The sequence below is a fragment of the Nelumbo lutea genome, chromosome 1 (genome assembly GCF_056320005.1).
Source record: "Nelumbo lutea isolate HS-2025 chromosome 1, American lotus-T2T, whole genome shotgun sequence".
In the NCBI taxonomy this organism is placed as follows: domain Eukaryota; kingdom Viridiplantae; phylum Streptophyta; class Magnoliopsida; order Proteales; family Nelumbonaceae; genus Nelumbo; species Nelumbo lutea.
Window position 1 is genome coordinate 162,924,774 of NC_142684.1, and position 72,089 is coordinate 162,996,862.

Here is a 72,089-nt window from a genome sequence, read left to right on the forward strand (position 1 = left end):
CTTGTGGAGTTACAAGACATATATAATTCTTCAATTCCCACCCAAATAAAAATTCAGTCAAATGATGGGATATGAAATGGAACATGACCACATTATCCATGCAGGAAAGCTCAATTAAACAACTCTTGCGATTATGCATATAAAAATTGCAAAAGTCAAAACTAAATGGTCTGAACACGCAAAAATGTACAAATGGTGAATCTCTACTTCCACCTCATGCTAATTTTGAAGGGGACAAGCATACCCTTGCAAAGCATTTTATGATATCCTTATACTCAAGGAGCTGATTCGCCATAGCTACCTTAGATAGTTCATCAAGTATGAGGATAGAGACCACTGACCTGTAGAGCAACGAATAGATGCCTCGGAGTTGAGCTGGCAGAATGATAGAGAGCAACCACCTTGGAATCCACTAGCGCCGAAGTGATCGATCCGCAGAGTGATCAATATGATTATCGATGGATCAATATTTGCAGGTTGCAGCACAGCGGCGGGGAAGAAAGTAGTTTGGAAGCTGGAGCACGAGGACAAGAACCCGCTAAAGCACCCTTGGGTGGAGGAAGTTATATACTTCACTAAGGATGACATTCGCGGGATCCAGTACCCGCATGATGACACCCTTGTTGTTAAAATGGTAATTAATGACTTTGAGGTAAAGCGGATTTTGGTAGACTCAAGCAGCTCCACGGACATTTTATTCTTGGGGTGCTTTCAGAAGATGGAGTTGGATCAAAAGGACCTTAGGCCAACAGACATACTCTTGGTCGGTTTCAGCGGAGATGTGGTGAAGCCCCCTTAGTAAGATCAAAGTGCTGGTGGCAGCAGGAGTAGAGCCTAATACTATCCAATTCGAGAACACCTTCCTTGTGGTCACCACCCCATCCCCCTACAATGCCATCTTAGGTTGGTCCATTCTGCATGCCCTTCGTGCGGTGGTGTCGACCAACTACCTCTCGATGATGTTTTCTACGAGGTACAGAGTAGGGGTAGTACGAGGCGACCGATTGGACTTCCAACGATTTGTAAACAAAGTTTTTGAGCCTTTAGTAGGCAATAAAAGTTGAATGTTACGTAGATGACATGGTCATGAAGACACAATTTTTTTATTCCCTTATTGATGATTTAAATTGTGTTTTTGAAATTTTAAGAAAGTTTAACATGAAGTTCAACTGAACAAGTGTTTCTTCGGAGTCACGTCAAGCAAATTCCTTGGTTACATAGTGAACCAATGTGGCATCGAAACCAACCTGGATAAAACACAAGGTATCTTAAATATGAGATTACCCTAGACAATAAAAGAAGTACAAAGTTTAACTGGCCAAGTTGCCACCCAAAACCGATTTATGTCTAAATCGGCTGGTTGATGTTTACCTTTTTCAAGGCAATAGAAAAGAATGAAGAGTTTGAGTGGTCCGAAGAGTGCTAACTCTCATTTGGCGAGTTCAAAAGATATTTAAGTTCCCCGTTGGTATTGACCCGACTTGAACCTGTAGGCGAACTATGACTCTACCTCTTAGCGAGTGACGAGGTAGTTAGTTCGATACTAATAAGAGAAGCAGATTGGGTCCAAAGGCCCGTCTACTATATTCAGTAAGGTTTTGCAAGAAATTGAGACTAGGTACCCAACATCGAGAAGCTGGCCTTTGCACTAGTCATCACAGCTTGAAAGCTACGCCTTTACTTCTAAGCCCACACCATTGTTGTCCTAATTGATAAACCCTTAAGGCACATCCAGCTATTAAAGCATAGGTCTTGGAAGACTTCGTCGCTAAATGCACGTTCAACACACTAACCCTTGATATGGCTAAGCAGACCAACACGTCGGAGGTGTCAACTAGCGCGGTGACCGTTCTAGCTAGGGAGATCCCAGCTTGCTGGATCCTCCACATTAACAGATCATCTAATCAACGAGGAAGCAGAGTTGGACTCATATTGTGTGAGCCAAGTGAGGTGAAGCTGGAGTATGCTCTTTGGTTTGGATTCGAAGCGTCAAACAATGAAGTAGAGTATGAAGCACTAATAGCTGGGATGACATTGGCGAATGAGGTTGGCGTGAAGAATGTCATGGTATGTAGTGACTTTTAGTTGGCTGTGAATCAGGTGAATGACGAGTATGAGGCTCGAGAACCCACCATAATGGCCTATTTGGCCAAATTGAGGGAACCCCCTACTTGGCTTCCACTCTTTGTTCATCTGACAAGTACCGAGGTCGGAGAATGTTGAGGCTGATGCGCTTTCTAAGCTGGCCAACACGAGTGACATCACCATGAGAATGGTGTATATCAAAGACCTTTTGTGACCTAGCATTGTACGGGTGACAGAAGTGGTCATTCCTATGTTGATTGTAGAACCGAGTGTTAGACAGTTTTGTATGCCCTTAGCTTTAATCCAATTTGATGTACTTTTGACATTTAGTGTAAATAAATAAAGTGCATGTTTGATTCATGTTGTTTGGTATAATTCTGTGTAAGACCCTAAAACTGGACACTTATAGAGACTCGTGTTAGTTTTAAATGTTCACAGCCATTGGATAAGTCTAGGGAGATTTATCCTACCAAGGCTGATACTGGTGTGCCACCAAGTGTTGGGATGGCTTGTCTCGACCACCAAGGTAAGACCCAATGCACATGCAGTTATGGGATTACTTGAATCTTTGAACCAGACCAGATTTCAAGTATTGCCTTGGACCTTGGAGACAGATGGGCAAAACTGGAAAGTTACACCTGACCCTTAGACTCGATTATGACACTTCACTAGTTGTCGGATCGGGCTGTCTTTGATATGTCAATCAGTGAGATCCTTAGCGGGGGTCAAAACCTGGGCATGTTGGGGCAGTCTGAGAATTCATCTGAGTAAGTGATCATAGTGACATGATCAGCCCCTTTGTTGGACAATGGTAATGATCGGGAGTGCACTCTCTCTGATGGAAATCAAACTGCTGGCAGTTGGTTTCAATCGTTGGAATTTTGTTTTGCAAACTGCTGGCAGTTGGTTTCAAACTGCTGTATATGTACGACTTCAAAAAGTTTGCAAATGGTTTTAATTCCCAGGATCCATGTGAGTAGAGAGTGCGGCACTGTTCCTTGCAGCCGAGGGAGAGGTCCTCTCTTGTTGGGCAGTGCTTGATCATTAAGGGCTGAGAGGTTAAGTGTAAGACCATTTAGGATAATACCTGATGGGCTAATCTTGCACCTGCCCACAGTCCCTAGGTTTTTATAAGATGGCTTGGCCCAGGGACCACTTAATGTAAGTGTTGGGCCCATAGAGTCACTGAGCTTTTTAGTGAATTTGGCTGGGCCTTGTAATAAAGGCTGGGCCGAACCCATGTGGCTGGTGTGTAGATCAATGCTTGGGTCCCATGCCATACAAAGAAGCCCAACTGGGCAACAGATTGGAAACTATTTAAACATTGAACACTTAATGGGCCAAAAGCCCATTACAAGCTGGGCTGATATGATCACCCATCTATGGGGTGAATCTGAGATTAATGTTAGTAAAAGGATTGAGCCTTTGACCTTATCCACTTTACGAGACCAAATTCAAATCAGATTTGAATATGGTAACCTCCTGATAAGATCAGGAGAAAACTAACTTAATCTATAGATAGGATTAAGATAATCCCCTATCCAAATACTGATTTGGGTTGGGATAACTCCTAATTAGGAGGTTTTTCTTAATCAAGAAGAAAGGAGGAGAAACCCTAAGAGAAATACATCAGATTTCGAAGTAGGGGTTTTTGAGTAAGAAAGAAAGTATCATGCGAATTGAAATTAGATCTCATACAGACTCTAGAGAGAAGAGAAGCAATTCAGCCATCTTCTTCCCAGGAGTTCTCCTCCAGCTGCCACCATTCCCTCTTGCAAGATTTGATCTTTGCAGCAATAGGAAGTCAAGAAATTAGATATTGACATCAGTCTTGCAAGAAAGACTGAAAAAGATTTGGTGTTTAGAGTTTTCAGAGGGTTCTTGCCAAGGATCCAGTGTGTAGGACACACCCTGCTGGTTCCGTTCCACCCACAGCTGTGTCATCTTTAGCAGGAACGGATCTTGGTGTCTTCTTTGGGCATGAACACCAACTTTGGGAGATACTATTTCTCTGGATTAGGTATAACCCCCCATTTTTCTTTTTATTTCAGATCTGGTTTGATTATGGTTCAAGTAGAATTCTTGAATATTGTATTCTAAATTTAGGGAATATGATTCCTAGTTGGGAGAAGGTAGGAAAATTTTTGAAATTCGCCCACCCATTCTGCAACCATCATGGCATCCATTAGATGGATCCTACCATTCTTTCATCGAGCTGGGTTGACCCGCTTGTTGATTATCTACTCTACGGGACCCTACCTGCAGATCGGAGTGGAGCTCGAATGGTAGAGCATCAGTCAGCTTGCTATATTCTAACAGGTGAGTGGTTGTATAAGAGATACTTCATGCTATTTGCGACCTTCGAAAGCAAGCTAGGTGGTACATGAGATCCACGTAGGTCTCTATGGACGACACCTTGGACTACATTGAAGGCGGATGCACTCGAGCTCATCCAGAAGTGTGATAACTACCAAAGACACACCAACATACTTCACTAGCTCGCAACCGACTTGAAGTATCTGATCAGCCTGTGGCCATTTGTCCAGTGGGGTATAAACATCCTCGGTCCATTACCACCTACAACCAGGCAGAGAAGATTCCTAGTTGTGGTGGTTGACTATTTTACGATGTGGGTGGAGGTTGAGCCATTGGTGACTATCACAACCCAAAATGCACAAAACTTTTTCTAGAAGAACATTGTATGTAGATTCAGACTCCTAAAGGTGCCGATATCCAACAGTGGGAAGTAGTTTGAGGACATCAAGTTCTAGAATTGGTGTGCTGAGATGGGGATCCAACAGAATTTCACATCGTTGGTGCATCCACAAGCAACAATCAGGCTGAGGTGACGAACAAGGCGATTTTTCACGGAGTCAAATCTCGACTTGCACAAGCTAAGGGTTTGTGGGTCGACGAGTTGCCCAGTGTCCTATGGACCTACCGAACCGCCATCGAGACCGTGATAGGAGAGACCCATTCAACTTCACATATGATACGGTTGCCATCACCCCAACTAAGAATGAAGTACCAACCTTGCAGCTAGAGGCGTACGACAAGTTGTGGACCAACCTCGATCTGATTGAAGAAGTACGCGACTTGGCCTATATCCAGACTACAACTTACCAACAACGAGTAGCTCGGTACTACAATGCCCGAGTCAAGCGACACTACTTTTGAGTTGACGACCTTGTATTTTGGAAAGTAATGGCACTTGAGCCCGGTGTAGATAAGTTAGGACCGAACTGGGAGAGTCCCTATAGAGTAAGACGGGTGTTTGGTGAAGGGATGTACGAACTCGAGACATTGGAAGGGAAGCAAGTGCCATGTGCTTGGAACATCGACAATCTAAGGAAGCACTACTTATGAGCTCGGGAGTCAAGCATCCGTGACAAAAAACTTTCTAAGTACAAATGACCACCCGCTTAGGCGAACTGGTCAATTAGCACATTGGCTAAATGATACATCGAAGAGTGGATGATGAGTCACTCTAAGCCTAAGGGACAAGTGCTAAGCTGGTAACAACTTTGGTGCCATGATAAAATGAGATGCAGTCGCTTTCTAAGCATATGGGTAGTACGAGAATATGTTATTTATGCCTTATTGGCATTATAGGCAGATCAGGTTATATACCTTACTATGCCTACTCACATTGGCTCACAGTTATCACGGGTTACCCCATATCATGTCTAGCTATTCTAGATGTTGGGCACCTCAAGAGAACCTACACTTATAATATTTTTTTTATGAAGAAAGTCATTTTACGCGAGGTGATCAAAAGAAGAGTTGTATTTCATTACTTCAAAAGAATTAGTGCCCTTATTTTGCATAGTCACAATTTTATTTGTTTTGTTTCCATGCTTTTTTGTGTTGTGTATTATGCTTCTGATATTTTATATTCTTTTGTTTGACCGTACATTTTTACTTTGCGTTTATTTGTATTTGTATGTTGTGTGTTCATTAATATTTTGTATGTGCATTTCTTTGTTTTTTTTGTGTATTGTTGTTTTCAATGTTGTTTGAATTATTTTAGTATATTAACTTGTATTGTTTCTCCATTTTTATTTTCTACATACATGTTTTATTTTTGCATGTATCTTTATATTTTTGTACTATTTGTTTTGTATGCCTCTGTAATTTTTTATTTTCTTCTTGTCATCTTTTCTTTTTTGTAATTGGTGTGTTGTTCGTTTTTTCTAGTTATTCATGCCTTTGTACAATTGTATTATTATGCTTCTCTAATATTATTGTTGTGCTATTTTTTGTGCTTTTGTCGTTTTATGCATTTTTTTATGCTCTTTAGTAATGCTTCTCTAATATTATTGTTGTCCTATTTTTTGTGCTTTTGTCGTTTTGTGGTTTGTTTTTGTTTTCTTTGTCTATATTTTGTATATTTATGATAGTTGTTTATTTCCTATGTATTATTGTTTCTATATCGCAGTTATTCTTTTTTTCTTGGTGATTATATCCAATAATGGAAAGCAATTTGAGGACATCAAGTTCTAGAGTTGGTATGCTGAGATGGGAATTCAGTAGTTTTTCGTCGGTGGAACATCCACAAGTGCATGTCAGGCCGAAGTGACGAATATGGTGATTTTCTGCGGATTCAAAGCTTCACTTGCATGAGCTAAGGGTTAGTGGGTCGACGAGTTGCCCAGTGTCTCAACATCAAGACCACGATAGGAGAGACCTATTCAACCTGACATACGATATGGAGGTTGTCATCCCAATTAAGATCGAAGTACCGACCTTGCGACTAGAGACGTATGCCGAGGAATCCAATGACAATGAGCTGTTAACCAACATCGACCTGATTGAAGAAGTACGCGACTTGGCCTATATTCGGACTGCAACTTACCAACAACAAGTAGCTCGGTATTACAATGCCCAAGTCAAGTGACACCACTTTCGAGTTGGCAACCTTGTATTTCAGAAAGTAATTGTACTTGAGCCTGGTGTAGGTAAGTTCGGACCTAACTTGGAGGGTCCCTATAGAGTAAGACGGGTGTTTGGTGAAGGGACGTACGAGCTCAAGACATTGGAAGGGAAGCAAGTGCCTTGTGCCTGGATCATCTACAATCTAAGAAATTACTACCTATGAGCTCGGGAGTCAAGCATCTGCCACATAAAAAACTTTCTAAGTACAAAAGACCACTCGCTTAGACGAACTGGTCAAGCAGCACGTCGGCTAAATGATACATCGAAGAGTGGACGACGAGTCACTCTAAGCCTAAGGGACACGGTGTTGAGCTGGTAATGACCTCAGTTCCATGATAAAATAAGACACAATCGCTTTCTAAGAATATGGGCAGTATGAGAATATCTTATTTATGCCTTATTGGCATATAGGCAGTTTGGGTCATATACCTTATTGTGCCCACTCGCATTGTCTCACAGTTACCTCGGGTTACCCCATACCATGTCTAATTGTTCTAGAAGTTGGGTACTTCGGGAGAACCTACACTTAGAATATTTTTTATGAAGAAAGTCATTGTACGCGAGGTGCTACTAACTGCCCTGTTGAGGTGCCCAAGTTGTGTACGAGGTACTCAGACTGATTCCGAGGTGTGCCTCCTTGACTTAGTGGGATCCGCAATTGTTCTCGTGATGCTAAGATGCCATGCAACACTCCTATCGTGCAACATGTTGCTAAAAACACAAATGTAATTGTACAAAAAAATAGTTAATAACATAAACGCACAAACACAAAATTACACAATACACTGAATACAGAAAAAGAAAAGAAAAGAAAAAGAGTGTACACATAAATGACAAATGGCATAGGAAAGTATAAAAGCATGTAAAAGCCACAACATAACATGACACAAAAAAAGATGAACACATATAAGTAATAAAGTATAAATACACAACAGAAGCATGACTAAAGTAAAATGTTAAAACGTAAGAAAACACAAAAAAAAAAAAAGCATACAAATCAAGCAAACAGTAAAACAATTATTGAACCACAAACATAAATAAGAAACACCAAAATACAAGAGGAAAACGCTAAAAATAACAACAAAAAACAAATGAGATGAACTATAAGGTGATCAAACAGGGAACAAAAAACAAAAAACAGGGAACAATAGTGAAGTAAGAACATAACAAAGCATAAAATAAACGTAAGCGTAAAAAAACAAAAAACAAAAACTCAAAATACAATTATAGCAAAGCAAAACAAAGAAAACGAAAGCATAAAACCTCCCTTATAGTTTCATTTTAATAAATACCTCCCTTGAACTTTTATGAAACTCGACAAAAACCTCTCTTCGGTCACCTTTTCACAGAAAAAACATTAGACTAATGCACCAGTTTTTTCCAAGTATCACTTCTACCCTTTTATAAATTATTTTACATATAAAATTACCGAAACAACCCTATTTTAACTTGACAAAAATATTAGAAGACGACCATTAAAGGAGGTATTTGTCAAATTAAAATAAGATTATTTAAGTAATTTTGTATGTAAACTAATTTATAAAAGGGTAGGATTTGCATTTGAAAAAAAAAATGATGCATCAGTCTAATGTTTTTCTCTCACAAAGTAACCAAAAGAAAGTTTTTGTTGAGTTTATCAATAGAAGTGGACACAATTATGGTCAGAATGGCATGGTTGCTAAAATATTTCTTTCGTGGTGCCCAGGCAAAATACGAATTATTTATTTCCATATAAGCTATTCAGATTTAACACCTTTTATGTCTCTGGCCTTTTTTTACCCTCTCTGAACCAGAAAAGGTACGGGTTCTTAAATTTGGCCTTTGCTCCCTGCGCCCGCAGGAGATTACGTTTATACAATTTTTTCTTTTTTTCTCAACCGAAAAGGTGCAAACCCCTTTCAGAAAAAGTGAAAACCGGTAATTGTAACTGAATCGATGCTATCAGTTTTTTGAAAACCAATAATTGGAATTGAATCCAAATCAGTCAGTTAATCAGTTGAATGGTTTGGCTAACCGTTGGTTTGATTTATCGATTTTTCAGTTTTTTATTTTTACAATATATAATATAAAAAATATAAATATATAATAAAAATTATAAATATATATATATATATATAAAATTTATTATTTTTACAATATATAATATAAAAAATATAAATATATAATAAAAATTATAAATATATATATATATATATAAAATAAATATATAATATATTATAAATATATATTTATATATAATACGTATTTATTAATTTATAATATATAAAAATATATAATATATATAATATACATAAATATATATAAAAATATATATGATATACATAAAAATATATTTGTTAATCAGATAAAAGAATGAATAACAATTTAAGATTATTATTAATTAAAAAATAAAAAAATGACAATGATTTTACATCTCAACTAGCTCAGACAATGAATAATTTCTTAATTTGAAGGATAGTTTTAACATTTTCTAAAAATTTTAAATTGCACGTGTCATCACGTGATTAAATAATTTGGCCTTTTGGATACTACAATAACACGTTTGAAAGTTCTAACGAAAGAATATGAAATGTTGAGATTTTTATTTTGGCCTTCGCCTTTGCCTTCGTTTTCTATCCCGCCTCTGTCTTCCACCTCAACTATGAAACGTTGAGGTTTTTGTCTTCGTTCCGTCTTGATGAACCTTAGACTCAGTTTGGAAGGAGCGCAAATGCAAATTTGTAGAGTGCCCTTGTATTTTATATTATTTTGTGTGTATTACTCCTTCCAAACTGAGCCTTAGCTACGAAATGCTATCGCCCAAACGCATAACCTGGGATCTTTCAAAATATTGGAAGGTATTGAGTTGCAAGGGTTTTGACACGTGATAGGAAATTGAAGATTGAAGCTTCGAATAAGAGTGGAATCTAAGAAGCACCAAGATGCAGAGCATGATGGAGAAGAGACGATGAGATTCATCCCAAACTAGAGCACGTAGTATATATACTACTGTACACGGAGTTCTTGCCGGCGCCGATCATGTAGATAGTAATCGGCTGTGTGTTGAAGAATCGCAGAAGATATTGCCCATTTTATCGATGACTGCGAGGGAGATCTCTTACAATCCAAGGTTACAATTGCAGTCTGAGCGAAGAAGAGTGGGTCGAAGAGAAGGGTTTTGTTGCAGGACTTCGCACGGAGCCTATCTTGGAAGATTGCAAAATGAGTTTCTTAGCTTATTTTGCAACAGATTTTTGTGCCACTGCTAACGATTAAGGTGTCACAGAGTGAGATCTTGGTGTTTCCGTGCCTCTACTGTTGGTGCGTTCTCAGAGAGGGAGTAGAGAGACGGAGGAAGATTGGTGTTTCTTCCTGCAACCATGTTAGCTGCCATGCCGGACAAGGGTAGTTTAAGAAAGCATGTTCAGGTGCCTTCTCTACAAACTTTGGGTGAAAAGGTACAATGGCCTTTCTGCAAACAGCCTTTATCTTGTACATTGATTAACTACTCATTAGGCAAGAGAATCGGAGCTGCAGCTCCATAGTTTTAAGTTTCCTTCATTCAGTCAGACTCAAAGATACAGAAAAGAGCCTAAACTCACGGAGAAAAGAAACAAGCGGACTCTGGCACCACAAAAAGTGACCTGCTGCTTTCTGCAAGGGCATTAGATTTTTAATTAGAGAAAAAGAAACAATACGATCTCTGCAGCCAATTTCAGATGCCAACAGTGAGTCCTCATGATATTGATCTTAAGGGCTCCCTCAGCAATGGCCATGAGAGCCGCTTGGCATAGGTCCGGTTCAGGTACAGATCTAGGAAAACAATCTGCCCCCATCTCCCCACATCTCCACCTCGTCGGTTCTGGTACAAAACCAATGGTGAGTCCTTACGACAGAAGCAAAACAGCTGTTGTTGCTGCGCTAGAATATTTTGAGCTATTCGAGTTACCATTTTCTACGAGAAGCAACATGTACAACTTCCGACGGTAGGTGCTTCGTCTTTGCAAAATCATTCTTTTTTTTCTGCTACTCTTCTTTCCGCAAAGAAGGAACAAAATAAGAAGAATCAAGAGAAAAGCAATCAGATACTAGCTTGTCGACGGCACCGCTTAGTCAGGACAAGGAGCCAGCGGTGAGCTGCAGAGCGAAGTGCTAAGGAATGAGTCGGCTTTAAACTTCTGCAAACTCATAGGAATCGAGCCATTGGAATGATTGAACGAGACGTTTAACTGACCGAGATTCGTTAGGCTCAGCTCCGGTATCGGATCAGTCAACTTATTGTTCTGCAGATATAAAGTCGCCAACTTGGTGAGATTGTTGATGGACAGAGAGATCTCATTGTAGAAGTTATTCAAATCAAGGTTCAAGCGGACAAGTTTCTTGAGTCCGAACAAAGACAACGGAATCTCACCAGAGAAAAGGTTCCCATGTAAATAGAGAAGAGTATTACTATAATTTTTTGAGTTCGAGCTCTTGTGATTCCGGGATGGAGATACAAAGAGACAAGAGACAAGGAGAGGGGAGAGAGAGAGTGAAATTAAAAAATAAGGCAAAATAAATCTCCTAAGAAAAAGGGTATTACTATAATTTTTTCAAAATATAACAATTACGTACCATAAGAATACTTTTAGAAAATTGCCAACAAAACAAAGAAAAGGTACACGGGTTAATTTCAATACGAGTATTTTTCTGTCGATGGCCCGCCTGTAAAGTGTAAGCAGGCTTTTCGATCCCTTTCAAAATTTTCCGGCGCCGGAATGGGAATGGAATCCTTCAACGTTCGCCGCCCGAAAGACAAGGTCGTATTCGGGCACCGAAAAATCCAAACTCTCCATCGACCTTGCTACCCTCTTCGCTGCTAAGTTGTAAATTCTGATAAAATGCAAGTGTACGAGGAGCTGGATATTGCCACCAACAAGGTTGATTACTGAAGAGGAGTAGCACATCATCCTGCCGTTGACTTCTCAATATTGAACTTCTGTTGTTTGGCCTCCCTTGCCGTTGAATCGGTCGTGGGTCGTGACCGGCTTCCCATCATCGTGGGTGGCTCCAGTTCATACATCCAGGCGCTTGTGAACGACAATCTTGAGATCCAGTCCAGGTACGACTGCCTCTTCCTCCGGGTGGACCTCTGCTCCACTCGTTTGTACCGAAGTGAGTGGTTGAGGCCGGGTTGGTTGCAGAAGTACAGAATTTCTTTAAACCGGAAGAGTTGGACTATTCTCGGGGACACAGGTGGGCCATCGGATTGTTGGAGCTAATAAAGCATGAAGGAGATCGAGGTCAACACGTGCAAATTATCACATGCGGTGGCAGAAAATCTATCGGCTGAAGGAGCCTTTAATGGAACGCCTCGATGCCACCGAAATATGTTTTTGAAGCACGGAAAGGAATTGAAGCAGAAGAGGTTTGGGAGAGACCATGCTCCCACCGCCTCTGACACTGCGGCAACCATCAAAGCTGCGGTCTGGGGAAGACAGTAGTGGCGAACTGCAACAGTCCTTAAGCTAAATAATAAATGGCTGCCTCGACATTGTTGCCACGTGGATATAGTCTTTTAGGTCAATATGAGGAAGTCAAGGAGTGCACCAAAATTTTACGGCCGTAATTGATCCAGAAGAAGCAGCAGTCGTACCTGAACTGAAACTCAAAGATCGTCATTTACAAGCGCCCAGATGTATGAGTTGGAGCCACACACGATGATGGGAAGCCGATCACGACCCACGAAGGAAGGCCAAACAACAGAAGTCCAACGCTGAGAAGTCAACGGCAGGATGATGTGCTATTCCTCTTCAATAATTAACCTTGTTGGTGACAATATCCAGGTCCTCGTACACTTACATTTTATCAGAATTTACAATCTTAGCAGCGAAGCGGGTAGCAAGGTCGATGGAGAGCTTGGATTTTCGGTGCCCGAAGACGACCTTGTCTTTGGGGCGACGAACGTTGACGGTATCCATTCCCATTCCGGCGCCCGGAAAATTTAGAAAGGGATCGAAAAGCTTGCTTACAGGCAGGCCATTGACATAGAAAAAATTGTATTGAAAAGGAGCGGAGAAGAAACTTATGAAGCCGTACTGCCTGACTTTTCTGGTCAGAAAGGGCGAGCAGAGAAAGAGATACAAGAGGGAAAAGCTACTGTTTTAAAGCTGATATAGAAATAAATAACTTGATATTTCTGCGTGGCACCACGTTAGGCTATCTGCATAGATATTGCATCAAACACGCTTAAGTCTTGCTGATGAAGAGGGCATGACTGCATGAGCCATGAGGCACGGGGAAGGAAGACAAGAGCAAGTGGACATGAGGCATGATGCAGGGAGGAAGAGAGAGTTGGGTAAACTAATAATTTATAGAAATAATCAACAGAAAGTAGTTGGATTCCTTTACTTATATTATTATTATTATTATTATTATCAACATTTTGTCAAAGTTTTGCTTCTAGGAAAGTATTTTCTTCCCCAAGGTAAATCGTTCAATCAATTCAGTTAACTAATGGTATATCTTTATAGAAAAGGTAGGGATGAAAAGGTTTTCTGTGGTACATCATAGGGAAAATTTATTATTAATTTTCTCTCATAAAATTTTATTTATTTTCTAAATGTATTTTCTCAAAATTCTATTTATGTTATGCCACCCTATGTGAATTGTGATAGATATTATCCATAGGAAAGGGTGAAGGGACAATTTGTGGGAAGATATTATTTTCTTCATATTTATACGGTATATGTCCCTCATTTAACAGTCCCATGTAATTAATCCCAGTGGGAGACCAATGCATATTTTATTGGTAATTTTTTTTATCAGTATATAATCATGTGAGGTTAAAGAAATGAAATTTCAAGAAAAAATAATTCTAAGGGTGTGTTTGGTTTATGAACAAGACCAGAATCGGAATCGGAATCACCTATTCCTGGCATCTGTTTGGTTGGATTCTGATTGTTGTTGTTTGGTTCAATTAGAAGTTGGAATTGGAATCAACCAAAATTTTCAATTCTACCCCTATTTGATTCAATTAGAAGCTGGAATTGGAATCACGTATTCCTGACATCTCTGTCTTTTAAAAACCTTTGAAAATGATATTGCTAATTATTTTTCTTCTTCCCTGACTATTTTTTCCATGTCCCTCTTCGATTTTTTCACTAGTAACAATATTCTCTACTTCTTTCCCCCCTGTAATGACCCCTGATTCATTCTCTCTTGTCTCTTGAAAACTCTTCCCACTCTTCTAAATTAGCTATTAAACCTTTGAGATTATTAGGTTAACCTGAGCAATAGGATGATGTGTGGCTCATTGTGACACTAGCAAGTGCACTAGCCGTTCAAGTAATAAAGTAGTGAGTGAAGTATCGTTCCCACGAGGATTTAGGAAACAATTACCAATACTAAATTGAACATTTCTTATCTGATCAACAAATAAATCAAAACTCTAATGAAAGCTAAGAAATCCTAAATTAAAATCTATCTAAATCATTGGTCCAATTGCCTTCAATTCAAGTTAGAAGAGTAAGCAGTAAATGTCAATCTCAGAATTCAGCAATCTATCAATTTGGATCATTCGAATGAATCATGATTGAGCCTTGGTTTGGTGAAACCCCAAGGTCATGAACAGCCTCTCTCAAGTGCATGTTCATCCTATGCATGAGTGACGGTTCTTCTATCTCTAGCAAGAATCTAATCCCCATGCATGCATTTCTTCAAACACTTCTAAGGCATCAATTCAAATCTGAATTGATCACCAACTGAATTGTGCAAGTTATCTCTAACCTTGCACTCAATTCAGTTCTTGAATAGTAGATCTGAATTCCTAGAGTCTCTCTCAAGCACTCTAGGAATTCCAAGCTGTAGATTAATTCGCCCAATCTGAAAATTGCAGATCTGAATTCTCTTTCAAGCAATTCAGATCTTGCAATCTCAGATCTGAGAATTAAGATCTGAGTTTTGAAGGTTAGTTGGCCGAATTAATCTACAATCACACCCTTATTCAAGAAACTTCAAATACAATGCATGACCATTTGAATGAATCAAAAAGAATTAGATTGCTGAACTGAAATTTTACAAGCTGAAATACATCAAGGAAGAATGGAAACAAGGAGAAAGAAGAAAGAACATATAACTAAGAAACTGAATTCAAATCAAAAGAGAATGAAACTACAAATGATTTATTACAGAAGATCTTTGAATCACAAACTCTCAATTCGAACTCACCTTCTTCTTCTAGCTTGCTTGTCTTGAACTTCCTTCAGCCCTTCTTCTTCTTCTTCCTTGCGCCTAGCCTTCTTCTCTTCTCTTCTCTCAAGGTGGCCGAACCTCTAAGAGTGGGAGAGCCTTCATCTCAAGCAATTGAACAACTTTCTCCCCTCCTAGAGGCCTCCTTATATAGTTTTTCAAGGGGGCTCTTGCCCCTTCTTGAAGCCTCTAGAATGGGGTGTATTACACCCCTCATGAACCTTCTAGAGTGCTCCCTCCTCTTCAAGAAACTCCTAGAAGTTGCCGCCCCTAGCTCCCTTTGGGCTGCTATTTGGGCTACAACTTAGCTTGCTTTTGAGCTCATGTGGGCTACACTCTAGGCTGTTATTTGGGCTAAAAATGGGCCTTCCTTGCTGGGCCGAATTCTCCTCATAGCTAGGCTTTATTTTCTTGGGTTTTCTCAAGGAATTCACTTGCTCTTTTTGGGCCGAAGTGCTCTCTCTTGCTTCCATGACCGGGCTGGACTGAAATTGGTCTTTTTGAACCTTCTTTTCTTGCCTTTTTCCTTCCTTTTCTTGGATTGATTATCCCTGAACTTATTCTTAGCATTAAGCTAAATTAAGGCAAAAATTAATAAAACCGGCATAAAAATCCATGCTAAAGTCCTCAAAAATTATAGATAAATTGTAAGTTCATCATAGGACTTGCCTCTATATTGGTTTTTGCCTCAATTAGTTTACTTTAGTTTGCTATTAGTTGATCTAGTAGCACCTTTTCCGCTCCAAGATGATGTTAATCTGCCAGTTAACCTTATATTGGTGATGACATCTTACTGGTAAAATTTGCATCTTCTAGATTGGATTTCAAAATTTTACACCCATTAAAATACTTACCATTAACTCCCACTTGCACATCAAAAGATCAAATAAGAAATAAATACACAAATGAAAAAAAATCATAAGAAATAAATCATCTCCTAAACAATGTAAAATGTCTAGTCAGGAAAAAAACATAAAATGCCCTAATTAGAAAAGAGCATTGGTTATCCGAGGTTTTGGAAGAAATGGACTGGATACAGATACAAACCTAATCTTCAACATTTTCTTGCACGAAGTGGCCACTCTTTGACTCGAACCCACATCCACACACTTATCAGCCTGAGATTTTACCAATGCACCAAGCAATGGCCCCTAAGTTGCCTCAATCAAACACCAACTTATAAAACATAAGCATGAGAGAAATAACATAAACAATTTCCATGACTATTTTGAAATATGTATGCAAGAAGTATCTTTAGACATTACCCGATCTAAGAAATAATTGGCAACATCAGGAAGAAAATGCAATTCATCTCTTCTCTTATATGTGTCTTGAAGAGCATGATTCTTCTAAATTTCATCTACAACAGGGGCATACTCATGGGTTGCAGCAGGAAAGAAAGCATCCAAATCTCTCACAGCCATAATTTCTAGTAGCCAGTCAAAGAAATGCTTCAATCTTTGGTTAATTGAATAGATGCATTGCTTACTTTCTTTGGCTCCACATTCTCCTGAATTCATTCAAATATCCATCACTACATTAATCTATGCCTTCCACTCTCTATATTTTATATTGAAGTTCAAGAAGTCATTCATACCAACATCTTTAACTTCTTTGTAAAGGTCTACACAAGGGAGGCAGGGTGTTGAAGTGCAAAAGAAAATCAAATGTATTTATAATATGAAATTGTAAAACAAAATCAACTTTAAACATTAGACAATCATGTACCATTTAAACCTATGATACCAAGATACGTGTACAAGGATTACATTTTATGTTGGATACCTCAATTTTTAGTGTAAACACCTTGTCTAGTAATGTCCTTGTTGTGTCCAGGTAACATTGGTTTAAATCCCTATAGTTGGAAATATTGAGTTTAGTATGGTTTAAATCCCATGTAATCATGTGGACAAGGATAAAAATTGCTATAGAATAGTCTCTTAAGTTGTCTTAGGTGGTCCCTTGGTGATTACTACATTTGGCGGCAGAAATTTGTATTTTTAGATGGATGAATTTAAAAACTAGAAAGGATAGGGTAGAAACAAAATTATTCAAAGGAACCTAGGAGCATTTCCAATTTGGCTATGTGCACAGAAGACCATTTACAGAACCCCTAAAAAGAAAGATCTGTTGCAAGTTGAAGGGCTAGAAGGGCTAGGGGTAGACCAAACAAGACATGGGTTGAACTGTTGAAGTAGTAAGAAATGAATTAAGCGCTTAATTTAATAGGATGACAAAACAGGATTTGTGTAGCCAACCCTATGTGGTTGGGATAAGGCTTATGTGATGGATGATGATGATGATACAAGCATTCTATTAGATGGTTTAAAACATATGATGAAGTTAATTGTTTTAGTAGGCCTTCTAGATGGATTCCAGTTCTCCCAGAATTTTGTATGGAGCTGTGAAACTAATAAATGTAGGATATCGAGGTAAAATGATGAACTAGTATTTCCTCTTCTCTACGTTTCGGGTCTTTTTGTTCTTTTTTTGATAAGAAAGCTTCAAGTCATTTCTCTCAATGTTCCATGTGTACAATAAACCTGTTTGTAAGTTTCAGTATAGTATTGATTCCATTCTTATGCAATATGCATCTCTTTGTTGAATGAAAAATATTTACAGTTTGTTCCCTTTGTTTTTCTTTTTTTCTTTTTTTTTTGTTTCCTTGGGACTTATGGAAACAATTGCATGTACCATAATTTGGCATTTAAACATGTCAACTCAGGACAAAATCATAACTTCATTGGATTCATAAGAGACGGAAAAAAAAATCAGTCATTGGTTCCCACAAGTCCAGTATAGGTCAACTTGAGATTACCTACCAACATTGGGGTGGTCCATGCAACATCACAATGGAAGACTGAAAAGAATTAGCACTAGTGGTATAGATATTTCAGCTCGACTAAGGGATAGCACTAAATTAGTCAATAAAATAGAGAATGTAAACACCATAAGGGAAAAACAAAACAAATGAATATTCTATTGAAACCTGGGCCAGAATCTTCAGCATCTGATGCAATATCCTTTTTTTTCAACAAAACCTCCTTTTCAAAACGTCATGGTCTAGTCTGGTCTGCAATAGAAAGACATGGGAGGAATGAAAAAGTGTGTGAGAGAGAAAAGGAGAAGAGAGAGAAAAATCAATAGTGACTTACCTTGCTGCCGCAAGAGCTTCCAAATCCATTCTTTAAACTTTAGTTGCAAGTAGAGAAACGAAAGATGAAGGAGAGAGGGTTAGAAAGTTGGAATTGGTGAGTGAAAAGGGGTTGAGGGCTTTTATGTAATTTTGTTTTTTTGTTATTTTAAGAAACGAGAATGGGATTCTGATTCCTGGGGGGGTGGGTCGGGAATGGACATTCCCTCAAATGGAGGATTGTCATTCCGCTCGGAATGGGAATCGGATTCCGATTCCACTCAACCAAATGCTTAGAATCAGAATGATCCCGATTCCGATGTCGGACCCCTATTCTTGCAAACCAAACAGGCCCTAACTTCTGGTTTATAATTGCGAAGTCATCAAGATGTGAACCCTAATTTTCATTGACAAATGAATTCATGCATGCATTAAATGTTTGTGTCCATGTATTTCTTAATATTAGAGGCCAAGAAATTTGACAATTGTTAAATGAGTTTGGAGTTCAAAAGGAGTCTTGATTCTTTTTTCCATATCCTCTATTAATGAAAAAAGTTGGTGCAAAATTGCCTTAACATGCTTGAGAATACACCCTACTTTTATTGCTAGATTTTGTACTAAGATCACGATTTGGGAGGGTTTATGCTTTGTTAAATTACTTACCAATTGGTTGGGTGATAAGCCTTCCTTGCTGGTTGTGGCTACAACTGTTCATGGCCAGGTCAGATCGGGTTTAGGCCGGGCTTTGTCTATGTATTAATAGAATATTTTTAGGTTCGAGCTTAAGCCCAGACTAACATTTGAAAATAGATTTTTTTTATTTTTCTGTTCAATAAAAAAGTATTTTATTTATATTAAAAACCCTTAAAACTCAAAAATAATAAAAGATCTCACTATTACTTGAGAAAAGAGAAGATGAACAAAGAAAAAATCTTGTATGTATATTTTATTAAATAAAATATGTTTTTATTATTTAATATATATGATCAAGTCAGTCTCAGGCTTAAGTTGAACTTTTTCGAGAAAGCTCAAAAAAAGGTTAGGGCCAGTGTTTTAGGCTCAAGCCCAAGACCGTAGGCTTAAAATTTTGTCCAAGCCTAACTTAGAACGGGTTGAGCCAGGCTATCCTATCGGACTACCCGACTCATGAATAAGTCTAGTTGTGGTAGAAGTTTGGGATCGAATCCCCGCACACACTAGGGTTGGGATGCTAAAGGCTTGTAACAATTTCCTTATCTTTCTCTTCTATTCCTTGCTCATTTTTTTAAACCAGACACAACCTAAAAGTAGCTCCAACAAAAAGCCCTTTTTTGGTTGAAATATATTAAATTTGGGTTTTCTAAGTTTTTCACCAAACACAACTTATAAAATATGTAGATGAGGCCCACCTTACAAAGCCAAAAGCCGCCATGGGAAAAATTGACCAAGACACCAGTGTTTTATATGAAACACCAGTTGAATCACATTTCATTGGGGTCTACGTAGTCACAAGAAATTTAATGTTACTACTGAAAAATCCATCTATAGAGGTGATCATAACTGCCTCTAAAAGCTTAAAAAATGCCTCTAAAGGAAATAGGAAACGGCCAAGCAAGTGCCTTTAAAAGCCTTGTCGCTAAATCTTTTAGAGGCGCTTGGTTGCGCATTAGAGGCAGATTATAAAACCACCTCTAAATTAGACTTTTAGAGGCACATACAACTGCTTCTATTGCACCGACGCTAAAAGTCTTGTATAGAGGCAATTAAAAGTGCCTCTAAAAGTTCAATTTAAAGGCACATTTGAATGCCTCTAAATGATTTTGCGGCACTTATGAAGCAACTCCTTACAAGCAATGCTTTAGGGAAACCAATGATTGTTCATCTTTAGCTTCTATACCATGAAAAACCAATTTCTTTTGAAGCTATTCTAATGCAAGGATTCCTGATGTCTCGATGTTCATCAAGTTTGTCACCAGAAGCCCAACAAAGAACAAACCAGTCAGTGAGAAAAGCTAGCTTTCCAGTTGTTTCCCCAAAGCAGCTATTAGATGTCCTTCTCGGTCCCATTAATGCACTAAGTGTTGAATCAAGAGCAACAACTGCTTGCTGCTACCTATTAAGCCTGATGTGTGCACCTTCTAGCAGTGTATTGATCCTTTAACAATCAAAATTTAATAAACCAATCATAAAAAATGAGGCATTTCTTATCAGTAATAAAAGGTGTAAATAAGAGTAGACTCCCAACAGCAAGAACTTTCATATAAAATTAAGACTAGGGTAATGCATGCATTATTGCACATGGTACAACACTTAAAATATAAATTAACAATATAGAGAATATAATAAATGATGGCAATAATAATAACTAACCTTTCCCTATTGTATTGATTAATCATTTTGTCCTAATAACCATGGTTTGATTATTGGGTCTACATAGATATTAAGGCTTTCTAGATCTGCAATTTCTCATAACCATTGTCAGAGCATCCTAATAACCATCATCAGAGCATCAATTCATTCCTTAGCCAAGGGTTTTTGGGGCGGAACTGGAGCAAACCCCAATCCTTTTCAAAGTCCCAGTACAATTGGTTTACAGTTGCAGAACTTGACATCACCAAAACTAGACAGAGATATCCAATGGTCCCTTCTTTCTCATATGCCACTTTGGCATCCGCTGCCAGCATGGCTGGCACATATTTGCCTAGACTGATAAGGTGGCTTATCTGTCCATCAAAATATCTCCTAGCACACTGCATTCCCGAGGAAAAGCAAATTAAAATTATGTCCCAATTAGAATTGATTTAACCAATGGAATTCAAACATTAGAAGCAACAACAGTCAGAAGATTGGAAATAATAACTTAATTAAGGCAGAGTTGTTAGCAATAAATGAACCTGCATGGCTCTCCAGTAGTAAGGCAGGAAGGAAACAACATAAGCCATATCTTTATAATGTTTGGTCCTCATGCAAAATCCATAGTCCTTAGTTTTATAGCTTCTAGTTATGTAGTTACATGCAACATACTCCAAGTTCCTGAGCAGTGGCACCTGTTTCAATAATGGATGCTAATTTGTTTTAATAATTGGCTTTGCTTGGCTGGTTATGGTTTGGGTAATAACTAAAGATCATTAAGCCTCTTTACCAAAAATTAAATTAAAAAAAAAAACAAGAATCACTAGACCTATATACCTTACTACAAAGTTGATCAGCCGTGAAGAAGTCCAACATGACATCACATGAAGTGTAACAAAAATTTAGAAAAAAAATTAATTTAACCAGAAAATGAAATTTCAATTCAATTTATCTATTCATTTTCTTCTATGACCCTAATCCTCTTGAAGATGATCATACTTTGTAAAGAGGTGATGGAATGATATTCCTTATCACCCGAAGTAAACGAAAACAGCTTGATCGATAGAAGATGTTGAAAGGACAGACTATCAATATAAAAAAAAATCAGTAAAAATAAAAAAGTTTAGAATTTTAATATTCTTTAAGTTTATGTAAACATGTGCCATTGTGGACCATAAATAAACCAACAGAAAAGGAATTGTCTTTCTCTTTTGTATCATGTAAAAAGAAGAAGAAGAAGAAGAAGAAGAAGAAGAAGAATTACCAATAACAAAAAGATAGGTATTGCTTGAACTCGGGTCGATGAATTATGAATACCCTTTTGCAATAAGGAACAAGTGAACAAACATAATCCCCACTACTGCAGTCATTGATGTGGTGCAGATCAAGAATACATCTCTGTATATTAGCTCTTTTGTGGAGGCCAATTCAAATACGAAGTTGCAGTTTATATGGGTCTTCCTCCACATGAAAATATTACAACCATACAAAAAGAAGTGCAGAAATAGTAGACTAAAAAAGCTGCAAATAGGGAGTCCAAAAGTGTAACAGATGACACATTAGTAATGTATTATTAGTTGCAATAATGTTCATTTGAAAAAAAAAATAGTGAATTAATTGCAGTGAAGGAAACTCACGTAAGCACAGGATAAATAGTTTCCATGTATATTATATCATATTCCTGGTGTACATCTTGGTGATATGAGCCATTATGAAATATCGAACAAAGAAGGCTATAAAACATCCAATAAAGAGGCTTGAATGGGAAATGTAAAAAAATGAGAGTTAGAACTATTGCCTTGGAAATCTTTGAGCTTGTTTCACTTTTCTTTTCTTCTTTTTTTTTTTTAACTTTTGTTGTTTATCAATTATTTATTTTTGTTTTCTAGACTAATTCATTATTCATTCACTAGAGACACACCATTAGGTAGGGGTAAGTAAATGGGTAAGTTCTATGGGTTGACCTTGGAACCAAACATATGAATATTCCATAGCTGAACCCATGTACAACTGGGTACCACAGAGCTATGCCTAGGCAGTTAAGATGAACATCAGAGTATCGAACATATGAATATTTCGTAGCTGTTCAGAAGACAGCTCAAATCAAGAGTGTAAAGAGTTACAATAAACATGGAAACCATAGATTTACCTTCTACTGGACTTGAAGCAGGATTTGTTACTTGCCCATTCTGTGCTCCCTCTTCTGAGAGAGGAGATCCAGAATGATTACCATTTACCAACTTTGATGAGCTTCCAATATACTTATCTTGCTATTCAGGAACATCTAGACATGGAATTGTTGGTAAAAAACACAACTCTTCCACTAAGATATCAAAACAACTGAAAGCAAAATCCTTCTCCACAGTCATAATATCAACATCCTCATCTCCATTAATATTTGATTCCTTCACCTGTGGACAAGAGCTCTAAAAATAAGAAAATCTAAAAGTTAAAGATCAAACAAAAATATGTGGTCTAATAAGCTAGCTTTCTTTTTCTCACCTTCTTAGTTTCAGGCGTCAAATCAAATTCATCTTCTCTTTCTACATACTCTTCATTTTTCTCAAGTTCTTTGAAATCTGGAGCAAACACACTCCAGTTCTCATTATAATCTTTAGCCCATATATAAATCACTCCACTAAAGGAAACTGGCACTACAATAGGATGCACTTGGTGCCATCCAAGATCTGTCAATGCTTCTTTGGGACCACCAAAGGATCTTTACTAGATGCCATCATGCCCTGTCCCATATGTAGATTTTGTGTTCTCCTTTGCTAGCAAAAGCACCAACCACCCACTCACCATTACCAATGAAACAAGGTGCTTTCCAATGGATCCTAGTGACAGAATCCTAAAACTCACGGAAAAATACCAAGCACTTAAGCTCAAATGCCTTCAGCTTATCAACACCCTGTAGCTCATCCATGGTACTGTTAGCTCACTTAGAGCCCTTGCCCCATCTTCTACAACTAACCTTTCCCTACTGCTTTGATTAATCATTCATCCTCATAACCATGGTCTGATTATTGACTCTACATAGATATTAAGGCTTTCTAGATCTGCAATTCCTCATACAAATCTGATTCTCAATCAAATTGGATTCCTTATTTACATTTTTTTTTACCAAGAGAAAATCTCACTCCCGATATCCATAGAAAATCTCATAGATCCAAACATTACCATGATGCTGAGATGAACGGCAAAGATCTGACAAGGCATATCTAGAACTGAGAGGAGCAGCAAAGATCTCCCATGTTCAATAGCAGAAGCAGCTTCACTGTAAAGATCTGGCTAGGCAACAAAACACCTAATCTTTCGAGAACAAAGACAAAATTTGAACTCTATGGCTTTTAATGCAATTGCTCTGCCTTCAAATCTTCAAATTGAACTCCTCTATGCCTTTCAATCTATGACCTAACAAAGCATTCCCTTTTTTTATACACAAATACACAACTTAAAATCAAATGTAAACAATCCATTAACTGATCACCTCCATACGATGGATTGCTTTAATGGTCAGAACTTAAAAACAAATTTAGTATTCTTTTAGCAAATTAAAGAAGATGCTAAACAAACTCAACCTTAGGCAAAAGCAAGGTTTCTACATTGCCCAAACCCTGAATATTAAGGCACTATAGTTTCTACAAAAATAATCTACAAAAGCAACAAAAAGCAAGGGGAAAGTCCAAAGAAAATTCGGTGAAGAAAATGTTAATTAAGGTGGAAAACTAGGAATGGTGTGGTCTTTAATGCAATCATAGCTAGAGGAAATAGTGTTGCATCCATAAATTTTCATGAAATATAAAATCTTTTCAGTATACAGGGTAATGACAATATGTAGAATCAAATTTAGGTCAGTCTAAAATGTTAAACCAAAATTTGACCCAAAGGTCCAAAATTAGGTCAGATTAACCAATGGAAACTTGGCAAGGCCAAGAATGGATTGCATAAAGAATCACTAACACAAATCTTAATCCACATGTGCAAACTAGATGGAACTAACCATCCTGTAAAAAATGTTATACATAAAAAAATTGTAAAAAAATGCATATAAGAATAACAACTAAAAGATTCCTATTTACAACCAATAGGATTAAGATTTAGGATAGGGATATAGAAGTTAGAGTTTTATTTGAAACAATTAAATTATTTGTAAAACTGAACCTAATAAACCTAATTAGTAAATCATATCAAAGTTATAAAAAGATCAAGAATGACAGTAAAGGATAAAAAGTAACAATTTTCAAACGTTCCAAATCATCTCTCAACTTCATATCAAATGCATTTGACACTACCTGAGAATACCTCCCATCTTATCCTTCATTCTATTCAAAAACTAGTATGGGATTTTGCAACATGTTCATGAGATTCTCCAACTCTGCTGCGGACAGTTCACCAGCCCTCTTAATCATGTCCGCATCGGCCTTCTTTTAGACAATATTAGCGAATTACCTCCCAATTCCTTTGGTTGTGGAAAGGGCGAACATAATTTTCTACTTTCCGTCCACATTGGTGTTGGAAATCTTGTTTGCAACCATATCAATGCCTGAGAGTCTTCTCCAACTGTACATATATGACAACTACTATGCGGCGCCCAAGCTATTGCGTTAACACTAGCCTGGTGCCTCTGCAACTCCACCACCAGCAGTTTTAGAAACCGGATGTCCAAAACCACCACCTTAGCACAGTCCATGATTATGGTTGCCATGTACCTTGGGTCCTGCTTGTTCCACCCCAACCACACAAGCGGCGTGTCGGGCTCGAAGCTTTCATAGATGATAGTCGAGTGCTCCTTGTCGTGTAAAATGAAAAGCCTGATGGATCCATCTGCGCAAACCAAAGCAAAAACTTTGATGCCTCCCCAGGCAATATCGTAGACCTCCTTATCGTGCGTGATTAACTGGGTATTTAGGGTTTCCTTCTTGATATCCCAAATAGTGCAAGTGGTGTCAATGCTCGAAATCCCAATTCGCTTTGGCTTGGCTTCATTCCAGTCGAAGGAGGTGAGGGGGCGGCAGAACTGGCTGTTTTTGTTGTTGTTGAGGAGGCTCTTGAGCTTGACTTGGTCTTCAAAAATGCGCCATACACGGAGAAAGTCACTAGAGGTGGCAAGGAAATCGGGCTTCTGGCACTCCTTTGTCAAGGATGAAAATGGTCTTGGTGGATGGGTAAGGGTGTTCGAAGGAGAGAGTTGGGTCTGAGCAAATTTCATTGGTGGAATCGTCGAGTTGGACGATTTCAACCCGATTTTGACATTGTGCAAGGAGGCTGGTGCTAAAGAAAATGGGGAACTAGAGAGGAGATGAAGGAATAAGCAAAGAAGAAATGGAGAAGAAAAGGAAGAGAATGATGAAATAGCGAACTAGGTTTGCTTTCAAAGAAAGTGAGTCGTATCGTAAGTCGAGAATAGACTTTATGAACACAAATGTTTTGGGCACGAAACTCAAACTACAAGTAAATTCCAGTGCCTCTATACTAATGAAATAACTCTGCCTTTTTTAATATGGTACAGAGGCAGTTTTTTTTACCGCCTCCGGTTAAGTGCCTCTAAATCCAAGTATTCCAGTAGTGTGTTTAGAATGCCCTCTCAAACGGGCACTAACAACAATAAAAAAAGAATGATTTTAATTTTCAAGAACTAGACTATGGCGTTCCAAGATGGCCCCCACAAGGGAAGACAAGAAGCTATATATGTTTGGTGAAAATCTGTTTAGTGTGTGCCAATGAATTCCATGAGCACGGGGATTATTTATTTTTGGGTAAGGGAAGGACCAGGGGGCGGCCTAGCCCTTTTATAAGGAGCTCTGCTCTGGCCTATGTTTACACGACATGTGTTGTTACTTAGCTAGTCACCCCACTAGATGATGATAATTAAGTATACGTGTTACCACTTACCACCCATCTAGCTATGTGCGTTAATGGGGTTTTAACTGTTGACCAGTCCCTAAATTATTTTCATTTAAAAACGTTTTGTGTGCTAGTACATTCCTCCACCGGTCCACAATTAAAAAACCGTATGAACAAGGCAACAAACTGCGGCCAAGGCGGGCGACAATTGTCTTTTTCGTTTTTTCCTTTTCCACCGAAGATCGATCGGCGTGCGAGAGTGCAGAGACAAAGGCAGCAAAAGCTTTAATTAACGTACATCCCCCGGCCCCCGGCCCTTGAAGCTGTGTACCTTCCTTCTCCGTCCACTTACAAGTTTTAGATAGAAGAGCCCCACTGCGTAGTGCGTACCACCGAGGAATCAAATAAATCTATAACATCTGCGTGGACGTAGACAAATAAGTTTACGACTTTATTATTTATGTTTGCTTTCGTTGAGACTTGAGACATCAACAACCCCATCCGGAATTAATGGAGATATATAGGCCAATGTTCCCTTAAACCTATTTAATTATTCGTGCATATGAATCCATACATGTTTTACAAAGCAGATGCAGATGGAAGGACAAAATATTACAGCAAATCTAGATTCCTCTCTCACTCACACGTGTACTTATTAAAACTTTTATTTTATTTTTTCAAAGGGCGAGTCATCACTCATCAGCATGGTTGAAATGAACATATATGATATGTTTGGCTCTGGATAGAAATTTATGAGAGAACTAAAGAAAGCTTAATTAAATTCTTTAATTTGCTTTTCATTTATCTCTTTTTCTTTTAAATCCAACACAGCCTTGTTTGTATGGAAAGATAGTATGTTGTGACAGACCTCAACTGTAAAATACAATTACTTGAATACCTCAAATTATTAGGAATTTGACTTTCCGTCCATTTAATCAATTAGAGGCTCAGTTTGAAAGGAGTACAAATACAAAATATAAGATTTTACGCTTACATTATCTGTATTTGTACTCCTTCTAAATGGAGCCTTAACGGCCAAACAATTAAACAAGTCCTCGCATTCGCCCCCTTTTGATTTGAGCAGGTCAGTCATACCCACTCTTTCCACTCGAAAATCATGTGTTGACTCTGATGATTCATAAATCTATTTAAAGATCTATTGATGGTGAAATGAACGATCGACTATCAGCTACGTCTTTTTGGACCTGAGAAGCCAATTTTCGTCTTCGTCAAAAGCTTTGACTTCATTTGCACCTGAAAATGGTTATTGCTTGCTACCGTGGTGATGGGGAAAACCTTTGTATGCTAATATTTGGAAAGGAGAATGGAGTTTCCGCAATTGATGTAGGGATACTTGGTGGGCCTTAGATCGTGCCACATGGCATCAAATCTTGGGCGGCGTACATTACTAATTGTTTCCAAGCACTCCTAAAGCAAGATTAGCTATAAAGGGGGGGGGGGTACTCATATGAAGATAAGCACATACATTCAGAATCTCAAGAGAATCATTCTTGGCTATTAAGGACAGTTCTCACTTCTTGCCTGGTCCGATCCCTCTTAAGCACTCGGCTAACTTGATCATTAGAGTCTCCGCCCCTAGGATAACACTCAGGGCCTCTGACATGTGCTCTTCTCTTGTTTACAAATCGGACCTATCGGCCTCAGACACCGGTGAAATCCCCTTGTTGCCCTCGGCCTCATATTTGGCAACAACAATTGGTGCCGTCTGTGGGAACGTTTTCAAAACTTCCGTCTAAAAACAACTTAACTTAATCCATCAAGTTTCTGACATGGCTGATAAGCAAGACAACACTCCTAGCGCTCAAAACCTAGTCACGATGGACCAATTCAAGCTGGTCCTAAATAGGTTGGATAACCAAGCCCAGCATTTGGATGAGGTAAGGCGTCCGATAGGAGGCCGCCCCGTTAGAAGCCAGGAGCAATATAGTGGACAATCCACCCATGCATCATTAGGCCAGTGCTTGATCGGCTAGGAGAATGTTGACTCCTCAACATCCAATAGCAGCAACCAATGGGCTAGTAAGCCCCTACCAAGGACCTCTTGGCTCTTGAGCCAGAGAGGCGAATCCCATGATAACCACAAGGACCATGATGGTCGTCATCACCACATGGAGAGCAATCGGACCAACCACTATAGTCCCCATCCGAGGATTGGAATTCGACGCTACGCCTCTCCTCCACTAGTGTCTGACCTTCATGATCTCCTCAACGATCACCAAACTTACAAGGCTCAAGATGTACCAGCATCCAAGCACTCTGGGAACATGGCCAACCTGTCCCGCATGAAAGAAAACCTGGACGACCAACGTCATGGTGACATGTAGGCGTAGGTAGGCACCATCTAAGATCAGATCCAGAAGGTGAAGGAGGGCTGAAGTGATGCCTCCACTAGTCATAACCTCTCATCCACCAGGATGGAGGCCTTCATCGACTTCATCACCTTAGAGCCTTTCCCACCTAACTTTAAGGCTCCAACCCTGGAGACCTACGATGGGAGCACAGATCTAGACAACCACTTGGAAATCTTTAGAACCCTCATGCTCCTCTACGAGAACTTTGATGCCCCGATGTACCAAACCTTCTAAGCCACCTTCAAGGGAATGAAACGTAGATGGTTCTCCACGCTCCCCCTCGGTTCATCAACTCTTGAGACTAGTTTGCAGATCTATTCCTCTCCCACTTCGTCAACAGTTGACGGTGCCAGAAGACCGTCATTTCCCCAATGTTCGTCAACTGGGAAGATCTTGAAGTAAGGGATCTTGACCCCTCGGTCTCCATGCACGTAGCCATCAGTGGCCTCTGACCCGGACCCCTTAGTTGGTCCATCTCCAAGACTCCATCTAAGAACAAAGCTGAGTTTTTGAAGAAAGTCCAAAAGTACATTGCCATTGAGGAGACCGAAGCCAACAAGCGCCTCCAAGAACCAAAAGCCGAGGGGCCCCTAACAAACCATGGCCACACCAACAAAGACAGTGAGAAAAAACCATCGCCCCCTTCCTTTAACAAATATATGCCACTGAATTCCACCCAAACACATATACTCATGCAAGTAGAGAAGGAGGATTAGATGAAACGGCCAACCAAGCTGAAGAGGAACCTTAAAAGAGGTAACCCCAAGAACTACTACAAGTACCACCGTGGCACCGACCACGATACCAAGGGCTGCTATGAACTTCAGGATGAGATTGAGTCCCTTATCTGCCACGGACACCTAAAGGAGTATGTCGAGGGCGATGATGGTGCCTCGTCCTTGCAGCAGAGGTCGGGCCCTAGGTCCATCACCCCTTAGATAGAGTTATTGAAGTCATCTTTGGGGGCTTGGCCTTGGGTGGAGCATTCGCCTCGGCCAGGAATGCATACACTAGGCAGTACAATGTCCAGAGCCTAGGGGCTAAAAGGCCAAGACCAGAAGACACAATCTCCTTCTCTGACTATAACCTGCAAGGGGTCTCATTGCCCCATGATGATGTGTTGGTGGTATCTATGACTATTGCTAACTACATGGTAAAGAGAATCCTCGTGAATAGTGGCTCCTCAGAAAGTTACCCAGATGACCGAGCTCTTAGTCATGAAGATAGGTTTCCCATACAATACCATCATAGGGAGACTGACTCTTTATGCACTCAAGGCGGCCATTTCACACCTCGCCATGAAGTTTCCCACTGAATATGGTGTAGGAGTGGTTAGGGGGAACCAACAAGTTGCCAGATAATGCTATGCTACAACACTAAAAGGCAAGAACTAAGAAGCCTTATCATTGTAAGGGCTCAACGTCAGGGACAAACCAACGAGCTGAGGCCAACTGACCGAGGACCTCATCTCGGTTCCCTTAGATGAGGCCAAGCCTAAGAAGACGGTATGAGTTGGGTTAAGCCCGCAATAAAAGAACAAGCATTGACAAACTACTTGGTCGAATGCACATTTAGTCGCACCCTCGACCAGACCCCCCGAAGAGGATGAGAGGCCTTGTCCCACTTGAACTTTGCTCATGGATGGATCCTCTAACGCTAAAGGAAGTGGAGTCCGCCTCATACTTCTCACCCAAAATAACAAGTTTGAGTATGTGCTGCGTTTTGGCTTCCTTGCCTCTAACATTGAAGTTGAGTATGAGGCCTGCTCGTCGATGCTTTGCCCTTCACTAGGTCTCATGGGTCGAGAAGAAAAGAGTCGATACCTTGTCTAAACTAGCACTACCCAACATTGATGAGAAGCATGTGTATCCCGTCCAAGCTGATCCCGGCACTTTTTGGCTAGAGTACATGAGTGGAAGACCAGTACCTCATACTTGGAATTCCAAGAACCTTTGAATGTATTATCAGTGATGTAAACATGGCTAGTGGAAATTTTGTGGATAAAGTGTGCATGTTCCTCTCACCTCAGATTGATGCACCTTAGTGTAATGTTTGTTTTATCCAATTGCCAGGTACGCCCAGTTGCCTTTTTTTATCTAAGGTAAGAATTTATGGGACCTCAGCCATTGTTAATGAGCAGCCTACGACATTGGCATTGGCCTCAAAGACCCTAAAGAGAAGCGAGTCTTTATGTAGGCCAAAGAGCCGGTATCGGCCCATTACTTAATACAAAACACAACAAACAACACACTAAGTGAATAATGCTATTCCATCAAGGCAAAGGCACTCCAGGACCTTGGCTGTGTATCATTCACTGGGCCTCGGCCACATGCGAGTAACATTATAAAGATATGGCTTATGTTGCTTCTACATCCTCTTAGGAGTTCTTTCTTAAAAATAGAAAGTCCTAATTAGATCTAATACTATTCTATCCTATCTCAATCTTTTATCTTTCTAGAATTACAATTGAAATTTACATCTGATAGGACTCTTTATTCTCGAATTCGAGTTGGGTTTCTTTAATAAATTGGGCTGCTACAAGGCTTTTATGCGAATTGGGCTTCAGCTGTGAACTGGGCTTTACTATGAATTTACTTCGATTTTGGGCCCAATTTTGGACTCGATTCAGACTGAATCTGTCAAAACCCAAAAAAAAAAGTTGTGTAGTTCTCCCTTACCTTTCCGATGCATCTTGAATCATCCTAATCGGAGTCCGGATGTGAGAGTTATGCCCAAATTACTAAATGGTTCCGAAATAGTGCAAAATCATCCGATTAGCCTTGTTTTTCTCCTAATGCCTTCTTTCATGCCCTGAATCGAAATACAAGAATAATGAGTCCAATTAAGTACTATTTAAGTATAAAAGACTGAATATTTGGGATAAAAATATGATAATTTTTATTCTCATAAGCACCCTCGGTTCTATGGTCCATCATTGCAACTTTCTTCACCCTTGGGTCTTGAGGGCCATTGTTCGGTCACTTGGGAGTGGCCGTCTTCCTATTCTTGTCCTTAGCATTCCTCTTTGAACGAGGCAGTTCCCTCTTGCTCAGCCTTAATGAAGACCCCTTGACTAGACCCTTCCTAGACTTTTCCATTGCTACTTGTAGAAGTCTCTCATTCAAGCCGCCATTCATCTTTACAACCAAGGAAGACGACCAACATTACAAGAAAGGCAATGAACATCAAACAAGTGGCATAATTAGCCGATAGCAAGAGTGCCCATACCAAGGGGGGGGGGAGATTGAGGCCAGCCAACACCAAGGTATCCTCCATCACTAAGGGTCTAGCATGAATCATCCCAGTCATTCGAATCCGATTCATCATGGCCAACTCCTCACTGTTGTACAGCTTGATCCTCTCGGCCAACAAGTTTGGCATTCTATAATTAGACTGGAAGGACCATCCTTGTGGACAACTAACGAAGAAAAAACTTCTTCTTCCAGTTGTGGACAGACAACGGGTTGTCCACTACCTTACCCCATCAGCCTTAGAAGCACAACAAACCTTCCTCGTCAGGATACTTCCTCAATGTGAACAGATCCCAGAAGACTTTCAGAGTCACGAACACATCTCGGAGGCAAGCCATCACCAACATGGCCACTATGGTCCTAATGGTGTTCAGAGCAAGCTGGTTGAGGGAAATATTGTAATAATTAATGATCTCTGGGAGAGGGGAGGCAAGGGAAAACGAAGGCCAAAGTGGGGGTAGTGTTCATGCACACACACCTCCCCCATGGAGGGTTGCCATGATTGGTCACCTACGCAAGGGACTCTAACCTTATAGCCCCTTGGGATATGATACATCTCAAACAGAGCCCTCACTTGCTCTTTGCCAAGCTCGCTATCAAGGTCGGAGTGGGGGTGATGCACCAATGTCATGCCTCGACGTTTGGCCTCGACCTGCTCCTTGGGTGTAGGTTCTTCAACTTCCTCTGACTCCACCACTTTAGAAAGATCAGGGGCATTCCCCTTGGCATCGGTCCTTGGTCTTTTGGAGCCAGTACTTTCATTGGGAGAGCTTATGCCCAGTTGGTCGTGCTTGGCTCCCCTTGGGGCAGTCCTCTCCCTCAGTACTTTGACGCTGAACACTCGAGAAGAGCTCTTAGAGTCACTATTGTTGCTCCCTCTATTGGCCGAGGTGGAAGAAGAATTGATAGGGTCACTCCATTCGGGAAGGGCATAGCACTCAGGTCTAGAGTCTAAGCCCGATATGTTAAAGATGGGAGTCCTTTACCAAGAGATGAGTCTGAGCTCTCGTCTCTTGCCTAGTCTGACCCATTTCAAGCACTCGGCTAACTTGACTGTCAGAGTCTCTGCCCCTAGGATAACACCCGGGGCCTATGACGTGTGCTCTTCTCTTGTTTACATATCATACTTGTTGGCCTCGGACACTAGTGAAATCCCCTTGTTTCCCTTGGCCTCATATTTGGTAGCAACAACAACAAAGGGGAAAACCTTTGTTTGAGATCCCACGAACAATGGGGAAAACCTCTTTGCTTGCCATCGCAAGAGGATTACAAATTTGGTTTTACCTTTGTTCGAGATCATAGGAGAAGCCAATGTAGATATGACCATTGGGGCGCTAGGTGGAAGGGAGAAGAAACTCTTGAGTTTCTAGTCTAACAAAGCCCAATAATTTTTTTTAGACAGATGCATCTCACTTTTTCCCTTTTTCATCGGGGTCACACTATTTTGGTGGGATCCTGCTCACTTGTTTTTGAGATCCCACATTTCAATCTTTTCTCATCTCAAACCATTGTATCCCAACAATTAAACATGGGAAAAAGAAATCATTTAAGAATGTGCCTCTTTTCCCATCCCTTTCCCATGAGCCAAACGGAGCTAGAGATGAGAGCTTTGGCTTCCCCTTTTTTTATTCAATGTGGAAGTGCCGATTAGTAGAAAATGGAAAGCAACAAAAAGGTTTTAGGTTTTAGGTTTTAAATGCTATCTCAAATTGTTATTTAATATTTTTATTACATATAAAATATAGTAAATATATATAATCGTTTCAAGTGTAATAAGCTCGGGACAGCCAAAACCGATCCTAAACCGATAATAATCGGGGCAGAAAAATTAAAACCGGAGCCAACCCATTGATAGGGCTAATTGTTATTAACTTTTTTTTTCTTTTAGATTTTTCCTTAACATAATACAATATGTTTTCTCTGTAGGTTGGTGGAAACAAGTAACGGACTCGAATCCAAATCTCCATTGGACTACCTAGCAAAATACTTAACTGAGCCACCACTCACTTGTTATTACTTACTAGTGAACGACTCCCGTACTAAGTATGGGGAATCAATAATGTTAATTTTATATTTATTAATATTTTAAATAATTATTAGAATTTCAAGAAATATTTATTTCAAAAAATAGATTTTCAATAATTATTAGAGTATAGATAGTTTTATTTTGTTATGATACGTAGAAGGTTAATGATTAATGAGATTGATAAAATGTAGGCAGAAATGATTGTGGATAACCACTTTTGCATTTTTTTGCATTTTTTTAGGAATGGGTGGTAAATTGTGGTAGTGGGTTATGGGCTTTAGCAACAACTTCTTAGAAAATGTCATGTGCCTAGCTTTCTAGAAAAATGACAAGGCCATGTGTTTGAATGGTGGGGAGCTGTAGCTTAGTAATGGGTTGTGGGCTTTAGCAGGAATTTCTCAAAAATTGCCATGTGTCTAGCTTTTTAGAAAATGAGAAAGCCACTTGCCTGAATGATGATAGTGGGTTGTGGGCTTTAACAACAACTTTTTAGAAAGTGCAATGTGTCTAAATTTGAAAAAGCCACGTGTCTGAATGATGTGGGTTATAACCTGAAAGACTTCTTTTAATATATACTAGTGGGGACCTGTGTGATGCACATGATTTATTAAGCAAAAGCTAAATAATAGAAAGGGCCATTTATTAAAATACCCCTTATAGTTTCATGGATTTACTAAAATTTACCCTATAGTTAAAATTTTCGTAAAACACCACTTATAATTTGCAATGGATTTAATCAATCTTCCATTAGATGATAGTGGAAAATGATAGTGTTGACCCAAATGTTCATTTAAATAAATTTAATCAAAGGACAATAAATATAAAAATTCCATTTTTGCCCTTTATAAGACACAAGCAACCACTCTATTGGATATATTTGGTTAATTTTGTTTTTTGTACAAAAAAGTGTTAAGGATATTTTTGGAATAAAAAATCATGGGCCTAATGACAAAACAAACACTCCTTAATGAAATGTTGATTAAGTAAATAAGTTGTAAAATATATGGGATGTTTTAATAAAATGAAAATTATAAGGTTGGTTTAAGTAAATATGTAAATCTATAACATGTGTTCTAGTAAAAGACCCTAATAGAATCACATTAGAATATACAATTGTTTTATATTTTCAACTTTTTGAATAATTAATAATTATTCATATTTTATATACTGCTTTTAATAAATTTTCTATAATACAAAAATAACAATAATTAATTTCAATTAGGTTTATTCATCAAATTGATGAAATCGACCAACCCGATCAACTCGACCCGAGTTGGTCAGTTTTCTAGTATTTTAGGTCGGCTTTGGTTAAAAAATTTTCCAATTCGACCAAGTTGGATCAATTTCACTTTGGCCATTTGTAAACCAACTAAAATCGAATGACCTAACCATGGATATATATTAATATTTTATATTTTAAATATAATTTTTAATGTGAAAAAGTGAGAAATTTTACATATTTCTTAGTCTAAAATGTTTTATATCATAAATCTAATTTTTTAATTTATTTTTTAACAATTGCACTATAATTTTTAAGTTTAAATTTAATTTTTAGGTTTAAATCTTTTGACTTGATTGACCAAACCAAAAAATCGACCAAAATCGGTACAACCTAAGTGGGTTAGTTTGCAAAAAAGTTCAATCGATTTCACCTGACCAGGTCAGTTTGCTTGGCCGAATAGCCTATGACCGAATCGAACCAACTCATGAACACTCATAATTTCAGCTAAATTAATAGTCTCATCTCTGATAAATAACAATAGTTTAATCTTCAATAATTATTGAAAATTTATAACAAAAATACACAACTATTGAAAATATACCAATAATGAAAAAAATACAGTAATTACAAAAACACAATAAGTACTAAAAATATATTAACTTAGTTAATAAATAGTATAATCTCAAATAATAGTTTAATCTCTAATAAATATTAATCAATAAGCTATAACAAAAATGCAATAAATTAAAATTGTAAATTTCACTAATAATAGTTTAATCTCCAATAATTATTGAAAGTTTTCTATTAAATAATAAAACAAAATAAATTTATACATAATCATTGAAAATACATTTATCACAAAAAATAAATAATTACTGAAATATAATAAATATTAATTTTAGTATATATAATTATATAATAAATATAGGTTAAGAGTTTAAAATTATTATTAATAAATATTATTTTTTTTGAAAGTTATTTTCTCGAATTATCACTTGATATAAGTGAAATTAGTTATTTACAATATTATGTAAAAATATTAAATTATTATTAGTTTCAATATTATGTTATAATTATTTATGTACATAATTTCTTTATGTTACCTATTTGAAATGTAGTTATGTTAAATATTTTGTTATTTAAAATACCCAATTACTTACATACTTAAATAATATGTAAAATATTTAAATTTTAAAATATCAGTTGTTTATGGAATTGAGTTATCAATAAAATCATAATTTATACTATTATTACATAATTTCATTATTAGTTTTGTAGTATATTAAATTATTCTTAATTTCAATATTATGTTACAATTATTTTTCTGCTTTAAAGATTTTTTTTAAAATTTATTACATAATTTCGTTATTTTAGCTATTTAAAATCTAGTTATGATAAATATCTAGTTATTTAAATATTTAAATAATTTATAAAATATTTAAACTTTTTGTTATTTGAATTTTATTTATTTAAATCTATTACATATTATTAAATGTTTAAAAAACATTTAAATTGATGATCCGAAAAAATATAATTTAAATTGTTAGTACATAATTTTGTGATATATTTTGTAAAAATATAAAATTATTTATTAGATAATTTCGTCATTTTAACTATTCAAAATATAGTTATGATAAATATTTAAATAATTTATAAATTATTTAAATTTTTTTGTTATTTGAATTTTATTTATTTAAAGCTATTACATATTATTAAATATTTGAAATTCATTTAAACTGATAATCCAAAAAAACATAATTTAAATTGTTAGTACATAAATTTGTGATATATTTTGTAAAAATATAAAATTATTTTTTGTATTTTCAATAAATATTTTAAAGTTATTATATAATTTTTTTAGAATATTTAAATAATTCTTAAATTTTTTATCTAAAGTTTCTTTAGATAGATATATATAAAAAGTAGGGGAGAGGATAAATAGGAATTATAGATAATTTAGGAGAGAAGATCTCTACTAAATTAGAGATAATTGTGGAGATAAATAGGTATTGGAGATAATTTAGAAGATAAGTGGGAATTAGAGATAATTCTAGAGAAAGTGGGGGAGGTAGTTTATGATAAAATTTAGGAGAAGAGATTATTTAGGTTATTGGGAAAGTGCATGGCATTGGTTGTTTCAAAAAGGTTTTCTAGCACATAAGGGCAACTTTTTATCTTGAATATCAATAAAAAGTAATATTTTTATAAAATAACCAAAATATAATAAATTTTTTAGAAAAATATCAAGAAAGGGGCAGTGACACTGTTCATCATCTTCCTTTGCCTCTTTATTCATGCCAAAAATATCAAGAAATGTTCACGGTGGTTCCACTCTACTTTGCCATGTTGGTGGCATATGGTTCGGTGAAGTGGTAGAAGATATTTACGTTGGAGCAATGCTTTGGCATCAATCAGTTCATTGTTGTGTTTGCTGTTCCGGTGTTGTCATTCCACCTCATATCTCAGAACAACCCACACTAGATGGACACGAAGTTCATACTGGTTTATACAGTTTCAAAGATCTTTGGTGCTTGTTTTGCTCTCCCTTTGGCCTATGATCTTGCATGGAGGACTAGATTGGTTAATCACTCTCTATGTACCGAGTCAAAAGTTGACAGCAACGGGCACATTCGAGTTCGTAACCGATAGTCTATGTCATCCGCCCCGGATTCAGCATTATCACCCTCCATTGGAATTACCCCACAATCATCAAACCTATCAGGAGCCAAAATCTATTCAGTAAACACTCCAACCCCACCTCGCGAGTTCAACCATGACAACACTGATATAGCTTTTTGCAATGCCAATTTGGCATTCGGCTACCAGTCAGTAGCCAACCTGGCTATCCAAGTATGCATCATCCGACGCCTACTTTCTCCAGTTAACGCCACGCGCACCGAATTTCAATGAATTGGATACAACGACAGTGACAACATCAAATACACTGACGTGTATCAAATCTCTGGTAGGTGGGAGGGTTTTCCAGTAGACGTCACCAGCATTCTTCAACGTGAAGATGGTGTGGGAGTCACTGGGGAAGGGTCAAGCTAGGGGGAGGGGGAGGGGGACTATTAGAAGTTGTTACACATTTCTAGAATATTTTACTTAAGAAGCAAGTAAATTACTGTGGTGAAAATTCCTTCAGTAAAAGAAGGATCTAGAGCAAATAATATTGACCACAACCTCTTGTATTTCAAATGGGAATGGGAGAAATAGAAAAAATACATAAGCTACTAGCATTCTCTCTCCTATTTCCTATCATATACTCTACTTTTCTATACCATGAGTATACCAACAGTGGTATCAGAGCTTTGTTTGATCAACACTAGGTGTAATCCTTCCTACTCATTATGAATACCGATTCCAACCACTCTTCTCTTTCTCTTCCAATTTTCCATGGAGAAAATTATGTTTTCTGGTCCATCAAAATGATGACCCATTTTCAATCACAAAATCTATGGAAAATTGTCGAAGAAGGATTCAGTATTCTTGAAGACACTTCTACTCTCTCAGCAAATCAAAAGAAGGCCCAAGAAGAGAATCAATAAAAAGATTCTCAAGCATTATTTTGCTTACAGCAAGTAATGACAGACAATATATTTCCATGAATTATGGGCGTGCCAACTGCAAAAGAAGCATGAGTCACATTGTAGGAGGAGTTCCAAGGAACTATCAAGGTACGCACTATTAAACTGTAGAAGCTTAGAAGAGATTTTGAAAATCTTAAGATGAAAGATAATGAGACGGCAAAAGATTACTACTCTAGAATAAAAGAAATAGTAAATCAAATGAGAGCCTATGGGAAAATTATTTCTGATAAGAAAATAGTCGAAAACTACTAATTTCCTGTACAGAAAAATATGATGCAATAATTTATGTGATAGAAGAAACAAAGGATTTAGAAACTTTATCACCAACTGAATTAATGGGCTCTCTTGAAGCACATGAAAATAGGCAAGATAGGTAGAATGAAAATTTGACTGAAAATGCCTTTCAGTCTAAAATTAATTCGCGGTCATAAATCAAAAGCTGATGGGAGAAAGTCAAAAGGAAAACAAAAAGAAAATAATGACAAGTATCCTCCATGTGATATTTGTAAAAGGAAAAACCACTTGGAGAAAGATTGTTGGTTTAAAGGAAAACCCCAATGCCAAAGTTGTAAAAAGTTCGGGCACGTTGAAAAAACTTGTTGTTTGAAGAAATTCCATCAAGATAACTTTTCAGAAGAGAAAAATGATAAGAATAATCTCTTCTACGTCTGCCAAGCTGCATTAGAAGAAAAGAAGGATACTTGGTATTTAGACAATGGGTGTAGTAACCACATGACGAAAAATGAAAGCATCTTTTATAGTCTTGATAAAATCAAGACAAAAGTCAAAATTGGTAATGACAACTTCATGGAAGCAACGGGAAAATGCACCATTGTCATTGACACCAGACAAGGCAAGAAATACATCAATGATGTACTCTTGGTCCCCAACATTGATCAAAACCTACTAAGTGTACGTCAAATGATGGATAAAGGATAATCTTTACATTTTGAGGGAGATTCTTGCATAATCTATGACAAGCAAGACAAATCCCTTGAAATTGCAAAAATAAAAATGAAAGAAAACTGATGTTTTCCCATACAATGGAGATATGCAAGCAATGTAGCAATGCAAGTGCAAGTGGACGAGTCGTGGCTCTGGCATAGAAGGTTCGGGCATTTCAATTTCCATGGGTTAAAGATCCTTTAGTAGAAGAACATGATGTGAGACCTACCAGCAATCAAGGAGCTCAACAATGTCTACGAAGGGTGTATGCTTGGGAAACAACATCGACAACACTTCCCATCGAAAAAGCTTGGAGAGCCAAAGAGCCACTAGATTTAATCCATATAGATGTTTGCGGTCCAATGCGTATTCCATCAAATGATCAAAACAGGTACTTCATTCTCTTCATCGATGACTATACTAGAATGACATGGGTTACTTTTGGCGAGATAAATTGCAAGTCTTCGATATTTTTAAGAAATTCAAAACCCATGTCGAGAAGCAAAATGGTCACAACATCAAGACGATAAGAAGTGACAGAGGCAAAGAATACACTTCTAATGAATTCAGCAAGTTTTGTGAAGATAAAGGAATGGAGCATCAACTCACAGTCGGATACGCACCAGAACAAAATGAAGTATTTGAAAGAAAAAAATAGAACAATTATGGAGATAGCAAGAGCCATGCTCATGGAAAAGGGTCTTTCAAAAAATTTTTGGGTAGAGGCAGTAAGCACTACAGTCTACTTGCTCAATAGATGTCCAACCAAAGCTGTGCAAGATAAGACACCAATCGAAGCTTGGAGTGGGCAAAAGCCATCAGCAAAACATCTCAGAGTTTTTGGCTGCATATGCTACACTCACATTCCACAAGAGAAAAGAGGCAAGCTGGACGAGAAGACTGAGAAATGAATCTTCTTAGGCTATAGCACTCAATCAAAAGGCTATCGAGTCTATAGCTTAAAAACAAAGAAGTTCATAATTAGTCAAGACATAAGATTCGATGAAGATGCTGCATACAATTGGGAGATAGAAGAAGTTGAAAGAAAGAGTATCAACATGCCCCTATTACCAAGACAAGAAATTGAAGAAGGTTATGATCAAACTGGATTGCCAACTCAACCAATAACACAATTAGATCCAGTACAAGCCTCATAATCTCCTCCAGACTCGCCACCAAGACGAACTAAATCCTTAACAAAGATATATGAGACATGCAATTTGATGCTTATGGAGCCAAAAAGCTTTGAAGAAGCTTTTAAGAAAGAAGTATGGAGAATAGTTATGGATGAAGAGATAAAGATGATCGAGAAAAACGAGACATGGGAGCTTGTAGATCGTCTACAAAACAAAGACACTATTGGAGTTAAGTGGGTCTACAAGATAAAGCTTAACTCAGATGGCTCAACCCAAAAGCATAAAGCAAGGTTAGTTGCCAAAGGATACTCACAACAATGTGGTGACTACAATGAGACATTTGCTCCAATTGCACGCCTTGACACAATCAGGGCATTGATTGCACTAGCTACACAAAAGAAATGGAAGATTTTCCAACTAGATGTGAAGTCAGCATTCCTTAATGGCTACCTTAAGGAAGAAATCTATGTGGAGCAACCTCAAGGGTTCGTGGTGCAAGGACAAGAAAATAAAGTTCTCAGATTAAAGAAGACATTATATGGCCTAAAGCAAACTCCACGAGCCTGGTACAGTAGAATCGACAACTACTTCACTGAGCAAGAATTCAAGAGGAGCAAAAGTGAGCTAACACTTTACATCAAGACTCAAGGTACAAATGACACACTTATTGTCTCTTTATATGTCGATAATCTCATTTACACAGGAAATAATGAGAAGATGATCAAGAAATTTAAAGAAGACATGATGAAAATTTTTGAGATGATCGATTTGAGTTTAATGCATTACTTTCTTGGGATCGAAATAACTCAAGAAGAATATGGGATCTTCATCTCACAAAAGAAATATACAGAGACTCTCTTGAAGAAATTCAAAATGGAAGGCTGCAAGACAATATCAATTCCATTAGACAACAATAAAGCATTCAAGAAAGAAGACGTCTCACCAAAAGCAAATGAATCACAATTTCGAAGTTTAATTAGAAGCTTACTCTATTTAATAGCTAAAAGACCAGACATCATGTATGTAGTTAGTCTGCTATCAAGATTCATGCAGAGTCCATGTCAAGTTCAATATGGAGCAACTAAGAGAATATTTAGATACTTGTAAGGAACAAAGAACTATGGAATATGGTACGGAGTCACGCATGACTCAAAACTAATTGGCTACATAGATAGTGACTAGGCAGGATCAATAGATGACATGAAAAGAACGTTAAGATATGCTTTCACAATTGGATGAGGGATATTTTCTTAGGCATCAAAGAAACAAGCAACAATTGCACAATCATCAGCTGAAGCAGAGTATATTGCAGTAGCAATGGCAACAAGCCAAGCTATATGGCTAAAAAGAATACTTGAAGACATGGGAGAATCACAAGTGAAAGCTATAGAAATCTACTGTGATAACATATCAGCTATAGCAATGGCAAAGAATCCTGTATTTCACAGCAGAACCAAGCATATAGGCATCAAGTATCACTTCATCAGAGAAGCTAAAGCAAACGAAGAAATAGAACTCAAACACTACAAGACTGAAGAGCAATTAGCAGACATATTCACAAAGGTACTATCAAAAGGCAAGTTTGAACTATTATGAGACATGATTGGAGTTACTGAAATATGCACCAAGGAGGAGTATTAGAAGTTGCTACACATTTCTAGAATATTTTACTTAAGAAACAAGTAAATTAGTGTGGTAAAAATTCCTTGTAAAAGAAGGATCTAGAGCAAATAATATTAACCACAAATGTAAAGTCGTTTTACCTTCCAACCACCGACACTAGCTACAATAAATACAACCTCTTGTATTTCAAATGTGAATGAGAGAAATAGAAAAAATACATAAGCTACTAGCATTCTCTCTCCTACTTCCTATCATATACTCTACTCTTCTATACCATCAGTATACCAACAAGGACAAACAAGGGTGCAAAGATGTTGGACTCAGAGGTACGTGGTAGATTTGGCAGCTCTGCTTTGTCGTAGCTTCCAGGGCCTTGTTTTTATCAAGAGAAAAGATAAGTTAAAGAAGAAAGAGAATATAAGCAATACAGACCAAGAACCTACTAAGCTTTTCAGATTTGTATTCCCATGAATATAGAGGCAGAGAGGAAGACGATGAATAGTTTCATTGACCTTTATAGATATTTTTCCAAAAAATTTATCCTATTTTTGTTATTTTATAAAAATATTAATTTTTATTGATATTTAGGGCAAAAAGTTACCCTTATATACTAAAACCCTTTAAAAAATGACATAAAATAAAAACAAAAAATTCAAAAAAGAAGGAGAATTTTTTTTGATCGCTTTGTTTTTAGTATATATATATATATATATATACCTTAGAAGGGTTGTTTATCTACATGGTGTTTGGAAGTGTGAGCGCTTCTGCCAAGTAGGTAGTGATCAATACTATGCTGTTGTGATTTTCATCACCGATTTTCATGTATGTGCGGACAGGTAAGCACCACCTAAGATACACATCAGCCAACCATTGGGGGAAACGGTTCACTGATGCATGAATTTAGTGTTTCATGCATCAGTGGGGTTCCAATTTTCGAGGCATATCCAATTTTTTAATAATCAACTGAACCAAACAATAAGATATATGAGCGCTTCTTGAAATACTTATATAGATCTGATGTGGCACCGTTTTTTTGAAAAACGGCCACGATTCCAAACATTCCCCTAAAAATTCCTCAAAAACCTTGGAGTCTTCTTGTTGTGCAATTCCTCTTTCTATTTTGAAAAAATCTATGATGCCGAAAAGACGTGATACCGGAAATACTTTCAAGTATTTTTTTTATGTGTTTTCTTCGGTATCACAAGTTTTGTCAGACTCGAATTCGGATTAAACGTGCGTTACTTTCCCCATTTGACTTCTGTCGATTTTTTCCTTTCCTCTCTCAGCCTCTCAGGATCAATTCTTCCATTGCCTTCGTCAAATTCGCCAAACACCAATCGCCACCCTCTCCCCCTGTCAATTCCAGTAAGTTACTGCAAACCGAACATACAAACAAAGTCGGGAGATGGGAGGAAGAACACAGGGGAACTACAGAAACCCTTGCTTGACGATGCATCAACCATGGGCTTCGCTGCTTGTCTACGGCATCAAGCGCATAGAAGGGAGATCATGGCCTGCTCCTATCAGGGGTAATTAATATTACTTGCTAGTGATTCAAATAAAACCCTTATTGTTGGTTTGAGTTTGGTTGAGTTAGAAAAGTTTTGACACGGACTACAAGAAGTATTGTTCTTCTGGTTTCGCCTAAGTAGAGAGTCTGAAAGATTGAATTGATATTTTGGACGAGCCACGATTTCTTGTTTGTGGGTTATGCTTCCTCATTATTATTATTTCTTCATTTTTTTTGGTAGGGCTATTCTTCCTCATTTATGGTCTTTTAGAATGTGACCAGGTAGGGAGGCTGAGATCTGCTTTTTATTTTTTATTTTTGTATTTTTTTTTCTGTTGGTAAGCTTTATTTCCATCTTTCCTTTGAGCTTTTATGTCTAGTTCACTGCAACTAATTTTTATTTTATTTTATTTTCTGGATTCTGAGTAAATGGGTTTTAGAGAGTAATGTTAAGCTTATGTGACAGAGATTTTCAGAGTGCGGAGTTTGAGTCGAAAGTCAGGTGGGCAAGTTGGTGTTTACATATTTATGTGTCTTTGGTTCTTTCCCATTCGTAGATGTCTTCATTCTCTTTTGTATTTTAATATAATATTTGAGACTATAGTGTTTCACATTGTAAGATTAAGAAGGATCTCCAGGTTTGGAGAGGTAATTTTGATTGTCATTGTGGTTCTGTTTCATGTTTTTCGATGTACCTTGATTTTTCTGAACCCCATTTTATTGCTGTCAGAGGAAGTGGGTCTTTATTTCCATAAGTTGATTTTGATTAGGAAAGATGCTAATCCTGGAATGTAGCGGTTGCTCAATAAGCACTAAAGAGGGGTTCAGTATTAGCATGAAAGGATGTGGAATGAGAGTGAGAAAATAACTGAATAAAATTCTTAACTCTAGGAAGTCTCACAGATGAACCATTATTGATTCATATACATTCTATCCAAGTTCACTATATTATGTGGATAAAGTGTAGCTGACGAAAGAGTGATTAGAGTTAGTATGTAAACTGTCCAAGGAGAATAAACTAAGGAATGTGATTAGAGTTGGTATCCTTGGCTGATGGCTGTTTGCATGCTGAGATGTTTATGGATCAGCAGTTCAATAGGTGTAATTTGTCCATATCCCTTATGAGCCTTTTATAGCAAGGAAAAGTGAAACATGAATACTTGGGAAGAAACAAGTATAGAATGTTATTGGCAATGCATCTAAAGTTTCTAAACTTCTAAGCACAGGAAATCCAAACAAATATCCTCCGGTCCTCATTTTTCCCTCTCCCTTTGATCAATCTTATGGAATTGTTTTTTAATGCTATCATATTTTAATTTGTTCTTGAAAGACTTCTTTTTTGGTGTTTACAATTGTCCTTGATAATGGTCCTGAATATACAATCTCTTGTCATTTTGAAGGACGACTTTGGATTCATGCTGCAAGTAAGGTGCCAGAGCCAGATACAATTAAAGCAATGGAGGACTTCTACAGGGAGGTTTATGCGGTTAATGGAATAACCAATCTCAAGTTTCCAGAACACTATCCAGTTTCAAGACTTTTAGGTACTTGAAGTGACAAAAAATATATCTTCGTATTTATATTTGTTATACTTTAATTTTTATTTGTGTGTGTGTGAGAGAGAGAGAGAGAGAGGAAGAATAGACATTATCATGATTTTATGCCATTCTCGGACTCTCTGCTTGGTTTCGAAAAATGAAATATATGCTAGACAAGATAGACCGACCGAAATTGTGTCCTCACTGAACTGATGCCGAGGCCTTGTATGATAAAAAATTAGAGGTAGAAATATGGATGAAATTGTATATTGTTGCAATGCACTTTGTTTATGTATTGAAGAGGAGGTATTTTTATACTGCTGATATCCTAAGGTAATATAACTTGGCAATTTTTATGCTAGTATTCATTTATCAAAAAAAAAATATTTATGCTAGTATTCCTAGGATCTCAAACATAGACAATGATATGCTTATTATGACTTCTGAGAGGAGGATGCACGCATCGCTTTTCTCCAGTCTTGTAATTTTTGTCTCCCAAGATAAGTGTCATTTGATTGTTTTGATCCTGAAGCTAAAGTTTGAACTCTTTATCAACGGTGTCAGAATGCTACTAAGCCTTAACTTTCTGTTCTAACTAAATAATAACTGCTTGAACTGTGTGTGGAGTGTTTTGCAATATTTTTTTTTTCACTTTTTAATGTATATTGCAAATTTACGAATTAATTCTGGGGTCATATGTTCTCTATAGAAACATCTCACATTCCTTTAAATATTCTAAACTTTGGTCCTTGTGACAGGTTGTGTTGACGTGGTTGGCTGTGTTAAATGTGAAGAACTGGTATGCTGGGAGGAGGTACCTGAAGGGGTGGGTTCCAAACTGTACCATCTTTTTGTATTCCATGTTTAAATAAATGCTGCATGTGAAATATAGTATAATGTTTTCTAAATATTAATAGCTTGCACTATTATTTACAGGTAAGGCTAGAAGGACAAACAGATTTTTGCTGGCTATGTGAAAAGCCACAGGTATATACTCATGCAATCAGAACTTTGCAGTTGCTATAGATTGGAGATTTTATCACTTAAGATGCATCTTTCTGCATAACTATTCTATTCTATTGATTGAATGGCTACTTTGTTCTATTGATTGAATTATTTCCTTAAATCAAATGCAGAAATTAGTAATTCCATTTGAGATGCGGGGGTATCAAGGTGTTTATAATTTGGAAAAAAAGGTACATGGAAAATTCCAATTAAGGTACCCACAAAATGTTGGTTTATATTATTTTAAAATTGTTTTAAACAGGAGAAAACTCATTTGCTTCTCTGTCCTTATTTCTCTTAAAATTGAATCAGATTTTTGAGGCAGCAGTCCGAGGTCTTTGTCCAGTTGAGGGGCCACTTCCAGTAAAGTTTCCACTCCCAGATCCACGTGATCCTTTCTCGCTGAAGCCAGGATCACTTGCCCCTTGTTTCGCTGGCTCTAAACCATCTTTGGTGAAGCCACCAAGTCTTACTGCAGCCATAGCTGGTGCACGAGCTGCAGCTACACAGTTCTCAAAGGAGCTGAAGTCCCCAACCAATATGACCCCAGAAAAATATATGTCTTATTCCACGAGAAGTCAATCATCAAAGAACAAAATTACAGAACTGGACAGTAGTGCAACTGCTGTTCTATATGAATCTGGTAAGAGATTGTTGTCACAAACCAATAAAGAACAAAGTAGTCCGGTGGGTTATGAAGGAAATAGCAGTAGCCAGAGTCAAGTTCCTCAGAGAGATTTGAATAAGCATCTTGGACCTCCTTCTAAGGTATGTAACCTGTTATCTTGAATTGTTTTTGTTTTTGTCAGATTCCATTATGAAGGATACACGCTCATAACACAAAGCCGACAAAATATGTATATATATCTATATATTGTCAGCTTGCGCTAATGTCATAAAAAGCCTTGTAGACCTTTTCATTTTGTTGGTTAATCTGTATTTTCATGTCAAATATTTTCTGAATCTAAATAACTAGGACAGAGGTCATCCACAATAAAAAAAAGATAAAAGGGAATTCAGGAATCTGATTCATATTAGAACAGGTTGTGTTTGGTACCATTGCTGTCTCTACCTGAACGTTTTGGGTTGTTCAATACAAATTTGCGAGATTTTTTCTGCCCGAAATATCCAATTTGACGTTTCAACTATAATGCCAATGATCACTCCCACACGATTTTTTTTTTTTTTTTCTAGTTGAATTGACTCTCTTATGTGATGTGACATCACATATTTCTCATCAATTTGTATTGATCAACCCAAAATGTTTTAAGGCCACGTGTTAAAACAAAATTTTTTAATGTACCAAAAACAACCATAATCAGGCTTGACAGGCTGGCAGAACACAAGATATACACATGATAATGAGAGTGATAATGCATGAAGCAAAGTCCTTCAAAAGTTACGAAGTATGGCACTCATTTTCTGCTCCCTTGTTTCTTTTTTGATGGATATTCTCTGGCATTTTGCTTCCCGAAGCATGGCCGGTTTTACACGTCCTATAAAATAGAAAATAAAATATATATTACTTCTGCTTTATACTCTAGCATTGGAGGTGTTTAGCTCTGTGATTTATTTCAAATTTGTACTCTTCTGTCATTATTGTATAGGTAATGTTCGACCTGCGTAGGTATAACTCAAAACATAATGAGAATGAATTTAGCACGTATCAGTAGGCCTGTCAGTTGGATTGGATTTGGTCTAATCCGATCCAGTCCAATATTGGTCCATTTACAAATGGACCGGACCAAATCCGGTCCAAACCCCATACAAACCGGATCCAATCCAGTTCAATTGAAATGCAAATGGACCAGATTGGACCCAATCCGGTCCAAATTAAATGAAGCCTCTATACATGAAACACGGATGTTGTTTAAAAATTAGAGATTTACAGTCCAAACCAGATTGAAATGCAACACTTCATTCCATATTAAGAGTTTGTCAATATAATCTTTTAGAATTTAATAAAAAACAAACAAAAAATGAACCAAATTCCAACCATCTTGATAAGTTCTTAACCAAAGAATACACGAGCTACTGCATACTGTTCTTATGCAGGTTATTACTTATCAATTGAATCCAAACAGATTCTGCTTTCTATTTCCGGCTTCTTGAGGAGCCACTAGCCAGGTACACTCATGATGAACACCCCAAACCAGGAACATGATTTGAATAGGGAGAGGAGTGAGGACTCACACCAAAAAAAACACAGTAAATCGGTCACTCCATAGAGTTAGAGATTTTTTAAGTAGAAAATCAAGATATTAAATTGATAATCACCATGAATCTTTGCTGTCAAGATCATCCGACCCTTTATCCAATTTATTACCTAAGATTTGTGTTGCAACAAATCATCATCATCACTCCAAGTCTCCAAACACAGCTTACTTGGAGGAAACAACTACCCAAAAAAGTTGTCGTCGTCATCACTCTGAGTTCTGCAATGCCAGTAAAACAAATGTATAGAAAGTGTAAGAATTAATTAATCAGTGGAAACGGCTATGGACATGAAAAATGCTCAAGCTACCCAACTTCAAACAATATGTTTTACCATTTCAAAATGAACTTTGCATTGACTACTCTATCAGCCAATTAAACCACAAAGTTACAAGAAACAATCAACACTCACATCTAATAACCATTTGATTCAATCCAACTTGCACAGTTCAAATAAGTTAGTAGAATCTCCCCCATGATCTATGTCTGGAACCTTGAATTTTGACCTGGTTACTAGTTAACCAATCCATGAGCTCCATGACCCATCACTCCATCAGCATTCTGGTCTGATTTTCTGTGCGATCCAAATCTGAGAACACTGTTTGGACCATAAGCTCTGCCTTATTTTGTCTTTTCTTTGTTAACCCAAAAGATATTGCTGTCACAGGACAGCAACCCAACCATGTTATTTTTAATATCATCACAACCCAACCATGTTATTGTTGTCAGACTCACATGACAGATGATGGACTAGGTGGGTGAGATGTTCATCTCTGACTCTGAGTAGTAAGTGGTTCATGTGTGCTACTTCTATCAATGGTTTTGGGAATCAGAAACATTTGAACTATGAGGGTGTTGCAGAAAGGATTAAAGCCAAAGACAACAATATGAATTAGACAGAACAGAACATGCTATCTTTAATGAAACACATCTTCTATTTGGTATCCCTTTTGGTTCTGGAGTAAAAATATCATAGCACAGGAGGTGGGTGTTGGAGGCAGAGGACAAAGAAAGATTTATATTAAGAATTTTCTAATAGTCTAAAAAGATCTTTAATAAGGATCTTACCAATTAGTAGCCCTTTTTTATATGATTAGTAATTCATCTATAAATTCTTCTTATATAAAAAATATAAGAAATGGGATTTAAAAAACAACTGAATTTTAGTTTTTAATTCTCTGCTCTAGTGAAATTAAGAATAACTAGAGTGAGTATGACAACATTTAAGACACATTCAAAGAAACAGAGCAATTAACAAGGCAAAATTCCTAAGAATGCAATGGATAGTTCACTAAAACTAATCAATCATGTTATCTGAAAAAAAAACAGTAAATTAAAACGTATATTACTGTTGCAATTCTAGAATGACCACTGAACAATAACTGAAAACTCTCCACTCGTGTTCCACTTGTAGCTCCACATATCTAGCTGCCCCTCCTTGACTTCTCTATCTTTTAAGACCTGTAAAACCTCACAAACAAAGCCCAGCTCCCAATCAAAGAAGATTTTGCAAAATTTAGGAACCCACACAGTACCACCACCTTCCATCACTACACATCCAGCCAATCCTTACATTTATCTAGTCTTATTGGACTGGTCCAATCCAATCCACTATCTTATTGAACTATTCAACCTGGACTGGATTGGACTAGTATAATCCACATGAAAAGTAATTCACATAGAACACCTCCTTCATCTTTCAATTTTGGAAACAACACATGCACACCCAATCTATTTTCAAACCAGATGGTTCTCATTTGTTTTTGGAATTCACATGAAAAATAATTCACATAGAACGCCCCCTTCATCTTTTTTCTTTCAATATTTTGAGAATCATCTCTAGATGTTTTTAGATGCAATCCTACAATGGAATGGCAAGATGGCCCATAAATTTCCTAAAACGAAAAACTGTGAATTTTATTGTTACAATCTCTCACTAAAAGAGAAAATCCGCTGATTCAGATAAAAATGTATCTCTATTTCTGGTTTGTCAACCGCAAAAAATGGATGTATTGCCTACTTTTTCTTGCCAATCAATGCCTGAAATGAAAATCTTGAACAATCCATTTATTTTTGAGTAAGCAATATCTTCATTGTAAAAAAGGATAAATACAACTAAAAAAAAAAGCAACACAACAACAGAAAACAAACAGACCCAAGGTTACTTTTGTATATAAATCTAGGTCTTTCACCAGGGATGTTCATGATTTGGTTCAAAAAGCAAAAGATGTGAAAGATGTTTGTAATTGGTGGAACTGAAATAGCAAACAACTGGCCAGAACAACCACTACTTAACAATCAGGCAATACATTTTCTCCACATGGCCGTTGAAGAGAGAAAACTGGTGGAGATAAAAATGTTAGAGAGAAACAGATGGAGAGAAAAATGTCAGAGATAGCCGCTAGTAAGACAATACATTTTCTCCACATGCAACTCAAGCAAACTAACAGAGATAGTCGCTGACTGGCCGGTGAGAGAACCATCGGAAAAAAAGCCGTTGGAGAGAGTTCCCTTGGATAAACCCTAGGTTGGAGACTTGGAGAGTTGGAGTCCGAAGTGAAGACAATATATTCTATGTCATGCAGCTCAAGCAAACTGACGGAGATAGTCACCGATTTGCCGGTGAGAGAACCGTCGGAAAAAAAGAGCCATTGGCAAGAATTCCCTTCGAGAAATCCTAGGTTGGAGACTTGGAGATTTGGAGTCTGAAGTAAAATCGGTCCCCAGGTGGTTTGCGGACTAATCGACCTTGTCCATTTTGGTCCACCAATTACTTAGGAACAAAATAATACGGATCAGTCCAACCCATGCCAAAGCATGGACCGTCCAACTCATCCAATTTAAATGCGATTTGGACGGGGTCCAACCCAAATCCGGTCCATTGACGCTCCTACGTATCAGCATTACTTTTACTTTGGATTGGGAACATGTGGCAAGTTATGTTTCAGATCATTTTTCTCTATTCAAAATACTCGCTACTTCATGAGTTCAAACTTGTGTCTAATTGCATGAATTTTCAGATTTTTGCTGCAGCGATCAGAGGGATGAGGCCGGCACAAGTATGACAACCACATGTTCAGGCATTACCATCTATTCTTGGGGGAAAACATTTGAATCTGAAAATCATAGTGTGAATAGTGTCTAATCGATGAGGAGAAAGAGCTGAAATAACCCCTAGTTGGTGGGCCATTTGATCGGTGGAAGATGGAGTTGTAAATTATGTAATTTATTATTTTTTCTTCGGGATTTTTAGCATATATCAAAATTAGTTGTAGTGTCTGTCATGCTCAAGAATTCGATAAATCAGTTTACTGAAATAATGAATGCGTATTATTTGGTAATAATCAGTATTTTTTTAATGGAGTTGCGGTGACATGCTGACTGACCTCTACGGCGCTCTCTATAAACGATGAAAGGTCTTGGTCCTAACATTGTTTTGAAAATCGGACCCGACTGTGCTTGGCCCAATAGATCGATGCCGGAAGGAGTCTAAACCTTGCACGACGACCGCCATATGTAGCAATGACTCGGTGCTTGGGCTTGCAGTGGCGGCCTTCAACTTCCTGGGTCGTTTTTTCTATTGCTAGCAACCCTGAAATTGTGGCGGTGACCAAGTTCCTCAGTGTTTTATATAATACTAAATAGGGATGGGTATTACTGGAGGTCCCAATGAGTGGGGTGTTACTGGAGGTCCCTCCTTTTGACCTCTCTTAGGACCAGCTTGTACTCGTGAATGGGAAGGTATCGAGCTATGGATGAAACCCTAACCCTTCTTCATCATCTTAGTCCAAATAGAACGACAAAAAAAAGAGAACTAATAGCAAGACAGGACTTAACTACGCATAGGACTGAAGGAAGAACTCTTGTAAGCTTTAACTCGATTGAAACCTAGATGCGTTTACTATTAGTTGGTGTAAGGTAGGAGACGAAAAGTCGGTGTAGACAGGCGTCTTGTCACTCCAAAATCTTGCCACTCTTCTTCGAATGTGAAAAGAAGAGTGGGGAAATAGGGGATTAATGTTGATAGCACCGAACGACAAAGGGGTGATGATGTAGAATTGTAGATCCTCGTTCAAGCTGACATGGTTTTCAAAAGTGGACCGGACCGTTAAAACAACGAACCGGTGGCTGGTTCTGTTTTTTTTTTTTCTCAAAATCAGATTTTTGCCAAAAATCGTTAATTTAGTCAGCAAACTGTTGATTCGGACAGTTGAACTATTTGAACCGTTCAACAGTTTTGATCGTTTTTTATTTTTAAATTTTTTTTTATTAGAATGGGCCGATCATTCGGTTCGAACGATTAGACCATTCAACCCAGGAACCAAACCCCTGACCGGTTTATTCTTTGAATCGGTTTTAAAAACCTTGCAAGCTGGTTTTAGACCAGCGATGATGGTTTTTCCCTTCTTCGAATTCTCTTCCTCCCTTTTCCAACGAAAAGAGGAATGGGGAAACGAATTTAGTAAATAAAAAAAATCAAGAGAATAAAATTTCTCAAGGGATGAATTAAATCCAGCTGAGGTGACAATAATAATGTGTCTTGAGATGAAGGGTGGCTCAATTCTCCAGTTCTTTTTCTTCCTCTGGTCACCCCTCCCACCCCTATTTATAGGCTTAGGAAGGGAGTAGTTTGGGTATTGTGAGAATGTTTAAGGGTAGGAGGGTCCAAAAATTTGATAAGCAAGGGCATTCTGGGGTAAAGGAAAATTAGGGATAGTTTAGGTATTTTTGAAGTTTTTTTTTTTTTTTTTGGGGTGGGGGGAGAAGTGTACATAGGTGGTGAGAATATAGGTATTTTGGGGAGTGGGAGGATGGAGGGTATTTTGGATATTTTGAGAGTTTTCAGAGCTGAAATAGTCCCATTGAGGTGATTTAAGGGGCATTCTGGGTAGGAAGAATGGTGAGGGGTATTATGGTATTTTTGAGGGTTTTTAGGGGTAAAATGGTCTAAATGAGGTGATATTGGGGTATTAACCCAACGTTTGGCCAAAATTTTTCTCAAGAAAGCTACTGTGTTGATGCTATATCACAAGAAAGTTGTATGGGCGAATGACAATTTGTGAAATAGAATCTTGTTTGATTTTAAGGCTAGGGATGGAGTTTTTAGGTGAAATTTGGCGGGGGTGAGGTTTTCAAGGGTCCTAGACTGGTTGGCAGGGTCAAATGGATCTAAAGAGGCCCACAACAAACAGAAGGATATGGAGTGAAGAAACCTCTCAAGACTTACAAAATGTATTTACTCTAGTTAGAATATTCCTTGCAATGGGTATTAAGCGTCCAATGAAGTTAGGGCTTGTCTTAGAAAACTATTTCATTTTGAATAATGTTAGTGAAAACTTGACAACGGTCCTATTCTCAATATAGCATTTTTGCCTTTCTTAAGAGGCATAAGTGTCTTTCAGGTGTTTGGCAGTTCATGCATGAAAACCTCGATATGGGTGATTTATGGTTTTAGGGGGTGAGGTGTTCAATTTTGGGTGCTAGCATTATCCCTGCCCCAAAACCCATTCTTCAACCAAAAAAATCTACCCTACTGGGGAGGGAATTCAAATTCAGTCCTCACAAAACCTTCCTCATACCGTGCTCATCGTGGATTCAGCACCTTTTTAACTAATGAGTGTGGATAGATGGGAGGGTAAAAAAGGTAGTTAATAAATGAGTAATTATTATTTATCATTAAAATTAGTAAAGGTAGTTGATAATAAAAGTATAGGGAAATTCGCTGTTATATATAAAGTTTTAGTAATCTTAATGAATAATAATTGTTAGTTATTAATATACATTATAATAAATAAGTAATTATTATTAATCATTTATATTTTATTACTAATACAAATTAAAATATCATTTTCTAATTTATAAACACATTTATTATTTTATATAATAATGAAATAATAATTATTAAATTAATTTAACTTATATAATATTAATTAATCTAAATTTACTTTTCAATACTAGAAAAACTCGTAACCAATCAATTGATATTATAAAAGTGATAACCACTCCAATGGTTATTACTTATTTATCAAATTCATTGTGGGGAGGGATGATAGATCAAAGCCTTTACGGTATCATTTCTTTCCGGCACCATAGTTTTTTCTAATTTTTTAATCATCTATTAAATATTAATTTTATGTTTTTTAATTATTTGGCCATCGTATTATTAGCAATTAATTTGACCTATGTTGTTTGAAAGCCATAGTTAATATGAGTTGTAGGTTTGTTATTTGATTTAAGAGATTAAATCATATATGAATATAGGACTCAACCAGCGCCACCTAACGTGATTAATTTGTAATGAACCATTTATTGAATGATCATGTGATTGAATTTTACGTGGAAGGGCATATAACAACAAATGCTGTGTTTGATTGTAATGCAAATAAATTTGTATTGATGTAAAATCATAATAGTGCAAATGATTTGAGTGTAATTAAGACAAATGAAGTAAATTAAACATAAAACAGAATAGAGTAAAATTCAAAATAAAATTAAGCAAGAATTTGCATTTTTTACATTTGCACTCTCATGCATTTGTTTTAATGCAAATAAAAGTGCACTGCAACCAAACACAACCAAAGGAAAATTGTGCGGCTGAACAAAGTTACGGTTAGACTACCTTTTCGACTTGATGGAATTGATACTCAAACAGCTTTGGGGTAATGTCTTTTTAAAGAAGATCTTCTAAAAGTTCATATGGCTAAAAGATATAATGAGCATTTGGGGTAATGTATTTAAAAATTTAGACCTTTTAGTAAATATCCTAGTTTATCATGATAGAGTTGTTAAATGAAGGATTTTAAAAACAGAGATACATAAAGCTTCATTTGAAACTTTAAGATTTTTGGTCATTTTGGACTTCTATGAGTTTTTTAGCTAGGGCATAAGTTATTTTGGGCTTCATAACTTAATAGAAAGACCAAATTTTGGTCTTCCAAACTTTGAAAAGCCTGAAAGACCACATGAAAATCTTAGGTCCGCATAAAAGAATGGATATACTCAAATCTAACTTGTACAATTGGGTTGGGTTGAATATGGGCTAAGGGTAATTGCATATTTTTATATCTGTTGGACGTAACCCACCAAAAACTTGCATCCCCATCCCACACACCGCACTCGAATCAGACCTATTGTCCAAGCCCAGATCCTCTTGATATATATAGTATTGGGCCGAAAATCAAGCCAGAAATCCTAACAAGATTTTGAAATGCATAGGATCTAATGCTCAGTTTAGAAGGAGTATAAATATTAATATATAAAATGTAAAATCTTATATTTTATATTATTTTATATGTATTTGCAATATATATATATATATATATATTTATACTCTTTTCAAACCAAGCATAGTGACCTGAGAATGAAACTTCATAATTCGATTCATATACATTAAGTTAATCAAACAAAGTAGGAGCTTGGTTATAGTAATAAATAATATTACAATAATGGTAAACTTCCACTTGTTATGTTATTGCCCCATTACTATTTCCTCTCTTCAAGCCAACGAGCCAGTTATATTGTAGATCCCATTCCGGGTTCCGACATGACCTTTTATCAGCTAAAAACTTGAAATGAATTTTAGTTATTCATGGATTATTTTTCAAAAATAAAAAAAGTTATTCAGGAATTGCCAATGAATATGAATTCCCTTCAGGTTACCCACCTTCTTGTTTTGCATTTTATATATTAATTAAACCATTTTCCTGCTTGATCTACTCTCTTTGTTGAAATTTAAACATTTCTTTTCCATAGGCATTTTACATGCTGGAAATCGTTTTCTTCTTCCATTTTGCGTGCAACCAAATTCAGTGAGAATTTGGATAACGAGTGACCTGTTCATCAATACATTATAGTGACATTTTTAATATAATATATTATAACTCAAAAGGTGAATAAATTAATGATAAAGTATACATTATAGTGACATTTTTAATTTTGTTAAAATCTTTAATAATAAAAATATCTTACGGAAAACCAATGAAAAAGTACATAAACCATGTAACATCATTCTCTGATTGGTTGTAATTTTTATATAACATGCATAAAAAATTTCCAAATAAACCATAGTTCGATTCTTTTTATTAGGGGTGTCCATGAAAAACCGAAAACCTGAAAAATTGAATCGAACAAAAAAAAACTGAATCACAAAATACAGTTAATCGAATCGATCGGTTCGGTTTTGGTTTGGATTTTTTGAAAAACTGAAAGATCAATTTGGTTTTTAGTTAACCTACAAAAAATCAGCGGTTAATCGAACCGACCGGTATATACATCTATATGTATATTTTATATATATTTTTAATATATGTCACATATTTTCTATATATTATATATATTATATATTTTTAAAATAATTATAATATATTATATATCATTTATTATTTATAATATAATATTATACATATATTTATATAATATATATTATAAATATAAAAAACCAAAAAACTAAAAAACTGAATCGGTCAAAAACCAAAACCAACAGACTGATTAACCGGTGGTACCATTTCGATTTCAGTTTGGAAAAATGAAAAAACCAATACAACCAATTCGATTTACAAAATATGCCCATGGTTCGATACCGAACCATGGACACCCCTACTTTTTATAATACTCGTTTGTAATAATGCGTACCTCTCACTTTCTTTTCTTTTCATTGCTTTTACTTATTTATTCAGTAATATATATTTAAATTATATGAGATAAGTTATATTAATATCAATACCATGTACTCTGGTCGATTAAAAGTTGGAATGTGAGCTAATGCTCAATTTTTTATATTGAAAGCTGAAATTCAGAGTTTGACTGCAAACAGCAAAGATGAGGAAAGTGAAGAATTTGTGGGGTCTTAATAAAAGAAAAAAGTGAAAAGAGACCAACATTAACTTAACACTACCGCCCCTATGGGCGGAAGGAATAAACCTCTATAGAATCAAAAGTTTTTTTATATAATATTAAGGGATTTTATCTAAAACTCATCAAGACTTTTTACACGTTTCTCTTCAGCTTGCCATGACTTTTCAAAACCTTCAAAGAGCCTTTGATAGTGATTCACCCTTAAAAGATATTCGTGAAATTCTCATATTACCCCTTCAAATATCTCTGATCATGATTTGGGGAGAAACACTGTTCTCATCTTCTGCCACTGAACTATTGGGGGGTACGCCTCTTCTCTCTCTCCACATCCCATACTACCTGTCCAAATTAAATCCATAGGCTTATACAAGAGGTTGGGATAAGCTTCCACTTTGGTAGTTGATAGATAACTCTAGTTTCTCCATTGAATCTAGGGATGATAATTTTGTGGGAATTTCAGGGTATCCAACCCATTTTGATCATAATAGGACCCGTTTATCAAAATCTATAGGGTTTGGGTTTTGATCATAGGATACCTAATACCCAAACCCAATTATACTTAACATGGTTACCCATTCCTGATAGCCGATTATAAACCCGTCTATCTATCTATCTATCTATCTATCTACATATATATTGTATCCCATTATAGGCATCTTTAGCATTGGCATAACACATTATTTCTTCTTAATAGGAGAATCACTTTTTATTATGTGATGTAAAATCAGGTGCAAGGATCAAAGTATTGAAAAATGAAAAGAATATTAGCAATGCAATTAAAAGAAAAGTATTTGGATTTTGGATATGCTTGGATATGTATAGACACAATGGAAAGTTTAAGATACACATGAATACACCATGAAAATTCAAAAATATGTTAAAAATATATGAATTTTATATGATCTATAGGTCTAATAACTCTATAAATAAAAAATGTATTTTATTAGTTTATGAATTTACGTGAAGTGTAATTTCACCATAAAATAGGATGTATAAATCATCAGAATGTCCTAAGGAAACATCAATATGCACATATTTGCATAACTTAACAAATTAATACTATAAATCTCATTACTGGTCATGTAAAAGGTTACAAAATTTAAAATAAACAAAGTTTAATAAATATTAGTGTTGTGTAGGAAAAAAGTATATAGAGTCAAAAGCATTAAGAGCTGGTTTGATTGTGGGGTTTTTGGCTCAATACCTAGTTATTATCAAATGAATATTTTCTGTACTTTAATACACACGGATATGATATGATTGCATATCAATGCTAGTTTAATAAGATATCATGAAGTGGCTTAGTGGTTAAAATATTTATGTTTCAAGTAAGCAACCTAGGTTCAAATCCCTTTAATATTTTAATTTTATACAATATTAGTTTTAAATATACTTAATGGAATTAATTGAATTAATTATGAGATGAAGATAATTAATTAATCTAATTAATGTTATAAGCGGTGTGTTAAATAAGGTTAGCTATGGAGTCAATTATGATTAATGATATAAATAATAGGATATGTCAAATAATAATTGGGTGGGACGGGTTAAATGGGTTTGGGATGGGATAGGTTTTGGAAATTGGGATGAAAAGGTAAATGGGGTTGGGATGGGATTGGGATCAAGGGTACCTAAATGAGTTCAGGAATGGGAAGTGCAGTTTTCACAGGCGCCCTACCCATTGCCATTCCTAACTAAATCTGGACAAGCCGAACTCAAGGAGACATGTCATTGCATTATGGAATGATATTTGTCTCATTTTTAGGAAATATAAGGGCTTGTTTGGTTTGTGGAAAAGGGGTTTAGAATCCCATTCCCATGCTTGGTGGAATGTGTAAGTGCCATGGACCATATGTTCGTAATGGTATCCTTCGAGGGTTTGGAGAGAACGATGGTGGTAGAGAGAAGAGGGGGAAGAAGGTTGTAGAGAAACCCTAGGGTTAGGGTTGTAGAGTGGTGTCTTATGTGGGATGAGGGTTGTCTCCTCTTGGATGGCTTTGAGCCTCCCCTACTTTTATAGGAAAGGCTAGGGCTTGAGAGGAAAGCTAGGGAGAGACCAAAGAAACTTTCTTGTTGTGGGAAAATGGTTAAAATTTGTTAGGTACCAAACAAGTAAGAGACACAGGGTTCTACCACATGTCTATGAGAATCCCTTAAGATCGGGAATTCCTTTCTTTAGAGTCCCCATGTGAGCACGTCTATAACTACAACCCCTTCTATAAGCTTGTTTGTTGTTGTACAATGTGATCTCTCCTATATAAGTGTTCTTTTGCACGTTGTAGACTTTAGTATTTCTACACACATCGTAAACTTTAATGTTTTTGTGCTCTTAGGTTCGAGATATATGTAGATTTGCGATTTTGGTTTTTGGACACGCAATTATACCTATGTTTCGACAGTGCACATATCCTCCACTACGGGTTTTGTAATATTGAACTCCATGTACTTATAGAATGACATTCCGCCATTTGAGGGAATGGCCATTCCCTCCCCCTTGGGAATGAGATTTCATTCTACCTATTTCCAATTCCCATTTGAACCAAATAGGGCTATGGGAATTAACCATTACGATTTTAGTTCTGATTCTGATTCCAATTCTGGAAGCAAATTGAATGAACTCTAAGTAAATCCTAGTAGAAAGTAGGGGATGTTACCATGCCTCTTGTGAAACCAACAACTCTTTTATTTTTCAACGCTAGTAACCACACCCATACAAAATGGGCCCAAATCAGTTCTATGTCTTTTCAACCCAAATTCCTTCCACTTTATGTTTTCCTTGCAATTTTGCAGAAGTCAAATGGTGGTGGTGTTGGTAATAAAAACTTGGGAACTTGAAACATCAAGAATTTTGTGCCTTACACGTAATGCAACACAACTTGGCATCCAATTCATCTTTTCACCACATTACATCAAATGGAGATTTCTGTTGAGAAAATGGTTATAGAAATTTGTCTCCACTCAGTTTTATTGAATTTGTTATTGGGAAAATGATTACAGAAATTTGCCTCTATTCAGTTTTACTGAATTTACTATTGGATTACTGATAAATTTATTATCAAAATACAATAGAGCATAGGATGAAAATTACAACAAACAAAGCTGAAGAATCTTTGAAGAAACTGTGTGAAATAGTAGCAAATTAGATTAAGAGTGTTTGTATAGTGAGAAGTGAGTGAAACTTTTGTGTGTACAATTTGATTTAAACATTTGGAATAAACAACCATGTGCCCATGCCCTTTAACATTTTAGTTTAGGTGATCATATTACCTATTGTTAGATGATAAAATAAATAGTTCTTAAGAAAAAGTTAATTAAGTAAATAGATTATAAACTATAAAAGGTGTTTTAATAAAATGAAAACTATAAGATTGATTTAAGCAAATCAGTAAAACTACAAGCGCTATTCTAATAAACGAACTTTTAGATAAGATGTTTATTGATGATCCTAACAGACTAGCTGCACGTAGGAAGGAGGTCCACCAGCCAGATTGTCTGCCACTGCCGGTACAGAGACCAATACCTAAATATTAATCTTGTTTATTCCAGTGGAAACGCTTAATTATTACCTTCTCGTTCTTTGTATATATAGAGATGTCGAAGCACCAGAGATGAAAGAACATGTCTTTCTCTTGATGCAAATGGGTTTCCAGCTGTGTATACATGCGTTATTGATGATATGGGCGGTGACGCTCGCTGTTTATGCCGATGATGAAGTCCCCAATTTGGCGTCGCCGACCAAGTCAATGTCCCATTATGAACCAGCTGCCGATCTCCATCACCACTTTTATTATGTGAGGATAGCTTCTCGGATTATTATTCGCCCACCTTTTCCTTGGCGCGGAAGAAGATCACCGGCGCCACCTCTTCCTTGGCTCAGACGAAGAGCACCGCCACCTCCCCCACCACTACTCAGTCCTTTAGTCAAAGTGCAGGTTCCTCCAATGTCACCCGCTCCACCTATGTCATATCCTTATTCACCACCACCACCACCACCACTTAATCTGTAGAATTATGGATAGATGGATATCTGACAAGCAATAAGGGATGGTTTATGCCTTATTTGAGTTGAATTAGCAAGTGACCGATGTTTTCACTTTGGGCTATCTTGGTCATCAATTCTCAGATCATTGATCGCGCGAAAATATATCTGTTTAATTATTCGCTGTTTTTACAAGTCTACGCGATAGGCATTTAATGTATTACTGGGAAATGGAAATTCTTCCAGAGTTTCCTCTCGTGATGAATGTTTCAACTCCAGATTGTGTTTTATGTTTAATTTTATCTCTCCATTTAATTTTCTCCCTACAATTTCTGGTGAATATCCTGGTCAATATGAAATTCAAATTGAACATTGACTACATGACTCGATCGGTCTTTTGCAGCTTGTCTAATAACCGATGTCAATTCACTCGTCTCATTGGCATTGGCATAAAGTCCGAGCATCTAACGAGATTTTTTTCAGTACTGTACCCAATATCTATGAATCTGACTAGTACATGGAGCACTAGCTAGTTGTATTGGTCTGAACTTGAGCCAAAACTTTCTTATACGATGATGGGATGGGTTTAAACTGGGCCTTGTTGGTAATTATATTTATCTTGGGTTTGGTTCATTGAGTTTGGGTCGGCACACGTAAACAACTCAAACTCGGTACATAATTTGGTTTACAATGAAAAACGATTTTGATGTCAAAAAATTAAGGGCCTGTTTGGCAACGTTCTGCAGGGGTGTTTTCCTTGTTCCCGATGCTCCCGTGGAACATAAACATGTTCTTTGGGAGTGACAAATTGACACTCTCGGAGAAGATGTTTTGAAGGAACGTACAATTCCCACATTGTTTCAGTTTATTTACGAACATGTATTCGTCCTTCCCACATGAGAGAAGGGACAACATCATCATTTCACATTAATGACATAAACTCTCCACCCCTCCAAGCCTTAGTCTTCAGCAATCTTCTTCATTTGTTCCCAGTGCTCTTGCTGCAAATCCACTGTGCATCAAGGATCAACGGCAAATGACCAATTTATCATCCCCAACAACCATTTTCAAGTCAGAATCTCATACACAGGTAAGATTTTCTTTGTTGGTGTCCGTTTCTAACTTTGCATGCTCAGTTTTTTTATCATCCTAAAACTTTTTCCATGCTCTGTTTTTTCTTCCTAAAACATATTTCCTCTTTTGTTGCTATCTTCACAAACTCAAACTTTTTCCATGCTTTCTTATCTTCACGAACTTAAGGAATAGTTTTGTTATCCAAATGCTATTTCTGTTTTTGTAGAACAAAAATTTATTCTTGAAAAACAATTTGCCAAACGCTTCTGTTGCTCTCTGAGGGACAAAAAATAAATTTCTCAAAAATTTCTAAAAGAACAGAAATAGATAAAAACATTGCCAAACAGGCCGTAAAAAACTTGGAATTGCTAAACAAAGTGGGACATATGGAGAACTTGTCTGGCGGACTAGAGGGTTCTAAAAGTGGTTAGACAAAATTCAAAACAGTCACCTATCCAGACTCCAGAGCTGTACCTGGCTACAGAATTTTGAATCCAGTACGCTTCCTACCTTCAGACTGATTCTATCCACATATATGGTGGTGTTGTTAACCTAGTCGAGTCGAATAGTTATTCTTATTCAAGCTAGACTGAGTTTCCTATTTGAACTCGACTTGAATCGATACTGGGTATACTCGTGTATTGACTCAACTTGACTCAATTGTAAAAAAAATAATATGTATTTTATACTATAAATAAAAATTTATTTTAAAGATTAGGCTTGCGAGTTGCTAAACTGAGTATTACGAATCTCGAACTCGATTCAACAAACTCATTCAAACTTGAATTGAATTCAATTATCTGCTAATCGAGTTCGAATAGCTTGTAAGCCCGACTCGCTTTCATATAGCTACAGCCTATACCCATTAGCATTTTCCATCCTTAATTGTTTTCTTTCCCAAAACAAATCGTTTTCATGGCAGTATATAAAGAAGGAACAAGAACAAAAGCTCAAGACTTTAGAAGTAGAAGGCAGAGTTTCATGGGGTCCACTGAAATGTCCAAGCAAGCACCCAATACGTTGTGAGTCGGCAGACCAGAAAGCCAGAGATCCACCAACCTCCTTCCGTCGGACAGGAGACGGTGGAAGTATAAAGCACATAACGTATTGTGAAAGCTAGCCCTTACAGCCTATCTACCTTGTTGTGTCTGTATAAAGCACATAACGTATTCAGCTTTTTGGCTACAAGAGATAATCAATGGGGTACTTCCGTTTATGTGGCCTTGTGTTGATGATGGGAATGGTGATATTCACTGCTCACACGGTCCAGAGTAATGCTGTTGACGAAGCTTCTTACTTGTCCTCCACCGACACCAAGAAATCATCCATGCCACAGTATGAGCTAGTTGCAGATGCTTATAATCATTTCTTTGTGCGAATAAAAGCAGGGCGAACCAGAAGAACGTCTCCACCACCACCACCTGTGGCCAACCCTGCAGTTCGAGTGCAGGTTCCTCCATCGTCACCGACTCTACCCAGTCCTCAACCACCGCCACCACTTGCCAAACTTTAGCTTCGTTTGGCTGATGGTTAGTAAAGCAAGGGTTGCTTAATAAACACGTTTTTTTTTATGTCCTATTTCTTCCTTCTCTTGTCTCATCAACTTTGGATTGTATTGTGCCTGCAATTCTCTGTGTTGTGGCTAAGTTTTCTGTATGCTAATGCCTTCCATCTTCCACTCTTTCTTCGTAAAAGGGCAAAAAACTGGAAATTAATTATGGAGAAACAATGAGATCTGATCTACAAGCTAGCAACTGCTTATGACAAGCAATCAATCTGATCAAATCATCACTTATCCTCCAGTGGCCTCTAGCTCCTACTTTGGTCCATTTCTATTGCGTCCATCAATTTCGGGTGCAGAGGAGCGGGATATTTTTCTGAGGTTAATTGATAGCTAACTTCTTATAAACAATACCGCCTCCATGATGCAAATTAAGTAAGGGAGTCTGGATTCTTTGGACCAATGACTATGGACCAGGAATTATGAAATAAAATGAGCATGGACTAGACTCCAAGAGTAAATAGAAGATTGCATCTTAGGGTCCATTTTATTCATAGTTGGAATTGTAATCGAAATTGGAATGGTTTATTCTATTCCAATAATATGTTTGGTCCAGACAAAAATCGGAATGAGAATTGAAATAAACTAGAATGAGATTTCATTTCGAAGGGAGGGAGAGGAAATGACCATTCTTTAAATGGGAGAATACCATTCCACCAGAAAATGAGATTTCAATTTTGTCCAACCAAACAGTTGGAATCGGAATGGCCCATTCCAGATTACTATTCCCTCAAACAAAATTGGCCCCTTATTCTTTAGAAGGATAATGGAACAAGACAATAGCACAATGCCAATTTTATGTTGACAATAACACATAACTAATGAGAATGGCTTGCTCTTGAAAATTATTAAAATTCATTACTGCTTGCTCTGTGAAATCTAGTTGTAATTCATGTCAATATAGAGCATCCTTCCTCTATATAAAAGCATCATTATCAACAACTCTGGCACTGGCTTGATGCAATGGAGTTTGGTGTAGGTGCTCTTATAGCTCTGTTGGGGTCCACTGCCACAGGGATTGATGAATAGCAGAATAAGTAGGTGTGTTCTATGAGAAAAGGGACCCATAACAAGCAAAACGGGATCCAAGGGGAGGGTTCTTTCTGTGAACCGAAAGGATATTTTCGATATTCCCTTTTTACTACTTGTATGCTCAGTTCAGTTGTAATCAAACGATGAAAGTATTGAAAAGCAGCCTAATTCGTTGATATGTATAAATTTTAGTTTATTTGTCGGGTCTATAATTATTGAATTCACAACACTGAATTTTGTGGGGATTTATCTGTGGAAATAGGCACAACTTCCGGAATCAATCTTGTACCATTTTTTTTTCTTACGTTTTCCCCTGTTTTTTTGGTTTATGGAAGACTGGAACAACAGGGGTAAAACAATAGAATTGCAGTTCATAAAACAACTGCCAAAAATGAGTCAGTTTTGTTTTAATAGACAAAGCCGTATACATATTAGGGAATAAGATAGAAATTGAGTATAGATAAGATAGATAAGATTGAAAGTCCCACTAAAATGTTGAGGATCACTCTCTAATCTTCTCCAACTCCTAAAATAAAAAAAAAAAAAAAAAGTTTATTTCTTTAAAAAACATCTATAATAGACCTAAACTTTAACTTGGCCCCCCAAAAGAAAATCACTGGCTCCGCCACTGAAGCCAATACTCTTGATGCTGTTTTTCTCTTGATGTTTCTCACTGTTTTCTCTCTAATACCAGACTAGATGAGCTAGAATTGATCTCCCTCAATCTCTTTCTCAAAGGCAATAGAAGTTCTGTGGTAGCACCTATTTCGATTAAGAGGGAGGGACCCTATCTACAAGAACGTTGAATGGTTCTTCTGATTAAGGAACCATTCCCAACCCTTCACCTCTTTACTCAACCACTCCATGATTATCTACATCCTAATTTCCAATTTAACATTTAAATTAAATAGTTGAAATTAAAGTATTTGAGAGAAATAAAGACTATGTGTCCCAATTGCCAGCTAGGCAGATACCATCGAGTCATTGACTACAACGTAGGACGACACGTTGGGTCTATGGGCCGAGACTAATATTTATTATCTAAGCATGTGCAAATGTATGTATTGGGCTCTCGGGCTAATACAACTTTTGTCCAGACCAAACTCTTTGGGCTCTTAAATTAGGTATAGGACCAATAAAAATCCTGTGGGCAGCCCAGGCAGTTTTTGAACAGGGCTAATCCATGGGTCCAAGTTGTAGGCATCTATTTTTCCAACTTTCAACATGTTATTTAGTTAAGAAAAAACTTAAATGACCTAGGCGTTCAGTCTCTCCTATGGTTCTGTCTCCTGAATCTTTCGCCTTCAAATTGCACTTTCATCTAATGTTTCAGTCCGAATCCACTCTCTTAATGATATATCCTGATTCTTGAAACATGATGCAGGTGGTAAGTTGTGGGTGCCTAGACCGAATACCAGTTTTTAGGGTGTTCACGGTCGGTTAATCGAACGGTGGGCCTATTTTTGAAACCAAATCAGTCCTATTAGTTTTTGGAAAATCAGTCATCGAAATTAAACCGAAGCCAATTAGCTAATCGGTTGACCAATTCAGTTAATTGTTGGTCTGGTTTATTAGTTTTTTGGTTTATATATAATATTATAAAAAACATATAAATATATAATAAAAATAGAAATATATAAGATATTATATTTTAAATAATAAATAATATATTATATATTATAAATATATTTATATATAATGCATATTTATTAATTTGTAATATATAGAAAATATAAAAAATATATAAAAATAATATATATATATACCGGTCGGCATAGTTGTCAAGGCGACGCCTAGGTGACAAGGCGCCCTTGGAGGCTTGCCTCACCTAGCAGTTTTGTATACTGCCTTATAAAATACTTTTATATTGTTACTTTTTTGAGATTATAATTACAAAATAGACATTATTAAACAAAAATATTTATTTTTTGTGTTTATAAAATAAAATTTTTTATTATTTTCTTATTATTAGGGTTTAATCAACACAAACGTTGTTAACTGCTGTATTGAACCCTCAAAGATTAGAATTTGAACCAATAAGTAAGGGAAAAACTTAAAGTTTTGTCTAATCAACACATTTCTTCCTCCACATCTTCTTCTTCTTCCACCTTTTCTTTTCTTCTTTTCCTATAACAAAAATAGGGGTTCCGTCCCCATATTTATTGAATTTTCTTTTCTTTCTTATTTTTCTTCTCATAAATATATTGATTTTCTAGATGTAAACATGAAGTTTATAATTTTCTTATGAAAATTATGGATAGTTATTAAGGAAAGATGGTTATGGAACCTAGGGAACTACCTATGATATGTATTTTTCACTTAAAAAAATCTATCGCCTAGTCGACAAAGTGCCCCCTGTCGCCTAACTTCGCCTTGGTGCCTTGAAAACTATGATGGTCGGTGGGAAAACCTTTACAAATCTTGTATGGATTTTCCTACCTTTTCCTTCAAACCAAACATAACCTTAAAAATTTCACAAGATCACATGGTTCAAACCAAACATAGCTCTTTACATGCAATACTTTGTGATGGAGCGCGATTCGGCCGGTCTTAGCTGTCAGCTGCCTTGCTTCCGAACGGGGTAGCAGGGAACCTGAAACGGAGGAGATGGGGAAGCTCCGGGGGGAACCCGGTGTAGAGGCTCCGAAGCTCAAGTTAGAATCCTTCAAAAGCAAGGTAATACCAGATAGCGCAAAGTTTGCATACCTCCGTTGTCGGGGGGCAGAGGGCTCTTATAGTCACCTCGTGCACTCGTCCCGGGGCCCTTGTCAGGTCAAGTATGATTAGCCTTGTGCTTGTCAATTCGGCCGTCGTCCTTTCTGCTGAGACAGAACCGTCACTGTCTAACCGTCATCTAACTAGAGATGGCGGTGTCAGTGGCGGTGGCAGGTGGCCGTTTAGGGTGCTACCGCCAAACGTCAGATCCCAAGTTAGTCAGGCGCGGCGCCCTTGGGCATGAACTTCCTTAGTTTCAGGCGTGGTACGACTTGTTTGGTTTCGGTGCCAAGTGATGCGAAGTGCTGAGCGAGGCGGTCTTGAGCTCGGAGGTATCTATAGGGCAGGTCAGTTCGGCGAAGTGTATCCCGAGCTGTTACAAGGTAGGTCAGTTCGGCGAAGTGTATCCCGAGCTGTTACAAGGTGGGTCAGTTCGGCGAAGTGTATCCCGAGCTGTTACAAGGTGGGTCAGTTCGGCGAAGTGTGTCCCGAGCTGTTACAAGGTCAGTTCGGCGAAGTGTATCCCAAGCTGTTACAAGGTGGGTCAGTTCGGGTCCCCGGTAGGGAGTTCAGTCCGCTCGTGTCCCCTTGTTCCCGCCTAGGCTTGGCCCCTTTTTCCGAGCTATTGTTTCTGCCACGTGTCACGTAATAGAGAGGTCGGGCCAAATCTTCCTTCATCAATTGCCCCCCACTCCTTGCGTCGGGGGTCTTGCCATGGTGCGAGGAGTTTTCGCGAGGTAGCAGGTGGATTTGTCCCGCCCTTCGAACCTTCACTGCACGAGATGCTTTTGCTAGGATTCTTTCGGTTTTCGAGAAGGCTGGAAACGTGCTTACTCAAGAACGTTGGTGGTTGTGACAGCGCACGTTTTAAATTTCAAACCAATTCGTGCCGCTGGGACGTGACGACGGGTCGTTTCAAAAAGGTGCGCCACTGCTGTACGTGCACGGGCGACTGTTAGGGAGATGTGGCACGTCAATTTCGGAAAAGACGCGTGTCGAAGCGACGTCGGTTTCAAAAAGACGTGCGCTGACGTTTTGCTTTTTTCGGAAAGACGTGCACCAATCACATCTCGACCTTAAGGGTTGTGCGGTCGGTAAGAACGTGGGCCGTCGGATCGTCTTCGGCCTGCGCGGCCGATTCTTGGTTACTGTAGCTATAAATAGTGGGGGACCCCGGTTGGTTTGTCACTTCTGCGGTTTGTCTACTGAGTTCGCGTCCAACCTTTCAGCTCGCGTCCAAGTCTTTTCCAGCTCGCGTCCAAGTCTTTTCCAACTCGCGTCAAGGCTGGTTATACAGTCTTCATGGTTCTTTGGCTTGTTCTTTGGCTTATACTGTAGCTCAGACGATTCTTCGAGTAGGGCCGGCATAGGTTCCACCAATCGAGTCGTGTCCCCAGACTGCCTTAGTGATCATGAGGTGGAGCTTGAGGACTATGAACCAGTAGGCCGAGTTGCTTCGGGCAGTTTGGCGTCTACCTCCTGCCGAGGTCGGATGCTAGACAGGTTTGGTCCTTCGACCATGTCACCTGAGGGGCTTCAATCCATACTTCTGTCTTACAATCTTCCTGGGGGGTACACATATTTTATTCCTTCGAGTAGCTTTCCTTGGGAACACGGTCCAGACGAGATCGTGATTTTTCGAGAGCAGCTCGCTGCAGGGTTGCGACTTCCCTTCCATCCCCTTCTCGTCGAAGTCATAAACCACTTCGGTGTCACCATTGGCCAGCTTCATCCGAACTCTATTCGGAATCTGGTGGGGACAGTTTCCCTTTTTTGCGAGCAGAACTTCCCCTTAGACTTAGAGATATTCTCCTCTATCTTGATGCTCAAGAGACAGGCGGGTTCTCTTCCTGGGGGGAGACGGGCGTATTACCTTTCTCCTCGCCAGGGTTTTAATCTTCTGCACGATCTTCCTAATAAGGTCCCGGCTTGGAAGCGGGACTACTTCGGCGTGCGAAGTGCACAAGGATGGCCCTTTCAGACCGGGTGGGGTGAGGCCGCTCCTGACTTGGGCGTAACTCTCGATAAAGAGACGGTGAAGGGTCTCCGGCAATGGGCACGGCAAGGCTTAAAGTGCCACCACTACTTAACGGAGGCCAAGCTTATTGCAGCCGGCCTGAGTTCGGGTAGGCTTCTAGCTATGCGGTTTCTTGCTTGCTTTGTTCTTTCATTTTTTTTCTGATGTCGAACTCGTTTCTGTAGGTGTGATGGACGCGAAAAAAACTCGTGGGGGGCGTTTGTTCCAAGGTATGAAGAGGAGGAAGCGGGTCGCCAAGCGAACTCGTACCGAGCTGCCCCTGGATGAGGAGCCCCAAGCCCCAGACCATACGCCAGAGGATCTGCCCAAGGAGCCCGAAGTGACTCCACCGGTGCACGAGACCGCCGGGGCGCCTTACGCTGAAACCACTCATACGGGCGCTCCTGCGTACTCAAGTGCTCCTGCTCACTCCGGGTCTGCTCATACGCGGGCTGGGCCCTCAGGCTCAGGAGCTCTAAGGGAGTTTAGGAGCGTGTTGTCGCCGAACTACGCTCTTCAGAAGAGTAGGGACGCTACTTTCCCCGAGGAGGTCGCGGCGTGGACCGATCTTCCCTTGAATCAGGTCGCTTGCTGCGCCGTAACACATGCCATGGTGGTAAGTTAGATTCTGTCTTCCTTTTTTATTCTGTTGCTTCTGCTGTCATTTGCTCACTTGTTTCTTTTGGTAGGTGAATTCTTCGATTCATGCCTTGGCGGCCCAAGTGGAGAGGAGCTCGCGACAGGCGCGAGCTGCTGAGGCTGCCGCTCATGCTGCTGAAGAAGCCTTCCGTGCTGCAGAGGCAAATACCCGGGCTGCTGAGGCGGCTGCTTATGCTGCTGAAGAGGCTGCTCGCGACGCGATGGCTAGACAGGCGAGGTCTCAGCGTGACGCCGAGGCCATGGGGGTAGTTGTCAAGCATATGGCGGACTTGAAGTTGGATTTGCAGCATCAAGTCGAATATCTTCAGGACATCAGGGAGAGAACACATATTTTTTCCCAAGGCATTGAAGACGCCAAGAAGAAGGCAGTTGAAGACTACATTGCCTCTCCGCGTTTTGACGATCTGATGGTGGACTCTTACAGGAGGGGGTTCAAGTTGAGCCGATGGATGATCCGGAAAACGTACCCCGACCTCGATGTAAGTGCCATAACCACTTCGCGTATAACTCAGGAGATGGCCAATGCTGCCGATGGTGAGCCGGACTCTGAAGGAGAGGCAGGGCCTTCGGGTGTTGTTGAAGTGCCTTCTGATGGCGAAGAAGTGGCTCTGGGCATGTAATTTTTTTTTTTTTGCCAATGTACTGTTTCTTGCAATGGAGTGTCTTTCCCCTTGCTCATCTTCCCTGAGCTGTTTCTTTGTCGGGTTTTTAAATTTCCACGGTCTTTTATGCCGCAAACTGATTTTTTGCCGAGCTGATAATGTGCTGTCTACGCCGAAGTTCCTCGGCTTGCCTTGTGGCACATAGGGTCTGATTTCGTCCAGTTCGCTAGGTGGTTTATAGGTAGTACCGCCTTAAGTTCACGATGTTCCACGTTCGAGGTACTCATTTTCCTTCCAAGGTTTCGAGTTCGTATGCGCCCTCGAGCGCTGTTTTTACTTTATAGGGCCCTTCCCAATTAGGTCCAAGCTTGCCGATGCCGGGTTCGGGCACCATAATCTTACGGAGGACTAGGTCACCGACTCGGAAGCTTCGTTGCTTTACTCTGCTATTGTAGTAGCGAGCTACCTGCTGCTGGTATGCCGCTGTTCGGATGTGCATGAGGTCCCTTACCTCGTCCAGTAGGTCGAGGTTGGTGCGTAACTCGTCTCCGTTCGTCCGATCGTCGTATGTTTCTAATCGCAACGTTGGTATTTCGATTTCCGCCGGGATCACTGCTTCAGTGCC

General features: G+C 37.9%; 1 protein-coding gene and 1 pseudogene across 2 annotated transcripts; both read left to right on the top strand.

The window, feature by feature from the left end:
- Positions 1–1,800: 1,800 nt before the first annotated feature.
- Positions 1,801–13,271, top strand: LOC148878830 (adenylate isopentenyltransferase 5, chloroplastic-like; annotated as a pseudogene). Its single transcript, XR_016108053.1, has 2 exons — positions 1,801–2,067; positions 11,712–13,271. The product of XR_016108053.1 is annotated as an adenylate isopentenyltransferase 5, chloroplastic-like (transcript).
- Positions 13,272–43,906: 30,635 nt separating this feature from the next.
- Positions 43,907–52,315, top strand: LOC148878831 (RNA-binding ASCH domain protein). The gene is made up of 7 exons (XM_088960207.1): positions 43,907–44,233; positions 45,615–45,758; positions 46,511–46,578; positions 46,689–46,739; positions 46,889–46,948; positions 47,070–47,525; positions 51,992–52,315. Exons 1-7 carry the CDS (start codon positions 44,110–44,112, stop codon positions 52,034–52,036), a joined length of 948 nt encoding a protein of 315 aa, XP_088816333.1. The 5' UTR covers positions 43,907–44,109; the 3' UTR covers positions 52,037–52,315.
- The last annotated feature ends 19,774 nt before the right edge of the window (positions 52,316–72,089 follow it).

Bases quoted from the DNA above. Each gene is read 5' to 3' on its own strand.
- LOC148878831 (XM_088960207.1), top strand. From the start codon at position 44,110: ATGGGAGGAAGAACACAGGGGAACTACAGAAACCCTTGCTTGACGATG. The intron at 46,949-47,069 runs GTACATGGAAAA...AAATTGAATCAG, and splicing joins TTTATAATTTGGAAAAAAAG to ATTTTTGAGGCAGCAGTCCG. The intron at 47,526-51,991 runs GTATGTAACCTG...ATGAATTTTCAG, and splicing joins ATCTTGGACCTCCTTCTAAG to ATTTTTGCTGCAGCGATCAG.